This window comes from Pelobates fuscus, chromosome 1 (genome assembly GCF_036172605.1).
Source record: "Pelobates fuscus isolate aPelFus1 chromosome 1, aPelFus1.pri, whole genome shotgun sequence".
In the NCBI taxonomy this organism is placed as follows: Eukaryota; Metazoa; Chordata; class Amphibia; order Anura; family Pelobatidae; genus Pelobates; species Pelobates fuscus.
Genome location: NC_086317.1, coordinates 392,411,447 through 392,472,394, shown reverse-complemented (window position 1 = coordinate 392,472,394; position 60,948 = coordinate 392,411,447). Strand labels below are relative to the sequence as shown.

The 60,948-nt window shown below is 44.2% G+C and overlaps 1 protein-coding gene across 1 annotated transcript; it reads left to right on the top strand.

Annotated features, from left to right (window-relative positions):
- The first annotated feature begins 3,968 nt into the window (after window positions 1–3,968).
- Window positions 3,969–16,914, top strand: PTGES3 (prostaglandin E synthase 3). Its single transcript, XM_063427130.1, has 8 exons — window positions 3,969–4,162; window positions 6,231–6,344; window positions 12,582–12,651; window positions 13,433–13,531; window positions 13,677–13,766; window positions 13,853–13,915; window positions 14,458–14,482; window positions 14,575–16,914. Coding segments are annotated over exons 1-8 (483 nt in total). The 5' UTR covers window positions 3,969–4,160; the 3' UTR covers window positions 14,595–16,914.
- The last annotated feature ends 44,034 nt before the right edge of the window (window positions 16,915–60,948 follow it).

The window sequence follows — 60,948 nt, the reverse complement described above, 5'->3', positions numbered from 1 at the left end:
TGGTCCAGCCTTTGTTCACCAGTGCCTACAACAACTGACTCATATGCTTGGTATTAAGTGGAGACTTCATACAGCATATAGACCTCAGAGTTCTGGTAAAGTAGAAAGAATGAATAGAACTATTAAGAATCAGTTGGCAAAAATGTGTCAGGAAACCCAACTCAAGTGGAATGTGCTTTTGCCTATAGCTCTGTTGTGTATTCGAAGTACACCTACCAGAAGGATGGGTCTCTCACCTTTTGAAATCATGTATGGGCGTCCACCTCCCGTACTTGGTAACTTAAGGGGGGATTTGAGTCAGTTGGGAGAAGGAATTACCCGGCAGCAGGTTGTAGAGTTGGGTAAAACTATGGAGGAGGTACAGAAATGGGTACAAGATAGATTACCTGTGAATATTTATCCCCCTGTTCATAGTTACCATCCAGGAGATCAAGTGTGGATTAAAGAGTGGAATAATATACCGTTAGGGCCTAAGTGGAGGGGTCCTTATGTTGTTCTTTTGTCTACCCCTACAGCAATAAAAGTGGCCGAAGTGACTCCGTGGATTCATCACTCCAGGGTTAAACCAGCAGCAGTAGATTCTTGACAAGTTACACCAGATCCAGAGAATCCCTGCAAGATCCGGTTAAAGCGCACGACTCAGTCGGAGTGACGAGGAAACCTTGTGGATTACAATTATTGTTGTTACAGAGATTGGTAAGTGAGTGTTTTGACGGCCATATTAACGCCTGTCCGCTCACCAACGTATTATTAAAAGCCAGGAAAGTCTCGAAGGGACCCCTGTGAAGACGAGCAGAACTCCATTCCCTGCAGCCCTTACACCCTGGAAGCTGAGGTGCCATTGCACGGACGAAGACTGAGGATGCAACCGACGAAAGAAGTGTTAATGATATTGTTTATTTATATGTCTTTTTATGTTCAGGAAGGTAGAGGTACCGACATTCCTAGCTGTGAGGTTTGCATTAAGACTACTATAACAGGTAATCATATTTCCCAGACCCTAATTTGGCATTCACAATATGAGTGTAAAGGTGATGTGTCTAGGTGTAGATACCTAGGTATAGAATATAGTGTATGCCATTTAGGAGTAGGAGAACCTAAGTTCTTCAATCCGGAGTATCAACCCTGTACAATTTGGTTGACCCTCAGGAATGGAGATCCTCAGGGGACCCTAATAAATAAAACTGAGTTAGAAACCGTACATTCTTCGGGTGTTCTGCTATTTGATGCATGTAAAGCGATATCAAGTGGTAGAAAGCCGTGGAATGTATGTGGGGATCTTAGGTGGGAGAGAACGTATGGGTCTAACGATAAATATATTTGTCCCAGTAGTAAAAACAAGTATGTAAGTCCAAGATGCCCAGATAGGGAATATAATTTCTGCCCATATTGGTCTTGTGTGGGGTGGGCAACTTGGGGACAGACAGCAGACAAGGATATGATTGTTACTAAGTTGCCTACCAAACCATACTGTAAGTCTATGGAATGCAACCCAGTTCATATTCTTATAAATAATCCTGACCAATTCCTAGACAGATATGGTAACTTATTTGGGTTTCAAATATATGGGACGGGTTTAGACCCTGGGACAATATTGTTTATAGGGATAGAGACCGATACTGTAACATCCCAAACTCATCAGGTATTCCATTCTTTTTATGAAGAGATGAGTGTAGATAATAAGATTCCCCATAACGCTAAAAACCTGTTTATAGATTTAGCTGAGAGTATTGCTGGTAGTCTTAATGTAACCAACTGCTATGTGTGTGGAGGTACTAACATGGGAGACCAATGGCCTTGGGAAGCAAAGGAGGTAATGTCCGGTTCTGAGGCAGTTGAACAATTAATATCTACACAAGCCGATTATCAGATGAGTGTTAGAGGTAAATCTGAGTGGAGATTAAAAACCTCCATCATAGGTTATGTTTGCATAGCAAGGAAAGGAATGATGTTTAATACTTCTGTAGGAGAACTAACTTGTCTAGGGCAAAAAGCTTATGATGATGATACAAAGAATACAACTTGGTGGTCGGCTTCAAATGTCTCAGAACCACCCAACCCGTTTGCAAGATATGCCAATTTAAAGGACGTATGGTTTGACCTATCTATCACATCTAGTTGGAAAGCCCCAGCAAATTTGTACTGGATCTGTGGTAAGAAGGCCTATTCGGAGTTGCCACAGGACTGGGAAGGGGCATGTGTGTTGGGTATGCTCAAACCATCCTTCTTCTTGTTACCTATTGAAACAGGTGAGACTTTGGGAGTTAAAGTGTATGATGTGAATCATAGGAAGAAAAGGGGACCCATAGAGATAGGCACCTGGGAAGATGATGAATGGCCTCCCCAGCGTATTATAGACTATTATGGGCCAGCCACTTGGGCAGAGGATGGTACTTTCGGGTATAGGACCCCAATATATATGCTCAACCGTATTATAAGGTTACAGGCGGTGGTTGAGATAATTACTAATGAGACCTCACAAGCGCTCAATCTTCTAGCGAAGCATAATACCAGGATGAGGACAGCAGTTTACCAAAATAGATTAGCCTTGGATTACCTATTGGCAGTAGAGGGAGGTGTATGTGGGAAGTTTAACCTGAGCAATTGCTGTCTTCAAATAGATGACGAAGGGCAAGCAATAGCTGAGCTTACTAGCCATATGGTTAAACTAGCGCATGTGCCTACTCAGGTATGGAAAGGGTATAATCCAAGTAGTTGGTTTGGTAACTGGTATGAGCAGTTTGGAGGGCTTAAGGCATTGGTAGGCGGAGTCATGCTGATTTTAATGTTGTGCCTACTCCTGCCATGTCTTATTCCTTTAGTAGTTAGGTCTGTGCAGAGCCTGATAGAAAATATAGCAGAGAGGAAGGCCATATATAAATATGAGGCTCTAAATCAGGGAGAACCAATGCAGGAAGAGGAGTGTTGAGGGATTCACATCATAGAAAAGTCTGGTCTGGTTCATGGTAACCTGAGGTATATGCAAACCAAGGTTAAGTGATGCCTCCGTAATTGTGAAATATCAGAGGCATCAAAGGGGGGAATGTGGTGGAATCTCGGTAAAAATAAATTTAGTAGGCCGAGATTACCACGTGGCATGTGTACGTGCATATACTGGTGTATCTGTCGGTTGGTTGCACGTGGCAAAGATACGATCAGTAGTGTACGGAGCATGTGCGAGAATACAGGATGTAGTATTCCCCTCCTCCATTGTGCTGGACAAGCCATGCGGTCAAGCAGGAAGTTAGTTCTTGTTCGTTTTGATTGGTTATGAGAATGTGCGGGTGGAGCTTAATATGTCTGGGGCTCAGAACTTGTTGTATTTTGGTGACGTTAGTCCCTCTGAGTCCCGATCGGTGAACCGAATAAAGAATCTCTTCCTTCCTGAAGAAACCTGTGTCCATCTCTCTGTGCTTGGCTTCCGTCAGTTTCTCCGGTATCAATATAAAGCCCTATATCTTTTTTATGTGTTTCCAGGATAGGAACAGTGTACTTTTAAATTCTATTTAAAATACAGTTTTCCTATTCAGAAATAATAATGGTGCAGTGTGCAGGTGCAAGTCCTCTCTGAGCAGTATGGGTGCAAGAGCAAGTCCAATTTATGCAATAATGTGGGTGCTGAAGAAGGTAATGAAAAAAAAAAAAAAAAATTCCAATACATTTTTTATTAAAAAGTTCATATAAGTGTCAATGCAAATATATATATATATATATATATATATATATATATATATATATTATAATTGGCCACCCCCCATGTGTCCCCCCTACATATGAATTCTGGGGACGCCACTGCCTGAGATTCTAAACCAGAGACGTTAACAACTGCCGCAGGTTACTGATTGACTAACGCACGAGACGGTCAGTGACCCCGCCCCCTCCTCCGATCAGGCGCTCGTGGACAAACTGCGCGTTGCCGCGAGACTACGCGCGCGCGCTGCTTCCTCCCCTCAGAATGAGCGCCGTCTCCTCCTCCTCCCCCCTCCAGGTGACGTCACGCAGGCCCGGAGAGAGCGCGAGGCGGAGCAGCAGCCCCAGCAGTAACACGCAGAGCGCGGTGGACACAGCGGGAAGCTCGCGAGGACAGCCCGGAGCCCTACACCTAGCTATATCATATATAGAGAGAGAGCGTGTGTGTTATAGGCAGGCCTCGCAGCAATATGTGAGTACCGAGTCTCTGCGCCGGCAGTCCGCGGGCACGGTTTATAATATACCGGGGAAGGGGCGGGTAGGGTTGCCGGCTGCTATAGGCTCCCAGGCCCGGCTGGCACGGGGCGCCCATGTTACCGGCAGTTAATGGGAGCGGCCCGGGCGGGCCATGCTGGGGGGGGGGTCGGTCCTCAGCCCCTCGTGGCGGCGGTTGCTGCGGGGAGACACGTGCAGGCCCGGCTGGGAGGTGGAGCCGGCTCTCTGCCCACAACTGCCGGCCTTCTCTCCAGAAACTTCTCCCGATCCTAATCCGATTATCGCCTGTCCATTCATTAACATGGAGGCCGGCCTGCATGCTCTCTCCCCCCGTGCAATGCCCCCGGGGTGCACACAATGTCTGCCGGCTGTCACCGCCTCATGCTGGCGGTCAGCATATTAAGGTGCCGCCCGGGATACCGTGCTATCCATGGGATAACGCCCAGCGTGGGGCAGTGATTAGAGGGTTTATTTAACTCCTGTAGGATATCATATATGATAGGGCTGGCCGTGCACTGCTCATCAGCATGGTGGAAGTGACCTGTCCAGGAAACAATGGAGGATTTTCCTACTCTAAATCCCTGATCACCCCGTGTAAAGTATTACCATCACAGCCATAGCATGAGACCCCTCATTTGTATTGTTTTGGTTTAGTAGGTACAAGTAAGAAGTCAATAATTAGAGCAAGCCATTCTTGCATATAAAATTATTTAATTTTTTTTTTTTAAACATTTTATATAGCGGCAACTTAGTCAGCATTTTATTGATATTGTGACACACAGGATCAACGTTATAATTTTTTTTTTAAATGTATTTAATGTTGCGTACCAGGTTGACCATTTGAAGCAACAGTCCAAGCACCATAACCACCAAACCCTTGCAAGTAATGAAATTGTTTAAAGGGATCCTATGGTGCCAGGGAAACAAACCTGTTTTAATGGCACTATAGGTTTAATAGGCCACCCCCCTTCAGCCACTTACCTGAATGCAACGCTGGGTCAGGCTCCACCCACGTTCCTCCCCCACTGTCAGTGTTTTTCAATGCTTTCCTATGGGGATAATCTGACGCTGGAGGTCCTAATGTAGAGCGTGAGGACGTCCAAGTTCATATAACAGACCAAAAAGTCAGTTTGGATTCCGGAAGCGCCCCCAGTGGCTGTCTGGTAGACAGCCACTGAGAGCAGACTTAGAGCTGCAGTGTAAACACTGTAGTTCTCTGGAACTGCAAATTTTACATTGCAGCACTAAGTGCAATAAAGACACAGCACCCAAACCACTTCAATGAACTGAAGTGGTGCAGGTGCCTACTGTGTCCCTTTAAGAATTGTGCCACTCCTCTTCTCTACTCTCCTGCTCAGCGTTAAAGGGACACTACATGCACCCATATTACTTCAGCTCATCGAAGTGGTCTGAGTGCAATGTCACATTTCTACTTAGTCCTACAATGTACATCAATGATTAGCTTGCAGGACTTAGACTACCTCTGGTGGCTCTCAATCAGACAACCATTAGAGGCATTTCCTGCTTGCTAGGTGACTTTTGGTCGCCTGACGCCGGATATCCTCACGTTCTGCATGAGGACACCCAGCGTCAGCCAAGTCTCCATAGGAAAGCGTGTGCATTAGCTCCCTTCTCTCGGGGGAGGCATGACGCTTATGGAGATTACAGCTGACATCCAAAGAGTACATTAAGGGTTTATTACAGGTTTGTATTCCTAGCACTATAATATCCCTTTAAGCCCAGTGGTTCAGGCTTAGCTAGCCCTGCACTGCAGGGCTTAGCTTATGAGAGCTAATTAAACTATTGTTTTTGTTTAACCCTTTTTCTTTCTATTTGTTGGCAAGTCCAGTTGTTGTTGTTTGATATGAGTTAATTTAACCTCTTAAGGACCAAACTTCTGGAATAAAAGGGAATCATGACATGTCACATATGTCATGTGTCCTTAAGGGGTTAAGCAAGTCACTTTAATACTAAGAGAGTTTTGTAATCAATCCATTATAAAACACGTGGTAGAAAATGTTTAATATTCATGAAATATTTTACAGGCAGCCAGCATCTGCAAAGTGGTACGACAGGAGGGAGTATGTCTTTATTGAATTCTGTGTTGAGGACAGCAAAGAAGTCAAAGTAGACTTTGAAAAAAATAAATTAACTTTCAGGTAAGTTTTCAGTTAATGTGCCAATGCAATGCTTTTAACCCCTGGCTTCAGATCTGAAATTGGGTCACTGTTCTGTTTTAGTGGGTCGCCATCACCAAATGTTTGAGGACAGCTTTTCATAATAATCTTAGCTATACATTTAAGACTGCACCTGATTTTCTGGCAGGGATTCTTTGTCCCTCCTCCCAAGTTCCTATACCTTTGCTGTGAATTGTATAAAAAACAAGGAAATGGAGGATCAAAAAATAATTACATAAACAAAACCTGCAAAGTGACAGTGCTGATTTAATGGGATACTAGTCAAAATAACAATTTTATCTTTAAATTGGTTATAGTGCCTGGATTCCCCAGACATTCTTCCTTTACTCTGTGTTAAACCATTTTAGAGAATCTGGAGCTGTAACTAAGGCAGACATTACTCTTCCTTGTAGTCAAACCCTATACCATTAGTTGGAGCTTTGCTAGGCCAAAAGCAGTCAGCTGACACTCTCAACCAATTATAGCTACCCATTGCTTCTCAGGCTAATACATCCTTCCTAGCCAAGGCAACACAGAAGGAATGGACTGCTGGGGACTCTTTTAGCATCAAAACTAAAAAAAACTGTTTAATGCTGAATAAAATTATGGCACCAGGGGATTACAGACTCTATATAACCTGTTCAATGAGATGAAGCGTATTCGGTGCCTACAGTGTCTCTTTAACCCCTTAAGGACCAAACTTCTAGAATAAAAGGGAATCATGACATGTCACACATGTCATTTGTCCTTAAGGGGTTAAATAAGTCGCTGTGGTGGTTCTTATAGGAACAGAACCCTTGTGCCGTTTCCTGCTAAGGGGGCAGACCTTTTTTACCATGGTTTGCCACTTACCTCGGTTTCATCAGAAGCAGAGCCTGAAAGAAAAACTTCATGCTCTTGTTCCAGACGTGCTAATGAAACCTACCACTTCCAGTTAGCTTCAATATTTTCGTATCTGCCCTAATAAAACACTTGCACCATGAACACTACTTCAAAACACTGATGTGGTCATGTTGCCTGGAGTAACCCTTTAACCCATTCACGATTGTTGACTGTTCAGGACCGACATCGGAAAAATCCCCTTGAGGACCGGTGACGGCACCATCATAACGGTGTTATGTACTTACCCAATCGCTGTCACTCCCAGTGTGGGGAGACTGCCTGACATCCCAGGCAGTCTCCCCTAGGCGAATTAGGACTCCGTGGCTATGTGAGCGCTCAACAGAGCGGTCACATGGCCACAATAGGGGTGTCCAAGTATCTGCCTGCAGAGGGACTGTCTGTGCTGTCATGTGTAAAATGAAAAATGTTACTAAAAAAAAAGAGGGGGGAAAAAATATATATGTATATTGAGTGTATTTTTATATACATATATTAATATAAAAATAAACTTATAATTACATTACACACACACATATATATATATATATATATATATATATATATATATATAATATATTATAAAATACAAATAAGTAAATTAAAAAAACGTAAAAATGATGATAAAATTATGACATTTTCCACACCCCCGCACCACAGTACAACCCCAAACACACACACGATTGACCTACGAAACCAAGCCCCGATCACTCACCCCCTCCCCACAGGACAATAGACCTCAGCAACGGTCAGACGCATTGATCCGACACTATACACGAACGGAAAAACGCTCAATAAGCTAAGACAGATATGGTACGTAACCGAAGATGACCAGACTCAAAACCTCCTGGCACCAACACCAGGCAGGGTTTCAGCAAAGTCTCCTGAGTAAAACAGTACCCCCATGTACAGGTTTTATAGTGGTTTTGAACGTTACAGGGTCAAATATTTTTACATTGAGCATTGCCAGGTTGGTTATGTTGCCTTTTTTGAGAGGGTATGGTAGCCCAGGAATGAGAATTACCCCCATGATGGCATACCATTTGCAAAAGAAGATAACCCAAGGTATTGCAAATGGGGTGACTAAGAGCTACTAAAAAAAAAGACTGGACATAGTACCCCATATTGAATACCCTGGGCTGTCTACTTTAAAATAAAAAAAATGTACACGTGCGGTGTGATTCAGAGATTTATGACGGATAACAGCGTTACATAGCTGAAAAGAGACTTGCGTCCATGAAGTTCAGCCTTCCTCCCATATGTTGTTGCTGTTGATCCAAAAGAAGGCAAAAAAACCTAGTCTCAATGTCAATATTGATACATTTTAAAAATATGTATTTTGAAACCACAATTTCCTATTTGTACTTATAGCCCTATAACTTGCAAAAAAAAAAAAAAAGCACGTCAACACTGGGTGTTTTTAAACTCAGGACAAAACTTTGGATCTATCTAGCAGTTTTTTTCATTAGTTTTCTTAGGCAAGTAAAAGATTTTTCAAGCAAAAGTCAAAAAACATCTTTTTTTTTTTTTAATTCACCATATTTTTTTTTTTTTTTTTTAAAGTAAATTATGACATGATACAAATAATGGTATGTAAATAAAGCCCTTTTTGTCCTGAAAAAAAAATTATATAACTTGTATGGAAACAGTAAATATGAGAGAGGAAAATTACAGCTAAACACAACAAAAATGTTAAAACAGCCCTGGTCCTTAATGTACAACATGGCCAAAACAGTCCGGTCCTGAAGGGGTTAAATGTGTGTGTTCACTAAACAGCATGTTGTGGTTACTGTAGAATCCACATGGGAAAAACTGGGGCCAAAATAGCAAGTTTGAATAAACTTGGTCGTCAAATAACTAGTGCTGTATTCTTTTGGATTAAACCCTCTGAAGGTGATGCTATATGTTAATGCAGGTAGTAGCACTGTAGAATTTTATGTGTCTAAGGTGTTTAGAAAAAGGGGGAAAAAACACCTTAGACTCTATGGTGTTTTTTTCTTTTTCTAAACACCTTAGGCACACCCAGGTAATCCCCAAATCCTGGACTGGTAGGGGGTCCTGAGGACTGGGTTTAGAACCCCTGGTTTAAAGGAACACTATAGCGTTAGGAATACAAATATGTATTCCTAGCGTTGTAGAACCCTAGTCATCGTTGAGGTGACTAGGGCCCTGTTCCGCGTTGAATAAAGGGTTAATTAACCATTTCTCTGCTTACCTTAATCCAGCGCCGGGCTCCATCGGCACTGGTGACGGCTGAGTGCAGCTGAATGTGCATGCGCGGCCAGAGGCGAGTGCGCATTCAAACCCACTCATAGGAAAGCGTTAGTCAATGCTTTCTTATGGGGATCTTTTTTGACACTGGACTCCAAGGGTGTCCATTGTCAAATAAGTGGGATTTACTCTGTGTAAATCGGGGAGGCGGCCTTTAGTGGCTGGATTAACCCTGCAGTGTAAACATAGCAGTTTCAAACTGCTATGTTTTCAGCTGCAGGGTTAAAACTAGGGGCTGAAGTGGTCCTTTAAGCAAGAAAATATGCATTTCAGCAGTTTGTCATTGATTTGTTAACCAGCATTGATTGCAGTGAATTGTCATACTTTTTCCCTTTCCCTACAATTCATTCCACTTAGCAGCTGGGCACACGTTTTAAAAGGACACTATAGTCACCAAAACCACCTTAGCTTAATAAAGCAGTTTTGGTGTATAGATCATGTTTCTGAAGTCTCACTGCAGAATTCGCTTCCATTTAGGAAGTAAATCGCTTTTTTTCTGTCCATGCAGCACTAGTCACATTTTCACTGGCTGTGACTCAAACGGACTGCATAAAAAGGTTTCCTTTTCGGGGGCGGAGCTTGACAGCCAAGCTGAGTGGTCGCACCTCAGCAGAGCTCCTGTCTAAATAGCCTGAAAAACGAGCAAAATCACTGCAAAACCTGCAAATTCAATGCCTTTACACCCCAGACACTGGGGCTTAATATCCAGACAATGCATAACCAAGCCTGGGACCACAAAATGCGACCGATTCCAGGGGATGGACCTGAGGCCTACTCAGGAAGCATGGGGGAGACGGCCGATCCCTCAGCCGACTGCAGCCTGTAACAATGGAGGTCTCCCCGGAACACTCTCCCCCCCACCCCCCCTCCCAGTGAGGGAAATCCCGGCAACCAGAGCATGTGGATCAGGACGGAGAAACCAAGCTCAGCCACCTTGCACCGCCGACTCACGAGATGGCGGAGACCATGTGGATCTCGGCATCCAAGCCCAGATTGCCTCCACTGTTGGAGCGGCTAAACCGCCTATTCAGCGATTTCTTTAATTTATTTTTTGGGCCAAACTCACCAGCCGCAGAGACACCCGGACACAAGTCCCACCGGCATTAGCCACAAAGGACATTACACAGCAGCCTGCAGCTCCGGTGCGGAACCCGAGAAAGATCGAGACAGCAGGGAGTGAGAGGCGGAAGAAACGCCGAAAGCCCCAGCGCCCGACTCTTAGACCGCTGGTGAGTTGCCCAAAGCCTCAAAGGAGAAGATCTCCAGGGCTGCCCCATCACCACCCCTCTCACCCGCAAAAAGTCCTCTCTAAGAACTGGCCTAGCACACTCAGGCAGGTTCTGTCTCAGAACAGCAACCCTCCGGGTCTAAAGGCACACAGGACTCCCAAACACTCACCACTCCAAGCCACCAGGAAACCTAGAGGCAGCACGGAGCCAACTCACTGCCCAACGAACGGTAGTGTTCGGTCCACTTGCTCCCCCAAGAGGCGGCAAAACATATGGCTGTGACATACCCCTGGCAGGTGTTGGCTGACCGGGACATTTGACAACACAGATGAGTCATTCACCCTATGCCTCATAAAGTCCCTACCTGCTACTAAGGACATTTTCTTGTTCCCGTGAGAAATATAGTGTTACTCCCATGCTCATATGCTATGCTCTGCAACTCACACGCTAACCCACTGCAATTCTCTTGTAAGCCTATCGACTAACACTAGTATAAACATGTGCCAAACTTTTTACAAAGCACAACCTCTACACACTCTATAGGGCTATGTATAATAATGTTCAGCCTGCATAACACTCCATAGCCTCAATAGACTTGGCATGCTCCTACATTCCTGTATTAACCCATAAAACTGTGCAAAGTTAATAGGACACATAACTGTCTCTATGTCTAAGTCTTTAATTTGCTATCACTACTAAGCTTACAATATTATCTTTACATAACTACTTAAAAAAAAAAAAAAAAAAAAAAAGTGCAATGTCATTAATGCCATGTCATTAAGACTGTATGCAAACTTGACTGTACCAGCTATTGTGGCAGTACAAATTCGCCTGTTACCCTTATGCACGAACAAAAATAAAGAATAAAAAAAAAAAGTTTCATTTTCAATTACATGTAACTTACTTTAAAGGTTTTTAGCTTCTGCTCTGTAAATTGTACTTTAATTACATAAAGGAGACTCCTGCAAAGTCTAGCAAGTGCAGAAGAAAAAAATCTAAATTTAAACAGTTTGCAATAAAGTTAGTGTAAACATTAGATTACTTTTCAGGTGTTTAAGAAGGCACTTGCAGGGAGGTGTGACTAGGGCTGCATAAACAATGTAATTTACCTTGACTAAAGGCGGCAATTTCAGCTGTAAGATTGCAGGGGCACGATATATACACTGAAACTAGTTCATTAAGCTAAAGTTGCTTTGGTAAATATAGTGTACCTTGAACATCTGCAAATTGCTCGGTTATTTATTTTTGTTCTTATTTAGGTTCCAATAGTGATATATTGATGTATGTCTTATTGAAAATATCATGAAATGTCTGTGTCCTTGGGGGAATGAACAAAATAAAGAATTGAGAAAGAAAAAGCCGTTGGTTTCCATTGTGGTTACTACACTTAAAGCTATGAGTCAAGTATCTTATGACCAAGCAAATTGTCAGATCTTTGTAGTAATTTGTCCCAGTGGGGTTATGCGTAACATTAAGTTGAAGAGGAATACTAATCAATAACATTGCTACTTCTGTATAGCCCCATAATGATGAGGCCGCCAGATTTACTTCACGCAGATGTTTGTAAATTAATGTAGAAAAAAATACAGAAGACAAACTAGTCCCTACTTTATGTCTTATAGAGAAATACATCCAAAATTAAAGAAAATAACAGATTCTCAAAGAGGAAACAATAGGAGAAAGGTACATTTGAGGTGACAGACACTTTGAATGTATTGTTTTGTTTGTGTTAGGCTCATTAAATATCAGTCAAGAGGAAACGTTGATTGCCTGATGTGGGATGTTTGTGTCTAGATAAACGTTTGGTGTACATTTCAATTTGCCTTTTCTTATTTTGCAGTTGTCTTGGAGGAGCAGATAGTCTTAAACATTTAAATGAAGTTGAGCTTTTTCGGTCCATTGACCCAAATGTAAGTGGTTCTACTTTCTTTAGAGGATGGTTTTTGTTTTCCATATCCATCCAATCTGCTATTTAGACATACTGCTTGGCAAGTTGTTGTTGTCTTTTTTTGTTGGGGGGGTTATGATGCAAAACAAATGTATTTTAATGTATTTGATCTGTTTTGGTTTTAGTAAGCTTTTATCAAAATCTATAGGTTTTGTGTGTGCTGCACTTAAAGGGTCACACTAAGCACCATTACACCTTTGCGTAATTGGAAGATTGGTATTGCACAGAGCAGTCTTAGCCAGCTCTCTTTGAGTTGTTTAAAACTGAAGAAATGTCTCTATCACTGCAGCTCCAAGACTGTCCCATAATTGTGCAGCCTGCAGGAAAACCTATGGATTGTAATTTTGACCTGGGAGCAGAGTGCCCAGTCCAAGTTGTGCAGACTGTCCCTCACTCATAGCCTGGACTAAGTTTTATGTCCTCCCTGCAGAGTTGCAGACCAAGGCTCTATGCCTCTTTTGCTCCCAGAAGAAAGAGCCATGCTGCAAACTGTTGAGAGCCGCTCAGTTTAGTGAACTGGCTACAAAAGTACAAATCTATTGCAGCTGTTAAAAAAACAAACAAAAAAAAAACCACTATCAGCAGAGGGTGGGTTCCTCAGGCAAACCCATCAAGCGGTGCATTAAGGGAAACTTTTATGGTGCTTTAACTTGGGGGTTTGCATTTTGTTTTTAAATGCATCATCCTTATTTAAATAAAACATAACTTTATAAATTGCTGTCAACCGCTCTTTCTCTTCGCAGGAGTCTAAACATAAAAGAACAGACAGATCTGTGTTATGTTGTTTACGAAAAGCAGAATCTGGTCAGTCATGGCCAAGGATGACGAAAGAAAAAGCAAAGGTATTTTCAGTGTATCATATGTAAAATGTTTTACTATAGTTTTGTTGCTTGGGGTTCCTGACCTTGGCATAGATGCATGTTAAGCATGGTTTTCTGCAAAAATAACAAAGTAATTTTTAATGCATTGAATACAAATTTCTTTCAGCTTAACTGGCTCAGTGTGGATTTTAACAATTGGAAAGATTGGGAGGATGACTCTGATGAAGATATGTCAAATTTTGATCGGTTCTCAGAGGTAAATTACAAACCGTGTTCTAATTTACAGCATGTTTCTAAATGTCTTATTGTCTGTACTTTAATATTAATTTTTTTCCCTTGTAGATGATGAATAACATGGGAGGAGATGAAGATGTAGACTTACCAGAAGTAGATGGTGCAGATGATGTAAGTTGAACAGTTTGCCTCTTATGTTCCTTGCATCAACTGAGAATAGAACGCTATAAAGGAGTTTGTGACCACTTGTACCTTTACAGAGAAAATTCCTGCCTGTTACCTTTTTTGGGGGGGGGGGGGGGGGGGGTTCTAGTGTTGGATAGGTCTGGACTGGTACATTGGGGATGTTGTATAAAAGTGTGCTGTTTAGAAAAGCAGTCTAAAGCATACTTATCCATAGCATATTCAAAAAAAAATGAAACCAAGCCCTCTTACCCTAAAGATCAACTTAAAGTAGTCTCTGTTTAGTTATAGAGTTTTCTGTTCTACTGTTGTACTGTGTATTTTACTTTGCTGTATTTTACTGAGAATATATTCTGCATTTAGAGAGCAATACGCCTTTCCTACTTGTTCTCAATGAGATCCTATGGTCCAGTTTGTATGAGGCAGAGTAATTAAGCCCCTTACTGGTTCAGTGTCTGTTCCGTGCTTATGTTTGCAGAACAGTCCTTCCTTGTTTTTCTGAATATTTTTTTTTTTTCAAATTACTTTAGGACTCACCTGACAGTGATGATGAAAGTAAGTAATGCAACATGTTAACTGTCACATAAAATGCAGTTTAGAAATGCACCTGACCTGAATCCATTTTTTTCTTTTTTTGTTTCTTTCAGAAATGCCTGATCTTGAGTAAGAAGCAGACACCATTTTTGGGGAAGGGAGGGGGGGTGGATGGGTAGAAAAATATTTCCTCTTGCTCTGCAACAAATGCCGATACCCAAGTTGTAAATACAGTTACTGAAATACTTCCAGTCAGTTTTTTTTTTTTTTTTTTTGTCTTTTGTCTATTTTCACCAATTGGCATTCACCAAAGGTAGAGATTGCTCATACTGGACATTTGATCAAATTTCCCACCGCAGTACTTCTAATATGTTTAGTAAACTTGAAAGGGAAGTAATACTATAAATTAACTAGCCATTAATGCCTGAATCAGACTGCAAATCTAAATTTTTCTAAATGAGTAATATTAAACAGTTTGTAGAATCAAACATCCTGCTTTCTTCGCAAAATACAGTTGAGTTAATTTAATGGAATTGGTTTATGGTTAACTTGATATAAAAGCACTCAATCGGATATCAATACTGCTGCATAAGCATAGGTTTACGTTATATCAGTGTAGACATTGCTATTACGTGATCTACATTTTATAAAGTCTGCTAGACTATACAAGTGACAGCTCTCCAGCTTTATGCTGCTATTGTAATGTATTTTGATTTTGCCACTCTAGGTGACATACTGTTGCAATTAACACCTTCTGAAACAGTTAAGCATCAGTATATATCTAGTGTCGCTTTTAATTGTGACATCATGTTTTTTTTCACATCTGTGAATGCTGATGTCTCATGGTTGTATGTGATGAGTTTTTTTTTTGTTTTGTTTTTGTTTTCTGCCTAGCGTACTATATTAGTTTGTGAATTAAATGCTAAAGGTATACAATCTTGGAACAAGTATTAATGATTTTTGCACCCTCATTCCTTTCACCCCCCACTGATTAAAGCCACACCAGAGTAAACGTTATGTTACTTCACATAAGAAAGGACAGAAAATAAAACCCTGAAATTAGTATAACTAATACTACCTACCCTTTTATCTGGCAGGCTTTGTAACTATCCTCAATAAAATAGGGGAGTGAATATAAACACTGCTGTGCTTTAACCTGGTAAATTTAAGTATGGAAACAGTTTAATATAATGAGTCCAAATAGCAACTAAAAAAAGAAATCCAGTTACATTTATGGGATCCCTCCATTAAATCTGCCCATGCAAACAAGTAAATGATAGGTAGAAGAGAGTGGGCAGAATTATTTATACTAATTGGCTGCCACTGCTTGATAAGGAAATACAATTTTAAAATGGCTCTAGTGCTTTTATTACTCGTGCAGCTCAAAATAGTTCCAGTGGAGTAAACTCTGGACTTACTCCAATGTGGTGGTTATGGCTTATTGCTCTTTAAAGTGCCCTAGCACTTTATCTGTGTATGAAGTGCCTCATTTACTAGCCATGTGACATCAACATTCACTTTTACACTCAGTGTTACTTAAGAGATTTGACTGCATTATATCAAGAGAATACATTAACCAAAAAAAGTCTTAGTTTTATTTAAATGTAAGCAATGTTTTGATGCAGACCAAAATCATCGACCTATCTTAAAAACCTAATTTATGTGGTTTCAAATCTGCCTTTAATGATTTCAAAACTGTATGGCTTCTGAATTTGGCTTAAGGGCACACTCCCAGAACCATAACTACTATGGCTTATTGTAGGGTTATGGTACTTGGAGCTATGGGTGTAGCCTCTATATGCTTGGAAGGGAGAGTGCTGTGGGTTGTTATGTTTTGTGTGTGTGTTTTTTGGGGAAAAAACTGAGAATTCCCTGAACTCAAAAGTTCACCCATTTATGAAAATAACAAGGCAGTGTTGTGCCCTTGTTACTTGTATAGGTTAGCCGGAATTGGCCAGCTCAGATACGTTTTAGCCTTCTCAATGCTACCTAGTTTACACCGGTTATGGTGCTGGTAAAATTAACAGTGATGCAGAATGACTGAATCCTTAGTTACTAGTACACATATTTTCAAACTGAGGAAGTGAAACCATCATGGCTGATAGAGTGGGTTTTGAGTGCAAGGAATCCTTCATCATTAACAGGATGGGGCTGGGAGTGTCACTTTGAGGTTCAATCTGTTTACATCTTGTGTTAAGAGCAGAAATTTACATTTTGTGCAGATTTAATTTATTATGCACATTGCAGACTTATTGGTTGTGTTTTTCTATGAAACTTCTCAAGCCGCCCAATGAAAATACCTAAACACTTGTTCTAGTTTGACCCTTTGGGATCTCTACCTTTTTGCAGTGTATGGCCACCTGTACATTGTCCTCTCATCAGTCTGTACATTTAGACCAAATTGTATTTGCACTGTCAGTATATATTAAAAATGGAAAGAGTAACAATGTTAATACACTATTCTGTTTTGTGGTTTTTTGTTTTTGTTTTTTTGGGGGATGAGAACTTTTGAAAGTTGTGGGATTATAATTTTTTTTTGTCTACGTTATTTCTAATAAACTGTTAAGAGACCTCATGGTTTTTGTTCAATGTGTTGAAGATGTTTTATGGATTTTGTGTAAAGTTAAGATAAAAAGAAATGATAAAATCAGGTTTTTATATTTTCTAAAATATGTATACAAAAGAATAATGTAAATCAAGTTTTGTGTCGCTGGCTGAGCCTATTAGCAGACTCCTCTCCAATTAGTGGCAGCATTTTGCTTTTCCTTAATCTGAAAATTCAGAAGCTGGGTAGGGAGCGGAGATCACTGGCACTGGTAAGAGTACATCTGGAGGTTTCCTGGCACCATAACGTAATTTATATAGTTGTTTTGGTGCCTGGAGTGTCCCTTTAACTCAATGTAATGTGCCATGTTGTGTGCTGGCTGGGATGTAAAGACTCCGACTAGTCAGATTTTATATCAAACTGCTCCTGCATCTTACTGGAGGCAGATACAACTTCCATAGATCTCATTAAAGGGAAACTCCAGTGCCCGGAAAACAATCAGTTTTCCTGGCACTGGAGGGTCCCTATCCCACCCACCCCCCAATCCCCGGTTACTGAAGGGGTAAAAACCCCTTCAGTCACTTACCTCAGGCAGCGACATGTCCCACGTCGCTGCCTGCTCCTCCCCCACCGCTCCTCCTACTTCCTCCGGTGGGCGAGACTGATCCCGCCCACCGGCTGAGGAGTCCCAATGCGCATGCGCAGCAATGATGCGCCTTAACGCACCCCATAGGAAAGCATTGAAAATGAATTTCAATGCTTCCCTATTGGAAATAGAGCGACGCTGGAGGTCCTCACACAGCATGAGGATGTCCAGCGACGCTCTAGCACAGATAATCTGTGCTAGGGACACAGAAGTTCCCTCTAGTGGCTGTCTAGTAGTCAGCCACTAGGGGATGACTTAACCCTGCAAGGTAATTATTGCAGTTTATAAAAAAAATGAGCAGAAGTGGTCTGGGCGCCTGGAGTGTCCCTTTAAGTGTTTTGTGTAGTCAGGGTGACTGGTATGTTATTGAATCCAGGTACGCTTCCCTCTACCCCATAAAACATTAAAGATCATGGGCAAGGATTTATAGCACATAAGCAGTATGCACTATGTCCTATTCCTAAATCAACAGTACTCCCTATTGTAGTATATGCTGGTGTATCCTTTCACACATCAGATAATGTAGCCATTTATTAAGCTTTTGTTGCATTTGTACATTGTGACCATGTTTAAAATACCCTTGTTCATATATAAAGATGCATGCATAAAATTGACATTGGAGATATGTACAAAGTTTTAATATCTTTCTCGTGTGTGTGTGTAGAATGTGAATTTACATGCACGGTATGTAGTGTAGCTGCATCGATTTAGGCCCTATTTGCATGTTACTTTACCATCCCTACTGTACATTGGATTGTGCATACTATAAACCTGTCAGAAGAGATGTTTGGATCAAGTAAACCTGAGGGTCTTCAACACCTGCCATTATTTGTATGCAAGAGCTTATAAGTCTACTGTGGTTTCTCACTTCACGAAGAGGCCTTGTGAGATGGACATGATGGCAAGTCAGAATTGCACAAGATTTTTATTTTTTTTATAGTTCATTAGATCACTTGATTTCTATACCACATGAACTCAAACAGAACCTGAAGTGGTGGTTAAAGGAGAAAAAATAAAAAAAAGTTTTATCTGGAATAAGCAGATTGGATATGCATCGCAAAAGAAGCCAGCTCAAGAGGCTGCAGAGCACAGTTCAGATAATCGCTAGCCCTGGGAGACAGTCTAGCCCAAATGTAAGGTTTTATACCAAAGTATGACAACAAAGCTAAGTTCTTTAAACGTCCAGAAACCAACCCACGAGTTGGGCAGACAAGGACTGTCCTAAAGTGTAATTCAAATATATGCGTTTACTAAGAGATTTAATATTCACTTACAAAAAAATGTCGACTCACCTGGTAAATAGTCTGATCCCTAATGAGATGTAAGGAGAAATGCATGCTAGGATAGCTCAGGAGATATAGAATGTGCAAAAGAAAGTGTTATTAGAACAGTCCTGTAGCTCATCTCCCAAGGTGGGGGGGGGGGGGGGGGTGTATACAGAGGGCAAACTAATACAATCCCAATGCATAGATAGGGAAAAGTGTGATAAGGGACATAGGAGACACAGTAAATATGGTAGAAGTCTCTGTATGGGTGGTAAATTATTCTGTAATTTTCACATAATATAGCCACTTGCCAGAGAAAATCCATATTCTCAATATCTTCAAACTTGAAGTTAAACATGATATATCTATTGTACAGTGCTGTGGAATTTGGCGGTCTATAAATAATCATCAAGAGACAATAAAAAGGTGGAAAACAAAAAAGGCCACACCTGTCTGTGAATATACTGACAGCCTACATAACAACACTCTCTCATTTAAAATCTAGCTAGGTAGGACAGGAGATAAAGAAAAAAGTGAAATAATTGTGCATTAGTGTGTCATTACGTACACAGAAAACATGCTAGAAAAGTGACAAACACTCAATGTATGTTTCCGTGCAACCTGTGTGCACCTTCATCGGGATAAATAAGAGCTGTGGAGATGCCAGCCTTTAAACCAGGGGTTCTCAACCCAGTCATCAGGACCCCCTACCAGTCCAGGAGGGGGTTTTTTCTAAACACCTTGGACACACCCAGGTAATCCCTAAACCCTGGACTGGGAGGGGGTCCTTGAGGACAAGGTTGAGAACCCCTGCTTTAAACCATGGGTGTCTAACCTTTTGGCTTACACGGGATAGTCATATTTTAAGATACCAAATTAGGGAGCTATCTACTGAACATGTACACATGTATTTGCATATAGACATAACCACAGATATGCACAACCACAGACCCTGAACGTTCACACACAATCACATACATCCATTCACATATTCTTAGTAATTAAAAGGTCCAACCCAACCTCCTTACCTTGTTCTGGGAGGACTGGAGTGGATCCTCTCCTTGTAGTCCACTGGTTGCTGCTGTGATGGGTTCACTGTGCTCTTCCTGCACAGGTTACTCACGTGCACAGTAGGTATGCCAATGCCAGGATGAAGCCATATCCCAGCTTCTGGCTCACAAGAGAGCTGTGCAGAAGGAGCACAGTAAGCAATGGGATGGCAACTGAGCCATTACAAGCTGTACAGGGCAGCAGGATGGACATACCTGATTTAAAGTCTACCTGGCTTGGGGGGACATTTGTTCTGCCAATCAGAGATTTCCCTATTAATGGGCAGATATTCATGGTAGGGCGCTGCCTGTTAAAGGTAGTCTGCTATAATCACGCCCATTGTCATTCTTATCACAGTATTCTATTAAGTGTAAGGATCATATTAATAGGTCATATAGGTCCATTCCTCTGTATAATAAACCTAAATAGATGAATGGTCAGTAAATTAATCTGTTAATGTAAACTGACATGGAGTTAGAAATAAAATTGCAGTGTTTCCCAATTAATTGCTACCAGGATGGCATAGACCCATAGTGAACAAAAACTATTTTATGAACCAAATAAAATTTACCTATGACCATAATGGTTACATAGTTACATAGCTGAAAAGAGACTTGCGTCCATCAAGTTCAGCCTTCCTCACATATGCTTTTGCTGTTGATCCAAAAGAAGGCAACAAAACCCAGTCTGAAGCGCTTCCAATTTTGCAACAAACTAGGAAAAAAATCCTTCTTGTTCCCAAAATAGCAGTCAGATGTCTCCTTGGATCAAGCAGCTATTACCCCACTAATTAGAAATTATATCCCTGTATGTTATGTTTTTGCAAGTATTTATCCAATTGCAGTTTAAACATCTGTATAGACTGACAAAACCACCTCTTCGGGCAAAGAATTCCATATCCTTATTGCTCTTACTGTAAAAAAACCTTTTCTTTGCCTTAGATGAAGTCTCCTTTCTTCAAGCCTAAATTTGTGACCTCGTGTCCTATGTAGAGCCCTGTTTATGAATAGATTTCCAGATAATGGTTTGTACTGGCCCCAAATATATTTGTATAATGTTATCATATCCCCTCTCAGGCGCCGTTTTTCCAAACTAAAGACATTTAAATGTTTTAACCTTTCTTCATAACTAAAATGCTCCATTCCTTTTATCAATTTTGTAGCTCGTCTCTACACTTTTTCTAGTGCCATGATATCTTTCTTTGGAACAGGTGCCCAAAATTGCACAGCATACTCAAGGTGTGGTCTTACCAGCGATTTATAAAGAGGCAAAATTATATTTTCATCTCGAGAATTTATGCCCCTATTTATACATGACAAAACCTTACTGGCCTTAGCAACGGCAGATTGACATTGCATATTGCTACCTAATTTATTGTCTATAACAATTCCCAAATCCTTCTCGTGTGTGGTTATCCCTAGTTCACTACCATTTAGGGTGTAAATTGCTTGTGCATTCTTAACCCCGAAGTGCATAACTTTGCATTTTTCTACGTTAAATTTCATCTGGCATTTTAGTGCCCAGTCCCCCAATCTATCCAAATCCCTCTGCAGCAAGGCAATATCCTGCTCACATTTTATTACTTTACAAAGTTTTGTGTCATCTGCAAACACTGATACATGGCTTTCAATGCCCATTTCAAGATCATTTATAAATATGTTAAATAGAAGCGGTCCCAAAACAGAACCCTGAGGGACACCACTTACCACTTTTGTCCAGCTTGAAAATTTACCATTTATGACAACTCGTTATACTCCTTAAGCCAATGTTCTACCCAACAACAAGAATATTCATCTAGACCAATTTCTTTTAGTTTGAAGACTAACCTATTGTGAGGAACCGTATCAAATGCCTTGGCAAACTCCAAGTAGAGCACATCCACTGCAACACCCTGATCTATATTTCTACTTACTTCTTCGTAGAATGCAATTAGGTTAGTTTGACATGACCTATGTTTCATAAAACCATGCTGATTATTGCTAATAACACAGTTCTTTCCAATGAATTCCTGAATATTATCTCTTAATAGCAGTTCAAATAATTTCCCAGTCACAGAAGTTAAGCTCACAGGTCTATAATTTACAGGCAAGGATTTTGAACCCTTTTTAAATATAGGAACAACATCTGCCTTCCTCCAATCCTCCGGTACAATACCTGAAACAAAAGAATCACTTATTTCCCCACTTCGCTCCTTAAGTACTCGTGGGTGGATACCGTCAGGCCCCGGAGCTTTATTTACATTAATTTTCTTTAATAGCTGTAGCACCTTGTCTCGAGTTATCCAATCACAAGTTATCTGCAAGTTTGTTGCAGCAATCATTTGCATATCTCTTGCCATAGGATCCTCATTAATAAATACTGAAGAAAAAAAGTTATTTAAAATTTCTGCCTTTTCCTGGTCTTCATTGACTAACAGACCCATCTCTGTTTTAAGTGTACCTACACTTTCATTTTTTTGTTTTTTTAGAATTAATGTACTTGAAAAATTTTTTGGGATTGGTTTTGCATTCTTTGGCTATCAATTTCTCATTTTCTAGTTTAGCCACTTTAATTGCCTTTTTGCAAGTATTATTGGCTTCCTTATATCTTATATAGGATGCCTCTGATTTCTCCGATTTAAATGCTTTTCTTATTTTTAATCTCTTGTTTTACTTCTCTACTAAGCATACATTTAATATTACCATGAGCAGGGCCGGCCTTAGGCCTTTGGGCGCCCTGTGCGAAAAATCTTCACAGCGCCCCCCCCTTCCCGTCCCCCCCTCCATCCCCCTTCCCACACACCCTGTCACACACACACACAGGCAGACAGCCATACACACGCACACACACACAAACACACGCAGTCAGTCACACACAGACAGCCACACACAAACACACACAGACATAGAATGTGACGGCAGATAAGAACTATTAGGCCCATCTAGTCTGCCCAGTTAGTCACAAAGAGGCAGCCACATACACACACAGAGGCAGACAGCCACACACAAACACACAGGCAGACAGCCAAACACACAGAGGCAGACAGACAGCCACACACAAACACACAGGCAGACAGCCAAACACACAGAGGCAGACAGACACACACACACACACACAGGCAGACAGTCACACACACAGACAGTGACACACACACTGGCAGACAGACACACACACACACAGTCACACACACAGGCAGACAGTCACACACCCAGGCAGACAGTCAAACTGTCAGGGTACCTGAGGTCTCTACCTCCGAAAGAGGTAGAGACTTAGTAGTTTATCCTTCCGGCAGGGCTGCTTCCTCCATCCCTCGCGGCTCTCCTAGTCACTCACACGCCGGCCGCGAGGGATCCGTCCTCTTTTATAACGCCACGCACAGTGCTCGACGTCATGACGTCAGTCCGGACCAACCTGTCACTCAATTGACTGGAAGCCAGTCAGGACTCGTCGGAGGCGGGTCTAATCACTGATCCAGGGTATTTAACTCTGTTTCTCCCATTCACTCATTGCCCTGTCGTGGTTCTAGTCCGCCTAGTCACACAGTGCTCTTGTATTCTCTTGTCTTTTGGTTCTGACCCGGCTTTGTTATTACTTACCTGTCTTTCTGTTATCCTTGACCCAGCTTGTCTCTCGCTTACCTGTCTTCTCGTTCCCTCGACCTCGGCTTGTCCCTGACCATTCTATACGTAGTATTACGTTAAGTCCGGCCATTCTAAGGTCCGGTATACGTATCAGCTACTCTTTGTACTCTGCGTGTTGGATCCCTGACCTGATCCTGACATTACGACAGGGCCATGGATCCTGCAGGTACAAATTGTCAGCTTGGTTCTCCTGATCCTAGGTTTGACGCCATGGAGCATAGGATGGATCAGATGGCACTAGCACTACAGGCGTTACTTTCACGTCCTATTAATCCACCTGAGGAGATGCGTAATACCTCTGTTCCTCCTGTGGGTTCAAGGCTAGAGGTAGCTACTGTAGGTGCTTCTTCCCGAGTTACCCCACCTGTACGTTATGCTGGTTCTCCTGAGAGGTGTCGTGGCTTTTTGAACCAGATCAGTATTCATTTCGAGCTACAGCCCCGTTCCTACCCTACTGATAGGGCAAAAGTGGGATTTATTATCACCTTACTCATTGAGAGGGCTCTGAGATGGGCTAATCCGTTGTGGGAGAATGATAATCCATTAGTCTATAACTATAATGCCTTTGTAGCTGCTTTTAAAAGAACTTTTGACCCCCCTGGCAGGAAGGTCAATGCAGCTAGACTACTGTTGCGCCTTAGACAAGACAACCGAACACTTGTGGATTACGCACTAGAGTTCAGGTCTTTGGCGGCAGAGGTGAAGTGGAATGAACAGGCCTATATAGACGTATTTTTAAATGGATTATCCGATGTAATACTTGACGAGGTAGCGACAAGAGAGCTTCCCGAGAACTTGGAGGACTTAATTTCCTTTATCTCTCGCATTGACGAACGTCTAAGGGAGAGGCAGAACACTCAAGATAGAACCGGTAGATCTTCCTTTAGACTAGCTCCATCATTTCAAAGTTCTGAAACCAAAACTCCACAGTTTCCAGAACCTATGCAGTTAGGCCTTACTCGCCTGTCAGAGGAGGAGAGACAGTACAGGAGAAGGGAGGGACTGTGTATGTATTGTGGAGTCAGAGGGCACTTACGTTTGAACTGTCCCAGTCGTCCGGGAAATGCTCGCACCTAAGTTTCTCTAGAGGACAGACCTTGGGTGTTTCGATTTTGTCCTCTACTCATAACTACAAAGAACATAGACTCCTATTACCCGTCTCTAACTTGGGAGAGGGGAACCTTAGAGACTATGGCATTGATAGACTCCGGAGCTGCTGAGAGCTTTATTGATCAAGTTTTTCTCACCAAACACGCTATCCCATCCCAGTTAAGAAAGACACCCTTGGCTGTTGAAGCCATTGATGGTAGACCTTTAGTTGAGCCTGTGATTTTCCGGGAGACCACACCTCTTAACTTAACTACTGGTATTCTACACAAGGAGGAGATATCTCTACTACTCATTTCATCTCCTTCTGTTCCCATAGTCCTGGGATACTCCTGGCTTAAGAGACATAACCCCGTTATAGATTGGAGATCAGGGGAAATAGTTTCGTGGGGTCAGGGTTGTCAAGAGAGTTGTTTAAAGAAAGTGTCACCTCTCTGTAGTGTTAATAACTCTACCGACGCTACTAAATTACAGATACCGTCCTTGTATCTAGATTTAAAGGCGGTATTTGACAAAGGAAAGGCTGATACCTTACCACCACATAGGCCTTTTGATTGCAAAATTAATTTACTTCCTGGTACTATGCCTCCCAGGGGTCATGTATACCCTTTGTCTACGAATGAGAACTTAGTCTTAGAGGAGTATATTCGTGAAAACCTAGACAAAGGGTTCATTAGGAGATCCTCCTCTCCTGCTGGGGCTGGATTTTTTTTTGTTAAAAAGAAGGATGGTTCTTTAAGACCCTGCATTGACTACCGAGGCCTGAACAAGATAACCATTAGAAATGCCTATCCGATTCCCTTGATCCCTGAGCTTTTTGATCGATTAAAGGGTTCTAAGATTTTCACTAAGTTAGACCTTAGAGGTGCTTATAACTTGGTGAGAATTCAGCAGGGACACGAGTGGATGACTGCGTTCAATACTCGATATGGGCACTATGAGTATACTGTAATGCCTTTTGGTCTCTGTAATGCCCCGGCGGTATTTCAGGATCTAATTAATGAAGTTCTTAGGGAGTTTCAACATGACTGTGTTATTGTATACCTCGATGATATACTTATACATTCCAGGGATATTGAGACTCACCACGGACAGGTCAGAAGGGTTTTACACAAACTTCTTCAGCATGGCTTGTACTGCAAATTAGAGAAATGCAGCTTTGACCAATCCCAAACTACCTTTCTTGGTTACGTGATTTCTGGAGAGGGGTTTGAAATGGATCCGGAGAAGCTTCAATCCATTTTAGATTGGCCTTTACCTAAGGGTCTCAAGGCTGTTCAGAGCATAGGCGTGCGCAGCCTATTGCATTAGGGTGTGCACCCTAAAGCACAAGCACACGCGGCGTATATATATATATTTATGTATATGTATATATACACATATATACACACACAGACACAAAGCTGTGTGTGTGCTGTGTGAGGGTGCTGTTAGTGTGATGTGTGAGGGTGCTGGTAGTGTACTATGTGGGTGAGGGTGTTTGTGTGTGCGTGCTTGTGAGGGTGCTGTGAATGTACTGTGTGTCAGGGTGCTGTTTGTGTGTGTGTGTGCACTTGTGAGGGCGCTGTAAATGTACTGTGTGTGAGGGTGATGTGTGTTTGTGAGGGTACTGTTAGTGTGCTGTGTGAGAGTGCTGTTTGTGTAATGTGTGTGAGAGTGCTGTGTGTTTGTGAGGGTGCTGTGTGTGTGGGTGCTGTATGTGTGTGTGGGTGCTGTGTATGTGTGTGGGTGCTGTGTATGTGTGTGGGTGCTGTGTATGTGTGTGGGTGCTGTGTATGTGTGTGGGTGCTGTGTATGTCTGTGGGTGCTGTGTATGTCTGTGGGTGCTGTGTATGTCTGTGGGTGCTGTGTATGTCTGTGGGTGCTGTGTATGTCTGTGGGTGCTGTGTATGTCTATGGGTGCTGTGTATGTCTATGGGTGCTGTGTGTGGGTGCTGTATGTGTGTGGGTGCTGTGTATGTCTGTGGGTGCTGTGTATGTCTATGGGTGCTGTGTGTGGGTGCTGTATGTGTGTGGGTGCTGTGTATGTCTGTGGGTGCTGTGTATGTCTATGGGTGCTGTGTGTGGGTGCTGTATGTGTGTGGGTGCTGTGTATGTCTGTGGGTGCTGTGTATGTCTATGGGTGCTGTGTGTGGGTGCTGTATGTGTGTGGGTGCTGTGTATGTCTGTGGGTGCTGTGTATGTCTATGGGTGCTGTGTGTGGGTGCTGTATGTGTGTGGGTGCTGTGTATGTCTATGGGTGCTGTGTGTGGGTGCTGTATGTGTGTGGGTGCTGTGTATGTCTGTGGGTGCTGTGTATGTCTATGGGTGCTGTGTGTGGGTGCTGTGTATGTCTATGGGTGCTGTGTATGTGTGTGGGTGCTGTGTATGTCTGTGGGTGCTGTGTATGTCTATGGGTGCTGTGTGTGGGTGCTGTATGTGTGTTGGTGCTGTGTATATGTGTGTGTGGGTGATTGTGGGGGGTGGAGGTGGGGGTACATTACTCAATATCCCCCCTCCCTTCTTACTTTATGTAGGGAGGGGGGATATTTCCTTGCTGCTTTCCCTGGTGGTCCAGTGGAGGTGGGGGCAGATCAGTTATCCCCCCTCCCTTCTTACCTTATGCCTGGGAGGGGGTATCCTGCTGCTGCTGCCATCCATCCCTGGTGGTCCAGTGGAGAGTGAACTCTAGCCCCGCAGGGCTAGAGTTCACTCACGCGAGATCTGAGCGTTGCCGCGGCAACGCTCAGATCTCGCGAGAGGAACCCGGCGGAGCTGCTGGCAAGAGCTCCGCCGGTCCTCTCCTGCCTCCCTCACTGCCTGTGAGCCGGTGAGGGGAGGCTGAGAGCAGAGCCGGCGCTCGGATAGCGCCGGCTCTGCATGGACCGACAGGGGGGATCCTGAGATCTCCCCTGCCGGTCTCAATACATCAGCGTGCCGCGGGATTAGGGTGTGCCCAGGCACACCCGGCACACCCCGTGCGCACGCCTATGGTTCAGAGATTTATTGGTTTCTCTAATTACTACAGACGTTTCATTAAGGGATACTCCTCTATCATTGCTCCCATCACCAATATGACCAGACAAGGGGCTGATACTAAGAATTGGTCTACTGAAGCACTTCTGGCTTTTAAGACTCTCAAGGAGCTGTTTGCTTCCGCACCAATTTTAGTTCACCCTGATACCACTCTGCCTTTCCTACTCGAAGTTGACGCTTCTGAGACAGGTATAGGTGCCATTCTGTCCCAAAGGTTGGGTGTGGATAAACCATTACATCCATGTGGGTACTTTTCCAAGAAATTATCAGGTACTGAGAGCAGATATGACATTGGTGACAGGGAACTCCTAGCGGTTATCATGGCCTTAAAGGAGTGGAGACATTTATTGGAGGGGACTTTGCATCCTGTTACTATTTTGACAGATCATAAAAACTTATCCTATATTGGGGAGGCTAAACGATTATCATCGAGACAGGCTCGTTGGTCTATATTCCTCACTCACTTCAACTACATACTCACATATAGGCCTGGTTCTAAGAATTCTAAAGCTGATGCCTTGTCTCGCCAATATGAACCTTCTGCCATATCTGTGCCGGTTTTGTCCTCTATAGTACCCAAGTGTAACATTATCGCTAACACAACTCTCAAAATCCATTCCCCGCTTCTTGATCAGATCAGGAGCTTACAGCATCTGGCACCTAGACTGACTCCTGCGTCTAGACACTTCGTTCCTCCTGAACTCCAACTGGAGCTCTTACAGTGTCTTCACGAGAGTAAGGTGGCTGGTCATCCGGGCGTCCGCAAAACATATTCCTTGATCTCTAAGGATTTCTGGTGGCCTTCGTTACGGAGGGATATTAAGGATTTTATCGGAGCCTGTGAGGTCTGTACTAAGACTAAACTACCACATTCGCTTCCTTGTGGCCTTCTACATCCTCTGGAAGTTCCAGAGAAACCTTAGTCCTGTGTGGCGATGGACTTTATTGTGGATTTGCCTGTTTCGAAAAGGCACACGGTTATCCTCACGGTGGTTGATAGGTTTACCAGGATGGCACATTTCGTACCTTTACCTAAACTTCCGACTTCTCCTGAATTGGCGGAGATATTTGCTAAAGAAATTTTTCGCCTGCATGGGATACCTTCTGAAATTACTTCTGATAGAGGCTCCCAATTTGTCTCACGTTTCTGGAGATCATTCTGTTCTCAATTAGGCATCAAATTGAATTTTTCTTCAGCCTATCATCCTCAGACTAACGGAGCTGCTGAACGTACTAACCAAAAGATTGAGCAATATCTACGTTGTTTTGTTTCCGAACACCAGGACGATTGGGTCGGTTTGATTCCTTGGGCGGAGTTTGCGCACAACAATCTCGTTTGTGACTCTACTCATTCAAGTCCCTTCTTCATGAACTATGGCTTTCATCCATCTATTCTTCCCTCGGTTTCTCCTTCCCAAGGAGTACCATCGGTTGATGTCCATGTTGCCAATTTGAGGAAGTTGTGGGATCAGACTCGACAAATTCTTCTACACAATTCTACGCTGGTTAAAAAACACGCTGATAAACGTAGAAGGGCGGCTCCGAATTTTGTTCCAGGCGATAGAGTTTGGTTAAGTACTAGGAATATTCGGCTTAAAGTTCCTTCCATGAAATTCGCTCCTCGATATATTGGTCCTTACAGGATCTTGACTCGAATTAACCCAGTGGCGTATCATCTAGCTCTCCCAGCTGCCTTACGCATCCCGAACTCCTTTCACGTTTCATTACTGAAACCTCTGGTCTGTAACAGATTCTCCTCCACGATCGCCCCTCCTTGCTCTGTTCAGGTGGAGGGTCAGGAGGAGTATGAGGTTAACTCCATCATCGATTCTCGTATCTCCCGGGGGAGAGTACAATATTTGGTTGACTGGAAGGGTTATGGTCCTGAGGAGAGGAGTTGGGTACCACAAGAGGATGTTCATGCTCCACGCCTTCGCAGGGCGTTTCACTCCCGCTTTCCATCTCGCCCTGGTTCCTTCCGCCCGGTGGGCGTATCTGAGAGGGGGGGTACTGTCAGGGTACCTGAGGTCTCTACCTCCGAAAGAGGTAGAGACTTAGTAGTTTATCCTTCCGGCAGGGCTGCTTCCTCCATCCCTCGCGGCTCTCCTAGTCACTCACACGCCGGCCGCGAGGGATCCGTCCTCTTTTATAACGCCACGCACAGTGCTCGACGTCATGACGTCAGTCCGGACCAACCTGTCACTCAATTGACTGGAAGCCAGTCAGGACTCGTCGGAGGCGGGTCTAATCACTGATCCAGGGTATTTAACTCTGTTTCTCCCATTCACTCATTGCCCTGTCGTGGTCATTGCCCCGGCTTTGTTATTACTTACCTGTCTTTCTGTTATCCTTGACCCGGCTTGTCTCTCGCTTACCTGTCTTCTCGTTCCCTCGACCTCGGCTTGTCCCTGACCATTCTATACGTAGTATTACGTTAAGTCCGGCCATTCTAAGGTCCGGTATACGTATCAGCTACTCTTTGTACTCTGCGTGTTGGATCCCTGACCCGATCCTGACACAAACACACCCAGGCAGACAGTCACAGTCACACACAGTCAAATACACAGTCACACACATGCAGACAGTCACACACACACAGGCAAACAGCTACACACACAGGCAGACAGTCACACACACACACAGACAGTCACACAGACAGTCACACAGACAGTCACACAGACAGTCACACAGACAGTCACACACACAGGAAAACAGACACACACACACACAGTCACACACACAGGCAGACAGTCACACACACAGGAAAACAGCCACACACATAGGCAGACAGTCACACACACAGTCACACACACACAGGCAAACAGCTACACACACAGGCAGACAGTCACACACACAGGCAGACAGACACACACACACACAGACAGTCACACAGACAGTCACACACACAGGAAAACAGACACACACACACACACACAGTCACACACACACAGGAAAACAGCCACACACATAGGCAGACAGTCACACACACAGTCACACACACACAGGCAAACAGCTACACACACAGGCAGACAGTCACACACACAGGCAGACAGACACACACACACACAGACAGTCACACAGACAGTCACACACACAGGAAAACAGACACACACACACAGTCACACACACACAGGAAAACAGCCACACACATAGGCAGACAGTCACACACACAGTCACACACACACAGGCAAACAGCCACACACACAGGAAAACAGACACACACACAGTCACACACACACACACACAGTCACACACACAGACACACACACATAGACAGTCACACACACACATAGACAGTCACACACACACATAGACAGTCACACAGACAGTCACACACACACACACAGTCACACATACAGTCACACATACAGTCACACATACAGTCACACCATGCTTGACAGTAGGCAGGACACACTTGTCTTTGTAGTTCTCACCTGGTTGCCGCCACACACGCTTGACACCATCTGAACCAAATAAGTTTATCTTGGTCTCATCGGACCACAGGACAAAAAATAATAGATCAGCGTGGTGCAGTAGACATTGCTTAACTAGATTTCAGTAAGGCTTTTGACACTGTTGCACATAGAAGGCTTATCAATAAACTACAATCTTTAAGTTTGGATTCCAATATTGTTGAATGGGTAAGGCAGTGACTGAATGACAGGCAACAGCGGGTTGTAGTCAAAGGAGTATATTTGAAGCATGGTCTTGTCACCAGTGGGGTACCTCAGGGATCTGTACTTGGACCCATTCTCTTTAATATTTTTATTAGTGATATTGCAGAAGGTCTTGATGGTAAGGTCAGGGCCGGATTAACATAGGGGCTGATGCCCATGGAATAGGCCCATTTACACACTACTCTTAGGTTTGCCACCTGACTGGTATTTTACTGGTTTGCCACCTGACTGGTATTTGAGGCTGCCTGGCCGTGCCAGTATTGCAGTAATACCGGCAATACAAATGCAGGTATTTTTCTCAGAATAAATGCAGATTACTCTGCAATACCAGCACCGGCCAGTAGGGATCACTGTGTGTGGAGAGAGGCAGGGATAGGAAGTTACAGCATATCCCTGCCTCTCTCTACTACTTTCTGATCCGTGGGGGAGCAGCAACACAGCACAGAGTCCAGACAGCAGCTCTACAGCTCAGGTAAGAGAGGGGTGGGGGGAAAGGCAGCAGGGACACATGGGGACACTGAGACACTACTGGACACTGAGACACTAGGGGACATATGAGGACACTGAGACACTAGGGGACAAATGGGGACACAGACACTAGAGGACTCTGAGACACTAGGACACTTGGGGACACAGACACTGGGAGACCTGGAAACACAGACACTTGGGGACACTGGAAAACATGGGGACACTGAGACACTAGGGGACACATGGGGATGCTGTGAGACATTGGGACACGGAGACACTATGTCCCCATTTCTCCCAGTGTCCCCATGTCCCCATCCAGTGTTGCTAGTGTCTCAGTGTCCCCAAGTCTCCCAGTGTGTGTCCCATGTCTCTCAGTGTGCCTAGTGTCCCCATATGTCCCAGTGTCCCCATGTCTATGTCCAGAACTGTCCCCATGTCTCCCAGGGTCCCCAAGTGTCTGTCTCCCAGCCAGTGTCCCTAGTGTCCCCTCGTCTCCCAGTGTCCGTGTTCCCATGTCTGTGTCCCTAGTGTCTTAGTGTCCCCAAATGTTTCAGTGTCCCCATGTCTCCCAGTGTCTGTGCCCCTAGTGTCTCAGTGTCCCCATTTCTCCCAGTTTCCCTAAATGTTTCAGTGTCCAGATGTGTCCCAGTGTTCCCATGTGTCCCCATGTCACCCAGTGTCGTCCCCATGTCTCCCAGTGTCCCCCCATGTCTCTCTGTCCCCCGGTCTCTCTGCGTCTCCAGTATCCTAGTGACTTGGGGACACACTGAGACATTGGGACACTGGGAGAAATGGAGACACTGGAAGACTAGGGGACTGCTCGACATGGGGACACTGACACTGTGATACATAGGGACACTGGGTGACTTGCGAGACTGAGACACTGGGAGCAATCCATCTATACAGCAGAATCAAATTGTGAGTAGTTTGTTGGTGATTTTACAGAATTTTCTCTGATGTCACTCCTTGTGATTATACAAATGATTAAGGCTGGTATTTTTTTTCCAAGAAAGGTGGCAACCCTAACTACTCTTCACATATTCTTGCTTAAAGGAGCACTATAGGGTCAGGAACACAATCATGTATTTCTGACCCTATTATGTTAAAACCACCACCCTGGCCCCTTCTTGCCTCCCTAAGTATAGTAAAATATAACTTGTATTCAAGTCTGCAGCTGCTGGCTCTGCCTATGAACTGACTGTCTGCTAACATCATCAGAAGTGGTGGTCTGAGCAAATTACAATACTTCCCCATAGGATTGGCTGAGACTGTCAACTAGGCAGATCAGAGGCAGAGCCAGCACAAGTCCAACATAGCCCTGGCCAATCAGCATCTCCTCATAAAGATAAATTGAATCAATGCATCTGTATGAGGAAAGTTCAGTGTCTGCATGCAGAGGGTGGAGACACTGAATGGCAGTGCTGCACACTAGGCAGTACTGCCCCAGGAAGCACCTCTAGCAGCCATCTAAGGAGTGGCCAGTGGAGTTATTTTCTCTGAAAAGACAGTGTTTACTGCAAAAGGCCTGAATGGAATGATTCTACTTGCAAGAACAAATACAATAAGCTGTAGTTGTTATGGTGATTATAGTGTCCCTTTAAGTTTGGAAGCTTAAGAGGGATGTATGTGAATAAAACTTGTGTGGACTGGCTGACAATAAAATTAGTTTAGGTAATGCAGACGCTGGTCTCTCTAACACTGTGGCATGTCCACTTTCTTCTACACTCACTACATACACCTTTTCTCTCTTTCAAACTATATACCAGGAACTTCTGCCTGCTAGTAACAAGGTAAGGAGACAAGTGGACATGTGAGTTCTAGGGGACAGTCCTTAGAAAGCATGGAGTGAGCGCATCATTAGACACATTTATGTCAAGCTCAGGGTGCTGCCTGCATAGTATGCCCTTAGTTTGACAGCCTGCAGGATTGGCGGGCAGCCTGACATGCATTCATGCCAGGCAGTCCTTCAAATTCTTTGGACAGACATGCCCCCTTTTTGGGCATGTTCTCCCCCTTTTGGCAAGTCTGGCCACGTGTCTGCTTCACTGGACACTGATGTTAGGGGTTATGGATTTACTTGAAAGATGAAAGCATAAATTAGAGAGAGATTAGCATAGAGTATGTGTTTTCTTATAGCTGCATCCTATGAGTTTCCCTACAGCACCATCTCCATCAGATACATGACGCTTGGGAGGTATGACTGGTTTAGTGTTTTTGGTCAATAAGATTCCGTAGTTAGGCCCATCATTGTCAGCACCAGGCCCAGTGTGCTCTTAATCCGGCCCTGGGTAAGGTATGTATTTTTGCTGACGATACAAAGATATGTAACAGGGTTGATGGTCCAGGAGGGATAAGCCAAATGGCAAATGATTTAGGTAAACTAGAAAAATGGTCAGAGTTGTGGCAGCTGACATTTAATGTGGATAAGTGCAAGATAATGCATCTTGGACGTAAAAACCCAAGGGCAGAGTACGGAATATTTGATAGAGTCCTAACCTCAACATCTTAGGAAAGGGATTTAGGGGTAATTATTTCTGATGACTTAAAGGTAGGCAGACTGTGTAATAGAGCAGCAGGAAATGCTAACAGAATGCTTGGTTGTATAGGGAGAGGTATTAGCAGTAGAAAGAGGGAAGTGCTCATGCCATTGTACAGAACACTGGTGAGACCTTATTTGGAGTATTGTACGCAGTACTGGAGACTGTATCTCTAGAAGGATATTGATACTTTAGAGAGTTCAGAGAAGGGCTACTAAACTGGTTCATGGATCACAGGATAAAATTTACAAGGAAAGGTTAAAGGAACTACCACAAGGCAAATAAAGAAAAACCAAAAAGGGTACGTCTATGACGTCTTCATTATTGGTGTGCGTTTCACAGTGGAACGCACCAAAATCTTCCGGGTGGTGGTTTGCGACGAGCATATAGTTACAACCATATTTTGACATATTTGAACAGAAAACAGTGTTTTTGATACAATCCAAGACAAAAAAAAGGCTAAGCATCATGGCAAACAGCAGTGTAAATAAAAATAATAATGAAATGTAAAAAAAAAAATATATATATATATATATATATATGATAGATTAAGTTTGTATGATATGAATATTGCTAAAGAAAAATAGAATTAGATTGATGAATACAAAAATAAAATATGAAAAATGAAAAAAGTGACAATATAAAATATAAAAAAAAAAAACAAAGGTTACAAAAATAATACTAATAAAAAATACAAATAAGTAATATATAGTATTATATAATATATAATTTAAAAAGCAAAAAACAAAGAAAAAGAAAAATTATCTGTATAGAGCCATGATGCAGAATCTTGTACAAAAACCAAGTACAATCCCAAAACTCCAAAGTACAATAGGGGAGCAAATATAATAGGTACACAGATACGCTAAGAACAATATATCCAGAAAAAAACCTTATTTGATATTATTGAGTATGTCCAAGGTAAAAATCTAAAAAGTATATAATTAGAATAAAGGGAGTAAAAAACAATAAAAAAATAAAATAAATTTTAAAAAGGTAGATAAATTAAAGATAATAAAAATGGAAATGAATCAACAAAGAATATAAACAAAGAATATTAAATAAGACCAGTGAGATCTATCTCTTCATTTAATCCTGATTTTAAGGTATTTAACCCCTTAAGGACAAAACTTCTGGAATAAAAGGGAATCATGACATGTCACACATGTCATGTGTCCTTGAGGGGTTAAATTATAGATCCATTGCACCTCTTTCATTTTTTTATTTTTTTTTATTCTTTATTTTTGTTGTGCAGGTGGTTACATGTTATCAACGGACGCCACAACAGCGTACTTCAAGGTTCATATCAGTTAGACAGTGGCATGATAAGTCGCACAATTTTATATTTTCTAGGTATATCGATTAAACAGCTAAAGTGATAGAGTAAGCTTAACTAGAATACAATGAAATAAAATAACATAGTAGTTTCTCGTCGGTGCTAATTTTGCTATGCTAGCGTAGTTATAATGCTTGAACCTGTTTTGCAGTTTAGCAGTAGCTAATTAAAATATGGTAGTCATGCTGTGAGTGTATAGGCTAGGAGGTCTATAGGCTAGATAGTGGTTAACAGTACTAAGATTTGCCTACATTATAGAGTCACATTGTTAGTCTCTCTAGACATGTTAATGCTCTGCTGTGTCATTAGGTAACTAAGTGTATGCTTAGTTTACCAAGCTAGTGTACATTTTGTAGGCATTATAATCAGGCTTATTGGATTATGTATGGGATTAACAACCTGCTATATATACTTCAATGAGCTACATTAACTAGCATTAAAATGTGATGCAGTCATAAGCTTATTGAATATGCTCAAGGTAGGTCTCTGAAATGTCCCAGGAGGCTCCCTCTCAGATCAAGTCCTTGAAGCAGGGAGGCTACTATGGTAGAACTATAAAGCAAAATTAAGACTTGGGCCATCCTTATGTGTTGTGTGTTTGAGAGGGGCACATACATTTAAGAGGAAGTCCCAGCACCCCTGGCTCCTGGTCTCTTATCAGCCGACTCCCGTCACAGGTATCCCGGTGTTGGGCAGCTCAGTGAAGTATGTCAGGCCTCCAGGCTCCGGTCTCGTCTTGTGGGGCCGGATGGTCCCCCAGATGTTGAATGCCATGAGAACAGGAGACTCTCGACAAGGTGCAGAGGTATGTCTCACGCTTGACTGACTTTGGTTGTGCTGCAGCTTATGCCGGGTGATGTTTGGGGCCTGGTCCACCTTCTCCATGGGATCCTCTTCTCTGCGGGGGTCCCAGGTGTTTTCCTCGTTCGTGACATGCGTCGTTTTGGTGGGGGGCTGCTTGCCTGTGGTGGGGCTTGTTGCAGTGCCCGTCTCTCCAGCTTTTGCCAGAATGCCGCCAGGATAGCCTCTAGCTCTAGCTGTTTGGAGCGTGGTCTCTGCGTTGTGAGCGTGGGTGCGAGGGAGGCACGAGGTGTCCACCATTGAGAATGAGTCGGCAGTTATGTTAGTCGCTTGCCTTCCGGCCTGCACCTCCACTTCTCCCCTACTGGGTTTAGCTCTCTTGGGTTGGACCGTGTTCACCCCCAACGGTCCCAGGGGGGGGTAACGGGATGCCTGCCCCGCCATTGCAGTTGCTGGGTAGCCCCGGAGCGGGAGAGCGGCCACCTCCCCCGCCCGGTGCACACAAGGCCGCATTCTGTCGCAAGTGTGGCTGCTCGGGTTTTACCGGGTCACCGACCCCTACTACCATGCCCTGCAGGGTCAGGCTTCGGTGTGGGCTCAAGATGGTCCCGGAATTAGTCTGAGGCCGTGTTTCGCCTTCGATGCCAGGATTGTGGAGGAGCTCATATGAAACACGTCTGTCCTCCATGACAGTCAGGCCCCGCCCCTCTCTTTCATATTTAATGATGACTCAATATTTTCTCCCCTCCAATGTTTCTCTACCTTGCCAATCCCGACTGCTAAGAAGGTCTGCCATTTAAAAAGTGGACAGCTAACAGTGTTTAGGTACACTGTGATCCAACCTGTGTGTTCGGCTATTATAGAAATGTTCAGAGAGTCTAATGTGTAGTTTTCGTTTCGTACGGCCAATATATTGTGCTCCACAGCCACATTGTAATAAATATATCACATGGGTTGTGGAGCATTGTATGAATTTCTTGATCTCATATGTATGATTATTATATGTGCCTATAAAAGAATGAACCGCTCTTTTTTGGAAATTGCAAGTTAAACATTTTCCACAGGAAAAAAAACAAAAACAAACCATATGTAATATTTATTTGGTTAAAACATGAGTTTGATTTGAGGTACCATTGTTTTTGTTATCAGGCAATATACTAGGGGCCAGTTTATTTTTAAGGTTATCTGCTTTTTTGTATATGACTATAGGTCTGTTAGGTAGGATTTTAATGAGGAACTCCTCCTTCTGCAAAATGTACCAATATTTTTTCAAAACGTTTTTGATTTTTTTTGGCCTGTATATTATATCTGGGGGTAAAAGCAAAATCAAAAGGATTGCGGTCATTCAATTTGGTATCTTTGAGGACATAGTCTTAAATTAGAGGCGCAAAGGTTGAAAAATAATATCTGGAAGTATTACTTTACCACTTCAGCTGGAAGACTATTCCATGCATCTACTACCCTCTCAGTAGAGGTTAACACAGTGAAGGAGTTTAAGCATGCGTGGGATAGGCATAAGGCTATCCTAGCTATGAGATAAGGCAAGGGACACCTCCAATATGTAGTGAAATGAATCTCAAAAAGAAAACATAAAAGAGACGAGCCAATATGTAGTCTGTTAAAACCAGATGAGAAGGTGATAGTAAAATAGGGTGCTCACCTTATTCTGAGCCTAGCAATTCCGGCTCTGAGGTGTAAGGGTACTGTGCCAATTTTGTGGGGATGGAACTACCCCTATGAAGATTCCTGGAGGCTCCAAAAGGATATAATAATAATAATAAAGGAATTTATTATAAATATCTATATTTTATATTGTAATAAATTCCTTTATTTTATCAAAGTCCTTTTGGAGCCTCCATGAATCTTCATAGGGGTAGATTCATGCTCTAGTTTTCCACAGAGCAGCTATACATGTTTTGGCGGCTAAGGTGATGTGGGTAATCAGCGCTGCTTCGTAGGCTGTAAGGTCTCGGGGTAACATGTGAAGCAGGTAGTGTTCTGGTTTGAGTGGTATTCGTTTACCTATTTTGGAATTGATTATGTCTTGGATTTGTTGCCAGTATTGGTTAAGTGCCGGGCAGTACCAGAATATGTGGCTTGTATTTCCCCCTTGTTGGTTGCAGCACCAACATCTATCCTGTACCCCTGGGTATATTTGGGCCAGCCTGTGTGGTGTGTAGTACCACTGCATCCATATCTTGTAGGCTGATTCTACATGGTCTAAGCCCGTTTAACTAAAGTCATGGCCCCTGTCCACTTCGTAGGCTCGAGTTCACAGTTCAGCTCCTTTTCCCATTTGAGCATGTATGATTGTTTGGCCGGTCTGTTTATGTCTAGTAGTCTTTGGTAACACAGGGAGAGTGGTTTCTTGTTTTTTTTTTGGCCTTGACATAGTAAGTCAAAGAGGTTTTGAGATTGTGTAGTTGCCGTTGCCTTACTGGCAACTCCTACTATATGTTTTATACGCAAGTACGTGAATATTTCGCTGTTTGGTAGATGGTACTGCCTCTGGAGATCCGGGAACGGCAACAGCCCGTTCGCCCCGTATAGGTGTGCTATCCTCCGTACCCCTCTATTTATCCACCCGCTCAGTGCCAGGTCATGTGTGTGTTGCTGGAGACTCATAAGTGGGGCGAGGGTCTCCATCTTCTCACTGAGCATTTTCGGGGCCCATCGCAGCCATAGCTGCAGGGACAGTTTGGTTGTCGTAAGGAGGTTGGTGAGACGAGGTTGGGCTTTGGCTGGAATCCAAATTAGGTCCCTATGGGAGTGGGGTGCATAGACCGCACTCTCCAGTCGGTGCCACAGTGGGCAGTCCGAGGAGGAGAGGAGGCGCGCCATCTGAGATAAGTTCGTTGCCAAGTAATATTTGGTTACGTGTGGCACACCCACCCCGCCTTCCCCCATAGCCACACTGATGTTCGCTAGTGAGAACCTGGGTGTTTTTTTCCTCCATATGTGTGCGTTGAGGAGGCGTTGGAACGCTCGGAGTGTGTAGTTTGGTAAACTGATAGGCAGGGCCCTGAATAGAAACAATAATTGCGGTAGTATAATAATTTTTACGGCATTTATGCGCCCCAACCATGATGTGTGTTTTGTTTTGTTTTCCCAACCCTCCAGCACTCACCCTGTTTTTGCTATGAGCTGCCCATGGTTATGTTGGATGAGGAGCCGTTTTGAAGGTGCCAGTTGTGTGCCTAGGTATGAAATGGTGTCCTTCCTCCATTCAAAAGGATATAGTGTACGTAGGGTCGTGCGTTGAGTTCGGGGCATGTTCAATGGGAGTACTTGTGTTTTTGCCACGTTATTTTTGTAGTAAGAGACTTGGCCATATTCCCGTAATAGGTCCAGGAGAGCTGGTAGGGAGTCCGGAGGGTTCGCTAGGAAGAGAAGTATGTCATCAGCAAATACTGCTAGTTTTTGTGGGCCTATCGGGGAGGGTGCGCCGGTGATGCTGGGGTCAGTTTTGATTTTGTAAAGCAGAGGCTCCAACGCCAGGATAAAAATGAGAGGGGACAGGGGGCAACCCTGCCTTGTGCAGTTCGTTAGGGCGAATCGTCTGGAGACAAAACCGGAGTTCATGACTGTGGCTTGGGGGGATGAGTAAAGGGATAGGAGCCCGGTCAAGAATTTTGTCGGGAAGTTGAACCTGCGGAGGACCTTCGTCATATAACCCCAGTGTAGTCTGTTGAAAGCCTTCTCCGCGTCCAAGGCCATCAGCAAGTCCTTTGACCCATCCCTGTTCATGAGTTACATTATGTCAAGGGCTCATCTAGTGTTGTTCTCCACTTGTCGCCCAGGGACAAACCCTGACTGTTCCGGGGAGACTAATTGGGCTAATATAGGGCGGATTCTGTTCGCAAGGACCTTAGCAAACAGCTTCGTGTCAGCGTTAAGGAGTGATATTGGGCGGTAATTAGCGCATGAGTCAGTGGTTTTGCCTGGTTTGGGGCGCGTAATAATAGTTGCTTCCAACATTTCCGGGGGTATATTACCTGACTCTAGGATGTGGTTAAATAAGGCCGTGAGGTGGGGGAGCAGCTGGTCCTCAAAGACCCTGTAGTAGTGGGTGGAGAAGCCATCTGGGCCTGGGGCTTTGTGTCTAGATGTGTCATGCAGGGCCTTGGATACCTGAGGCTTCAATTGGGTTGGTCAATGCGGTGGCCTGCTCGTCGGAGAGCCTGGGGAGAGTCACCCCTTCCAGGAAGGTGGCAATGTCTGGGCGGCTGGGTTGGTGCTGGGTTGCCTCTCCAGATAGGTTATATAACCTTTCGTAAAAGTGGGCAAATTCGTCTACTATTGCCTTGGGGTTTCTAATTTTAGTGCCCGGGATTTTCACCTGAGAATTCCATTCTTTGAGTTGGGAGGCCAATATCTTGCCAGCTCTATTTCCTTGTCTATAGTAATTAGTTTTCATCACTTGCTGCATCTGTAGTGCTTCTATGGTGGCCCTGATCTTTTGTACCTCCTGCCTGTTGGAGTATGTAGGGGAAGCCTTGTGGCATGTTTCTGCCTGTTTTAAATCGGTCATTAAGGTCCTGCTCTTTTCTGTCTTTTGGCGTTTCAGTTTTGCCCCCTGTTGTATGAGCAGACCACGTGTAACCACCTTATGGGCAAGCCACGTCATGGCGATGTTCGTGTCGGTGTAGTTGTCCACGAATTAGTGCGCCAGGGCGCTACGTATCTCGGCTGCTCTCTCTACCTTGTCTATCAGAGATTCATTCAGTCTCCACTGTCCCCGACCCCGGACCGGGTGGAGCATAGTGAAGACCGATGTAAGGGGGGCATGGTCCGACCAAGTTATTGGGGCCATAGAGACCTCGTCTAGAGTGTCCAGCGTTTTTGTGTCCACCAAGCACATATCTATCCGGGAATATTGATCATGTACATTGGAGTAGAATGTGTAGTCTCTGGAGGCTGGATATAGTGCTCGCCATGTATCGTGTAGGCCATGTGAGTGAATGAGTGCCGTTACCTTTGTTCCCAATTGCGTGGATCGCAGGTGGGAGCCAGGTTTGCCAGTCCTATCTAGATCAGGGTCCAGTACACAATTGAAGTCCCCACATATAAGCGTCTGCCCTCTCTTTTTCTGGTCTACTTGTCTACTTGCTTTCCTAATTAAGTCATATTGGTTGGTGTTGGGGGCATACAGATTGACTACGGTCACCTGGACATCATTGAGCAGTCCCACTAGTATTAAAAGCCTGCCATCGGGGCTTTTGTGTTCCACCTCACATGTAAATTGGCAGTCAGAGTGAAAAAGGATGCTGACTCCTCGTGTCTTATTTGGTGCTGTGGCATGGTAGGCTTGTGGATAGGACGCGGACGAGAATTTTGGTGGGTATTTAATCGAAAAGTGGGTTTCCTGTATGCAAGCTACTGAGGCGTGTAGGGAGCGTAATTGGGAGAGCGCCAGTCTGCGTTTTTGTGGGGTGTTCAGCCCATGGGCATTGAGGGACACTAGGCGGAATTTATGGTCGGACATCAGTTTAAATAGTTGGGGTGGCCGTAGGGCCTAGCTGTTTGGTGTAGCATTACCCATTGTTGTTACGTGAGAAAGCTGGTGGGATGAGTCAATTGTTTTACCTCGTGTCTTACCAAGTAGCGAAGGGGGAGCATCTCGGGGGGGGGGGGGGGGGGGAGGATTAGGGCATGGGGGACAACCTGGTTCATAACCTTGATAACAAAACCATATAACAAAACAAAGTATATACATTTCAAACAGCTATTAAGCATCATGTGGAGGACCCCACTGCCGAGCTCACACCCTCTACTGCACTGAGGGGGGGTCACAGCGGCGGGTGGTGTCCCGTGAGAGTGTCGGGGGGGTATTCGATACTCGGAGAGGCCTGTACCTCTTTTAGGGCCCAATCCCTTCTGAGATGGGTATGGGGAAACGGATGACCGGTGGGTGTCTTTGCATAGTTCCGTGAGTGGTTCGGACATGTAACTTATTGGCGGTGGAGAGGGGGTAAGTTCATCTTTCCCATGCTGGGTTAAGTAGACCCTGCACCCGATGTTGTAAGCAGTCATTGCGAAGCTCCTGAGCGGCAAGTCTTATTGCTCAAAGTTAGGATCTCGAGGCGTCAGGGTGGGCAAATTGTTTCAGTGGTGAGGCAGAGGCAATTTTCTGTATACTGGGCTTGGGGGGGGGATAGGGAAAGGTTGAGTGAACGTACTCACGTGGGTGCCGAAAGTCCTTCGTGCCTTGCAATTCCCGAATTGGGATAATCATCATAATGAGTCCTATGGAGCATGACAGAGTGGCGGGATCAGACTGGAGCCGGCACCACTGTTTGGGTGACAGTGTCATCTCTTAGGCCTTGGTTCAATCCGCGGTCACCTTCTGTAGGGAGGCTTGGGCAGTGGATGTTTTATTGTCTGGAAACAGGCCCCAGGTCTTGAGTTTGTCCATTCCCAGAGCCGGATCTTCAATCTTTGTTAGGGAGCCATTTCGCCAGGTAAGGAGTTTGGTAGGGAATCCCCACCTGTAGGGTATCTTGTTGTTTCTTAGGCATTTCGTGATGTTAATGAAGTCCCTTCTCCTGGCCATTGTTGTCGGTGAGAGGTCGGTGAAGAGGGAGATTCCTTCATAGGTGGACGGCATCACTGAGGCCTTCCTTTTTGCTACTAGTATGGCTTCCTTGGCACTGTAGTAGTGCAGTCTGGTCACTATGTCCCTTGGTACGTCGTGCGCAAGGTTTTGAGGTTTCGGCACTCGGTGTGCCCGGTCTAGGCGGAGGTCCGCCGGCTCTAGGTTTGGTTGGATCGCTTGAAAAAGTCGCAGCAGGTAGGCCGGCAGCTCCTCTTGAGTTACTGTTTCAGGCACCCCACGCACGAGGATATTATTGCGGCGGGAGCGATCTTCCAAGTCCGCTAGTTTTTCTATAAGGCGCTTGTTATCAGCTTCCATCCTTTGTATTTTCTCCACTATGGAGTCATTTACACGACAGAGCTCGTCTGTTTCTTCTTCCAGTGCATTCACTCGTGTCCCCACTTCATGGATGTCTTTGCGCATGTCGGAGACCGCAGCTTGGAAGTCAGTTTTCATAGAGGTGCGTAGGTCCTGCAACATGGACGCCAGGCGTTTCTCCGACACAGAGAGGTCATCAGCAGTTGCTTGCCTCGAATCTGTGTCTGATCCTGCCTCTGAGGTGTGAGGGTGAGCGGGAGCCGCCGCCATCTTGTTCCAAGCGCTGCTTGCCACCTTTCCCCTGCCGGAAGAAATCTGAAGCCCTTTGAGACTTTGGAGGTGCCATCATGTAGGCAAGAGGTTCCCCTGCTGTTGGGTACTTTGGTAGGGTTTTTTGGGCTCTGTTGCCGCGTTTTTGCCGCTTTTCAGGCCGTTCTGATCACGGAGCTTTTACAGCATGCGACTGCTCCGTCCGACCAGAAGTCCCGCCCCAATTTTCCAACTTTTGATAACGATGGTGACCTGGATGTTTTTCTTTGCAGTTTTGAAAAAGTTTGCAGGCAGTACCAGCTACCAAAGGACCAGTGGGCACAGTACCTCACCCCTGGTTTCAGAGGTCCTGCTCTGGAAGCATTTGCTGTGCTTCCAATAGAGTCTGACCAGGACTATGAGAACTCGAGAGAAATTAACCAAGTGAGTAGCTCATTTAGCAGACATTAGGCAGTTAGAGTAGGACCTGCCGAATATGGGGTACATTGACTTGTGGCAGGCATATGCACAGTATGATCATTTAATGTAACTAAATCCCCAATGTTTTTTGCCTAGATTAGGGGTTTTTAATAAAAAAAAACTTACAAAATCTGGCAGCACCAAAGTAGCTGTTTAGTAGATAGGGAGTGCGCTGGCTTCTCATTTTTTAGTGTATGATACGATTAAGGCTGCCTTGCAAAGGCAGTACAACCTTACTCCTGAGGTGTACCGAAAGAAATTCAGGACTTTGCAAAAGCTTCCACAGAAAGTTATGCAGCAGTTGTGGAACACCTGGCGACAGCATTCTGTTATGGGCAAATGCAAATATTACAAGTTTTAGAATGAAATGTTGTATTTCTTAAACTGTGTACTTTGTCTTTAAGAGATATTGCAAACTGATAAGGGGTTAGAAATGGAACATATTGTTTTTCATAGATGTTTCTTTAAGCAATAACCTGTGCATAATAACGTAGAGGTACGGCGATGGGCAGTACATATGCGCCCGGCTATGCTAATATTTTTATGGCCTATTGGGAGGAGACCTTTATATATGGCTCATGGCTGGGGTGCACACATACTTGCATACCGTCGCTATATAGATGATATGTTTTTAATTTGGGAGAGTTCAGAAGAGAGTTTTTTAGGATTTTTTTACTTTTTGAATGAGAATGACTGGGACATTCAGTTGACTAAAAATACTAGTAACAGTAAAAATCCCCCAAAGGATGCTTTAGTATTTAATTATAACACCCAACATAAAGCAATGAGGCGTACAATAAACAAATTTTGGCCAATCCTCAAAATTGATAAAGACTTGGGAGACACATTACCCGATAAACCAGCAATCACTTTTAGGGGAGCACCAAGTTTTAAGAACTCCCTAGTAAGAAGCTACATAAAGGAGAGGCCCAAGCGGCCCACTAGTAACTGTTTTGGAGACCTTAAAGGCTTCTTTAAATGTAGAACTTGTCTGGGTTGCAAGAATACTAAATGTACAGAAAATAGAATAATCCACAAATTTCAATCCACTAGAACAAAACGTGGATATGATATCAGGGAAAACATCACGTGCCAAACTAACAATATAATATATTTACTACAATGTCCCTGTAATATGCAATACATAGGGAGAACGACACGTCCCCAATATAAGAGAATACGGGAACACGTTTATAATTTTCGTAAGGGTGTTACTAGCCATAGTGTTTCAGATCATTTTAAAAATGTACACAGCCAAGATCCTTCAGGTGTAGAACTTATAGGCATTAAGAGAGTTTTTAACCCCTTAAGGACACATGACGTGTGTGACATGTCATGATTCCCTTTTATTCCAGAAGTTTGGTCCTTAAGGGGTTAAAGGTTGGAGAGGGGGGGATTTTATCAGAAAAATTGGTCAGGAAGAAATGAAATGGGTTTTCTATATGGAGACCCTAGCCCCTGCGGGTCTCAACATAGATTTTGACCTTTTTAATTTTCTATAATATTGAACGATTTAATATCCTCTTGAGATGTATACTTATCAACCTCTCCACTTTAACCTCGTTGACCAGTTTACTACTGGCTTTGTACTTCCTAGTCGTATATATCTATTTAACTACTACTGTGACGAAATGCCTTTTGTCACTGGGTTTATTGGTGACAAGCTGCCCTTTACCCCTGGCTGTTGGAGGAGCCTGATTGCCAGCCTCTTACCTGTTGACTATGGTCCCTGGGAGATTTGGCCCTTCAGGTGCAACATTTGGGCATATTGGATTTGTATGGTGCTGCTGCTGGCCCTTTAAAAAAATATCCGTGGACATATTATGACTTTTAGGAACAATGTCCCTTTAAGACTGTGTAGCAGATTGCATTCAGGCTGTCTTCAATATTATGTATGCTATTATGTGTTTGGTAAATTGTAAATGTGTAGGTTCTATGTGATAAATGTAACAGTATGTATTTTTATGTCTTTTATTGTCCTTTGTCTGCCATGTGGCTAATGGAGTTTTGCCTCTGTCCTTGGAGATAATTGGATTACTTCCCAATTATCTCCAGGATAGAGACTCTGTGGAACTTGTTTTGGGCAGAAAAGCCATGCTTCATTTGGTCACAAAGGACTTTCTCTTAACTTTTTTTTTTTTTTTTTTAATTCTTTATTTTTGATGTGCACAAAAGTAACAGTGAGCTTTGGTGCGCCACAACAGCGACATCAAAATACGGTAGTAAACATTTGCTGTACAGGTTGTGGTAAACAATAGTCAGGCACATTTTTTAGGTTAAAGAGAGCAAAATTGCGACAATATAGGTTCTCGATTAGCGGAAACATTGGATTAATCAGCACAATTTTACAGAAACAGTTTTGGCGTAAAGGTAAGGTAAACATACCAACAAGCGTATTCATACATGTCATTAAACCATCGATAGTGCTAGCAAATTCTAAATGAGCCGTAACATATGCTTTTCATGCGTGTCCTAGGTGTTTGATGCTACAGATTAGTTGGTCAAAGTGAGTTGTTGGGACATGTATGATTGTATACAAACAGGGCAGGTTACTTGTTTGTGAGAGGCGAGTTACTGCGGAGTGGAGGGGACAAGTGGCTTGCTAGACCAGCGGGCCCGTCGACTTGAGTTTGAGATTGGCCGGTGGTAGGCTATCTAGGCGCACAGCTAGTGGGTGTCAGAAGACGTGCATTATTGTGTAACGTTTAGTACCTTTAGTACAGCGTTCATAGCGGTGTAGGTATGACCAGAAGCAGAGTGAGGTTTTTGTTTTAACACCTAGATAGTAACTGACGTGGGTGCCCTGGGCTCTGAGTGGGTGACCAAGCATAAGTGTGCACTTAAGAGGTCGTACAGCATGGCCAGCACTAGGGACAAACAAAGAAAGAGAAAAGAAAGGGAGAGAAAAAAGTAAAATAAAAATGCTTTAGGTGTATGTTATTACAGTGTCCCGTAGTGGATTATTTAGGCTTGATCCCAGCTCAACACGTCCCTTGGTCGTCTTCTTCTCAGCCTACTCCCTCTGGAATTACCCGTCTGTTCAGCATGGCGGTAGCTTGCCAGTCCGACGTACATGTGCTTGGTAAGTGAGTATCCTGCTCCAGTCGGCTTGTGGGGCGGCTGAGAGGTTGTCTCGCTGGTTTTGACTCGTTGCCTCGGACCAGCGTTGGTGCTGTGGGGTGCGGTGTTCCATGGCTGTGTTGGGCAGGACATCTGTCTGCGGCTTGATGTTTTAGCCGATTATGTTGTTTCCGTGGTATTCGCCATTTTGGTGGGATCAGGATAGTGCTGGACATCTGTCGGCTCGTGGGAGGCTTCCCCAGCCGTTCCTTGTTTCGTGCCTGATCACCTTGGTCTAGTGCCCGTGTGGCCGCTGCTTGCCTTGCTCGGTTTAATAGCATGGCCCAGAAGCGGTCGAGTATGGCTTCCAGAGTGTCCGGTACCTCTGTCTTAGGGCCTTCTGGGACAGGCTGTGGCAGTGTTTGGCCTTCTGTTGCGGGGCCCAGTGCCGCCGCCATCTTGGGTCCCTGCTTTCCCGCGTGGCGCGGGGGTTTTGTATGTCCCTCAGCAGTGTCCTCAAGGACCGGGATAACCCCCACCGGTCCAAGGGGGGGAGGCGGAGGTGTGTTGGGAGTGCCCCCTTGTCCACCAGAGAACCGGGAGAGCGGCCGTCTCTCCTCGGCTCCCACCCACGCAGGCCGCTGGCCACGATTTGGTCCGCCTAGCATCGGGGGCCCAAGTATCGGGTATCCCCGGGTGCCTTGCAGTCTCCTCATCACGATCCTCGAGTGTAGCAGTCCGTGTAATCGGGTGGTCGGGTGAAATACCCCAAATCTGGGCTCCGGACTCAGGAGCTCTCGGCTTGCACGTCTATCTCGCTTGAGAGTCAGGCTCCGCCCCCCCTTCTCTTAACTTTTGAACCACTGGTCTGATTCGTGCCATAATATGTTGTTCCCCTGAATGGATTGATTGTGAATATGTAATTTTTATGGAGATTGGATGTATGGTTTTAGAGTTATGAAAGTTGGGTAAAAAGTATGTTTTAACTGTATGTGTAATTGGGTTACCTCCCAGGATAAGGGGAGGGAATCTGTGGGTTGTAACTGAGATGTTATTGGTTGTTTTATACCTCCCTGTGGGCGGTCCTGTATTGGCAAAGATTGTAATAATAACCAGACTGGGTGTGCCAGCACCTCAGATCATCTTGTACCTTCATGAAGTTTCGGCTCATGTTTGGGGGATTGGAGAACTACACTCTGGGGATTGCTATAATCACTATACTCCCCAGGGTATAATCGCTGAGCTCTGCTAAGAGCTTGTTCCTGTTCCTGCTCTCTGGAATTCGGAGAGGTCCACCTACTGGAAGCTGGACCCTGGTCTTGGGTTCAGAGTGGGTGGAGTCGGCGAGACCCCAACCAAGCTGCGGCGGTTCGTGGGGTCTGCAGTGGTTATGGTGTCAGGCAGAGTGCTTGGAGACCTCAGAAAGCACTAGGAGCATCCATCAGCGGAGGGTACCCGGTCAGGGTGCCAGCGGTTCCGTTACAACTACCTTCCTTTTTTTTTTTTTTTTTTTTAGAAAATGCGTTTAGGTGATAAGCCCCTTTTCCCACCGGATAGATTGTTGTAGAATTTTGGATGTTTTATCCTGTCTGTATATGTCTGACTCAATTATCCCTGTTATTCTTTCATAACAGGAAGATAAATGGGGGTCACACTGAGCATCTGTTTAGGAAGGTATGCTCTTTAAAAGTTGTTAAATTCCGCTAGTACATTTGTGCACATATATTTTTTTTGTTTTTGTTTTTACTTCTTCCTATATAGATGCACAGTGATACTTTGACTTCCAATTTTTGCTCTTATCAAAAGATGACAAATAGGGACTTGAGTGAATAAATGCTTTTAGGTGATATGCCCTTTTGAGTGTATAGCCCTCTGATGCACTTGCACATATGTCTTATGAATCTAGCCTGGGATCACCCAGACTAATGCACTTAAATCCCTCATAATACCTCATTTTGCAATATTGGATATAATTTGGAGTTTTTTTAGACATTATATTTCTATTGATATACTGTGTTTAGGTGATTATGCCCTTGTTTTTACTCCGTGTAATTTTGATTGCCTTTTCTTTTATTGGTGCTTTTCATGTCTTCATCTGTTCTCTATAATTCCGCCTTCTATGTCATGTTGACTTATACTTTGGAGGTAGACACACCTTCGATTGATTAGAGAAGGTATAAAACACATGCCCAACTGAACTCACTTATGCTTGAGAAAGCCCCGAGAGGCGGGGCGAAACATGTAGCACGCCGAACCCAGAAGTCACTACATGTGGGTGGAGAGTCTGTTATCATCTGGAATACACAGTGTAATAGGACTTGTATGGTTTATTCATTGATACCCAGGACTATACTTGATCTACTCCTACACCACTTTTTTAAAATATTTTTACCATTGATATATTTGTTTATTTGACAATTAAAGAAATATTTTTGTATATTTCAACTATTCGGGTGAGAGTGACCTCAAGCACACTGCACTTGGATCCTACGTTCTCCAGGGGCTGATCCTCCCAGAGCCTGATAGTTTGGAGTGGTACTTCAACCACTCCACAATTGTGAGTTTTATATTTTTTTACATATACCCTGCAAAAGACTGTTTTACAATATTGTACTAGGTTCTTGTTTTTATGTATTTTAGATTAAGCTGTTCCTGTGTACAAGTATAAATTTGCTGTTTACATTAAATTGTATATATTTTGCCTGACCACTTGGTGTTTTATGCATGCTTCAGCTGCTCACTGATCTTGTTTTTATTTCTGTATATACGTGTGTGTATATATTGGTATATTTCTCATACTATCTGTTTAAGTATATTTCTCTGGTTGCTATTTTTCCAAATAACATTGCGCACCTGCACCTTTTGGATTTTTACTCAGTGCATAATATGTTTGCGCCATTTTGTCCCAGACTAATTACAATAACAATAATGCATAAACAAGCTTTAAGGCTATACTACAACTCTTTCAGTACACAATATACTGTGGTAACCCCAAGTTAATGGAACTTCCCCAAATCCGTGAATCTCCCACTACTGTGCACTTACGTCTTAGTATAACAGCAGATAAGCTATTCAGACTTTAAGATGCCATCTTGAACTAAGTCAGGAAAATTTCCATGATGTATGTACCCTTTAGTTATGGCCTTGTATGTGTGCCAAATTAAGGGAGGTCCTAAAATGAATAAAGTAAAAGAAGTGTTACTTTTTCATATATGAACTACGCTAACCCTAAAATGGAGACACCTAAGTATAAATAGGTGTACTTTTTTAATGTTAAGAGACAGAGGAGAGCCTTGGAGACAGACGCTGCTCCATCTTAAAATGATAAAGAGGCTGACTTGTTCAGAAGGGTATGTTAACCTATTAATGATATTTGCAAGCATTTAGTTTAATCTTATAAACTCTGCTATAATGGATTTTATATGTCTATATTTATATTTTTATATAATAAATATCTAAAAGACAAAACTATTGCTTCCAAGACAATCCTTATTTTATATTGTATTCTCAATTATTTATATATGTTAAATAGAGGATCTCTTACTAACTATATAAAATTATGGCTAAGATATCTGTATGGTTAGCCCTACTAAGTTCTATGCTTTAAGACATTATAGTGGTAAATAAAGGAACCGCCTGCGGTTACAATTGGCGACCACGAAGGGACTTGTACTTGGAAGCTTTAACTAAAAAATATTTATTTAGATTGTATTTTTCTGTCCCTACTTTTTAGCTGTAGGGATGTATTTTCTCTTATAATTTTTCTGCATTTTCCTGTTTTGGGGATCGTTTTTTTTCTTGGGTTTGGGGGGGTTCCCTTCCTCCCTCTACCTTTTCTGGGTGGCTTTGCCCCCTTCACTTTTCGTCCATTTTGCGGCCGCTGGAAAGCGGTCCTCCGACCGCTTTCCATTGCCGACTGCCAGGACCCTGGAGTAAGACTCCTGTGGTCCTACGTGTTGGATCCCGCCCGCCGGCTCAGTCCGCCGAGTGAGATCCTCTGCTTCCCATGCAGTGCTAGGGCCCCGAGCATCCACTTCCCCGCGACCGCGTGGTCGGGTGGGGGTGGGGCCGGCCAGTTACCAGACTTTTCCGCATTAGTTCCGTCGATGGCAGGCACATCGACGGAACTAATGCAGACGGAGCCCCGAGTCTGGGGTGGCAGACGACCCTATCCTTTTTTTTTTTTTTTTTTTTTTAGGCAATCTTCATTTTTATTGAAGCACAATATACATGTATACAGAGAATAAACAAGCATAGCTCTTACAAACGCCAAGTATAATACCGTACATATAGTAATGCTCACTCACATTTTCCCACCTGTATATCCCCACCCCGTCTCTGTGGTTAACTGAACAACCAAGCGCAACTGCGCAAACTGAACTTTAGAACGGGTTCTATATTTACTTATAAGGGAAGGTAGGGAGGGGGTATCGTGTTTTCTCTTTCCCCTGGAGGGGCTCAACTCCTCCCCCGCCTATGTCCCGCGTCTGTGTTTGGCTTGGGGTAATGACCCAAATGCAGTCATAGATGGTGCAAGTACGAGCCCTGGGGTCCAGGCCTCACATTCTGCGGTGACATGTCAGGGACCATTATCTGTCCGGGCTACGTTAGTGTAGGGTAAATCATGCACGGTAAGGGGGAGAGGGAGGGAGGCTGAGAGAAGAAGAAGGGAGGGGAGAGAAAGAGGAAAGAGAAGAAGGAAAAGAAAAAAAAAAGGGGGGGGGGGGGGAAGGTGTCGGCGGGGGGGGGGGGGGGGAAGGTGTCGGCCAGGGCGGGGGGGAAGGTGTCGGCCAGGGCGGGGGGGAAGGGGAAGGGGAAGGGGGGAGTCCACCAGCACCCCCACACGCCACGGCCCAACCCCGCTTGTGTCGGCGCCTACCCGTCTATTCGGCCCCCCCGCTCCGGCTGCCCTACCGGTCGATGAGCCATGCATTCAATCCAGGGCGCCCAGAGGCTGGTGCATTTCTCCCCTGTACCTCTCAGTTCCGCCGTGAGGCTCTCCATGCTGTATATTTCCTCTACCTTCTCCATCCAGTCCGAGACCGTGGGGACGGTAGCTGACTTCCAGCGGGCCGGGATCAAGCTCTTGGCGGCATTCAAGAAGTGTCTCGTCAATGGCCCTCTCTTGTAGGCCCCCAGAGGCATCGTAGTGTGGTGAAGAAGCATCGGTAGGGGTTGCATCGGAATGTCCGAATCTAGTAGTTCTCGTAGTTTTGCGTGTATCTGGTGCCAGAAGGGCGCTATGAGAGGGCAGGACCACCAGATGTGTAAGTCCGTGCCGTCTTCGGACTCACATCTCCAGCAGCTGGCCGTTGGTGACAAACCCATGCGGAAGAGTCGGGAGGGCGTCCTATACCAGCAGGTCATGAGCTTATAGTTCGTCTCTTGCAGTTTTGCGCTGGTCGTACCTAGGTGCGCGAGGGTGTGTATCTTCTCCCAGTCTGGGTCCGTGAGAGTGACCCCCGTAGCTCGTTCCCAGGAAGATTGATATGGCGCCGGGGGGCTCCGAGCTGCGGTCATTAGCATAGAGTACAGCGTGGAGACTCCCTTCGGTATGCGGTTTCCCTTCGCGCAAATGGCCTCGAAGCTGGTCAACCCCCTGTGTACCAGGTGTTTGCCCGGTAAAGATTGGTAGTAATGCCGAACTTGTTGGTATCGAAATCGGGTCATCCCAGGGAGGGGTGTCAGGGGGGCCAGGGTTTCCAGGGATTTCAGCTGTCCCCCAGCGCACCAATCCCCCAAGTATGGTTTGTCCGGGCTTCCCAGTCCAGTAACGTCTCTCGGCGCTAGCCCTCCTGCGATCTCAGGGTTGTAGATCACCGGAACCAGCGGGGACGGGCTAGTCGTTAGGTCCAACTTGTAGCGAATAGTGGACCACACTTGCAGGGTTGCCCCTATGAGCGGGTGCCTCCGGATGTCCCTCGTCTGCACTGGCCGCAGTAGCCACGTGACCCATGGTATACACTCTTTAGCTTGTACGCGTTCCAGGTGGACCCATTGCTTATCGGTGTCGGGTACGTGGCAGTCTACCACTCTGAGGAGGTGTGTCGCTTGGTAGTAAGTTTGGGGCGAGGGGAGGGCCACTCCTCCTTGACATTTTGGACGAATCAGCTGGGAATGTCTGAGTCTAGCTGCACCCGCTGCCCACACAAATTGTCTGATGGCCGTGTTCAGGGAGTTGAAGAAGGTCCTGGGGAGGGCGATGGGACTTGTCTGAAACAAATACAGGAGACGCGGCAACAGGTTCATTTTGACCGCGTTTATTCTCCCAAACCAGGACACGCAGGTCGCGCCCCATCTCTTCATGTCTGTCCCGAGTGTCGCCAGCAGGGGCAAGAAGTTGTCGGGGAACAGCCTGGTCAAGTCCGTCGTCAGCCAGATGCCGAGGTATTTTAAGCGCTGTGGGCACCACCTGAAGGGGAAATTCGCCCTCAGTTGAGTCGTCAGGCCTGCAGGGAGACAGAGCGGCATCGCCTCGGACTTGTCCGTGTTCAATTTTAAGTTGGAGAGCGCCCCATAGACCCGGAGTAGGTTTGGCAGTGTCACCATCGGGTTTGTAATAAAAAACAGCAGATCGTCTGCGTACGCAGCCACCCTATGCTCTCTACCCCCCACTGCAAACCCTGTGATACCCCCGTCCCGTCTGACCGCCGCCAGAAATGGTTCTAGCGTGAGGGCAAACAGGAGGGGGCACAGGGGGCATCCTTGCCGCGTCCCATTGTGAATCGAAAAGACAGGGGACAGGGCTCCATTTATCCGCAAGCGGGCCTTCGGGGTCGCATACAGTGCTGCTATCCAGGTCTGAATGTTGGGGCCGAAGCCCATCACCCGCAGAGTCTCTCTCATGAACTGCCAATCCACTCTATCAAAAGCCTTCTCGGCATCCGTGGAAAGCAGGAGGCCGCCGCGCGCAGTTTCCCTGGTGACATGTATGAGGTTGAGGGCCCTGATTGTATTATCCTTCGCCTCCCGCCCCGGGATAAACCCGGTCTGGTCTGGGTGGACCAGGTCCGGGGCCACTTCCCCCTACTCTGTGGGCGAGGATCTTCGTGAATAGCTTAAGGTCCGCATTGAGCAGGGAAATAGGCCTGTAACCGGCACACGATGTGGGGTCTTTCCCTTCTTTCGGCACCATCGTTACTGTTGCCAGGAGGGTATCCTCCGGGAACCTCTCTCTCCCTCCAGGATAGAGTTGAGGCTCACCAGCAGCTCCGGTAGGAGAATCTCCCCGAAGGTTCGTATGTATCGCACGGGAAAGCCATCCGGTCCCGGGGCTTTGTTCATCTTTGCGGCTTTGAGGGCACCTGTGAGCTCTGCCAGAGTGATGGGGGCATCGAGGTCTTCTGCCTGAGCCTGCGTGAGCTTCCGAGTCACGTGGTGGTCCAAATATTCCCAAATCTCGTCCAGCCGTCGTCGAGGCGCCCCTTCCCCAGAGTCCCCCGGTAGGTTGTAGAGTTTAGCGTAAAACTCCTGGAATTCCGCCATTATGCCGTCTGGTCTTCGTATGGGGGGCGCATTCGCCTTTTGCAGGACAGTTATTTGGGACAGTCGTCGTTTCCTTTGTAGCATTCTAGCGAGCAGATGCCCGCATTTGTTCGAATGCTCATAAAAGAATCTGCGGGATTTACGGAGCATGTGCGAAAGGTTCCTGGATAATAGGCTCTTCAGTTCTCTTCTCGCCTCCAGCAGAGGGCGGTAATTGTCCTCCGTCGGGTCTGAGCTGTGCGTCTGCTCCAGATGCGAGGTTCGGGCGTATAGGTCTTGTAAGCTAGCGTTCTGTTCTCGTTTGCGTCTGGAGCAGAGCTTAATGAAATGGCCATGCAGAACGCATTTGTGGGCTTCCCATCGTATCTGGGGCGAGGTATCCTGAGCATGGTTGTCTGCGAAGTAATGAGAGAGGACCTCTTTCGTCTCCGCTTGAAGGAGGGGACCCTATCCTAAACGCAGTTTGGACCGCTGGAGGTGCTTGGGATAAAGGGATCTGAGCCCCTCGGAGTCCCGGCACGAGTCTAAGATTGAACGTATATTCATTAGTTACTGTGAATTAGACGCGGCCCTCAATAAACTTCTAGGGACCGCAGGGCCCAGTTCTGGTAAGGTGGCCTCTATTTTCTCCCTGGTGAGATAGGTATCTTGTGCATCAGTCATTTAGCGAAAATACAACCTGGTTGGGAGGAATTGAGGACATTCAGGAATACCAGAACTATCTGAAGAGATCTCTCATTTTCCACGCGTTGGGACCCGGATGCGACTCTTCATCGATATAGGACATCTTGCTGTACAGTCTACCTGGACGGGCTTGCCGGCCCCCTGCGAGGTACCTCCCAGACCGAAATGTCAGACGCTCCCTGCGTTTTCCCTTGTTAGTCCCTGGATTTCGTTTTTTTTTCAACCAGGGAAATATCGACCTCCTCTACATCTCAAGGAGTGGAGGGCGGATTGGACGCAAGGGGGTGACCCCTACGCTCTCCTCTGCCCGAGTTCTCGTACATATGGAATAGTTTTCTCTGGGAGGACCCGGCGTCAAGACTTTAGTCCATGGAGGAAGACCCATCAGGCCCCGACCAGTTTGGCTGGATGACGGACCCGTTTGCTCAGTGATGGACGCTTCCCTCCAGGAGTGTTCGACACGGAGATGCGGACGAGTCTCCTCCGTTTGTTTGGTCTCAGGACCTTTCTACAGGTGCCTCTGTCTGCTGGTACTTTGGAATTATGATCTCCGTTTCGGCAGAGTCGAACCTAGTTCCTAGATTCCCTGGACCCTTGCTCATTTGATCTCGGGGATTGTGAGACTTTGGTCTGCATGGCGACCCTGACGTAGTTGGATCTCCTAATTTTGCTACCGCTTTTACAGGGTTCGGGTATTGTTCGGTCACTTTATTACCGTGGACTGCCATATTAATTAGATTAGGTAGCGCGTACGACTGTTGTCGGCGGGCCTCGCTCTGCTTAGAATTCACTTTATGATTCCTGAGGACGGGTATTCATCTCCCCAGGGGGTACAAGCATTTTTGTCATGCTCCTATGGTGGGTTCTGTCGGGTTTTGCCCATTCACTGATTCTGGATTTATTTCAGTTATACCTTGTTTTTCTTTCAGATGGGTTCGGACCTTAGTTGTCTATCAGCCTTAGTCAGACCCGAGGATCATATTCTTACTTTGGTAGCGCTCCCACCTTTAGGCGGTGTTTGACGTCACCATTTGTTTAAATGGTTCTTCCCTTTTTCTCGCCCTTCATATACCGCTTTGTTGTGGTTAGCATTGGCGGGGCGTATAGGTTTTTTCGGTTCACTTCAGTCCGTAACACGGCGACTTCAGGTACCGACATGGCGGGCGTTTTTCTCCAAGACATTGTACGTATTCCTGACGGTTACGAGGAGCTATCTTCATAGAGTTTAGATTGGTACGGCGGATCGTGTTTCTTTGGTCTTTGCTATCCGAGCGTTAAAACAGCAAATATGAAGTCTCCTGTCATGCTATAAAATTGTAGATTATACTAGCTTTAGTGTAACTATAATCTTAATTTTATTAATGACAGGAGGCGAATATTTCCCTCCCAGTTTCTCCCTCCCCTTGTTGTTTGTTGGTTTGACTAACTTATTGTTTATTAACCTGGTCTCCTGGGCTAGGTTGGTTATCTGGGGGAGTTGGGGTTTATCTGGGATACGGTACCGTCAGTATTTTATGATGGGGATTCAGTTTTTTTCACTATTTGGGATATTATACTGTCAGTATTTACGATGGGGATTCATGTTTTCTCAGTACATTTCATTCGCTAGTCAGTGTGTTCGACTCTGTTTATCTCGTTTCAGTTTAATGGTTCGGCTACAGTTCTTAGATCCGACTACTCTACAGGATAAAGGTCAAACTTCACCCACTGGTTCCACCGTTTCAAGTTCGCATGGCATTCATCGTTATGTTATGTATGTTTCTTCGGTTATTGTATTTGTCCATGTACTTTTTTTGTCGCAGCGTGAAAGAGGAAATAGATAGTTGGGAGAAGCCTTTTATAGATTCCTGATTTTTTTTTTGTTTCTGGGGTTTTTATCTCTATGTTAATGTGCTGCTTGGAGTTCTAGTAAAGAGAGACTTAAGCAAATATTCGCCTCCTGTCATTAATAAAATTAAGATTATAGTTACACTAAAGCTAGTATAATCTACAATTATGAACAACATTATTACATACAGCCATAAAGAGTAAGACATGGCTTTTAAATACATTCAGTGCAGTACAATGCAGTACACTGCAGCATATATTTTATATAATATATGATAACTAGCTCATATTTGTTCCTCAACAGAGTTGAAATTATACTACCCTCCTAGAAAAAATGCAACCGGTGGTTATACATCCTTTGCTTCCCTAAATGCTCTGCAAAAGTAAATAGTTATAAAATGATTAAAAATAATATATGTGAAATAAATCAGGGCAAAATAAAATTGTAACTATACAGGATCTCTGATAACTTTTAAACTGAACTTATTAAAGGCTTATTTAAATAAAATGTTAAATACATTTACAGCTTTAAATGTGACCAAAAGATACTAAATGATGTGTTAAGCAGCCAGCCCAATTCAATTCAATAGCATAAGTATTCTACTATTTAAAGTGCACAGTTCCTGCACATAATGACTTTGCTTACTCAGGTACAGTCTTTAGTCTATTGCAATGGCAGGATTAAAGTCCACCAATTTTAAAAGGAAAGGCTTACTTAAATCAGTGGTACTATCCCACTGTACCTGTATTGCTAGCAGTAAGGAAATTAGAACAATGATATTGTACTACTGACTGTAATCAGATCAGACACATGTAATCTCAGTGAATTTCATAAACTAGGTTTACATAAAATAAGATTAAATATCAATGTTGTTTATATATAAATGTATATAGACTAGGTAATAAGAGCATTTACATGCATTCAGCAGCCTGCTCTCTCAGAGCCAGAAACGGATTTATATAAAAATAAAAATAAAAAGAAGGTTTAAAAAAAGTCCAGTCAACCACACATGATGGGTGAAATAATTGCTTCTTTAAAAGCTATATGCTGCCGCAATTATGTATATAAATACAGATTAGGGCACAGAGTAGAAATAAAAATACAGTTTCAAATCTCATATGGGGATTCAGTTCCACCACATATTCTACAATTCTGAAAGAGGCTAATTTTAATAATGTCGTAAGAGCATTGTGAATATATATAATGCAAAATTTATTTGATATTGCAAATCCTGCAATATTCTAAACAGACATTAAACTTTAAGAAAAAAAAGATAAAAATAAATAATAATGTATAAAAAAATGCAGTGTCAATTAAAGTGATAATACTCTGATGTATTAAATCACATTGCATATCACAAATCTGCTATATGAAAAGTATAATTAAGGTAACTTTACTGTCCAAAGCCCCCTCACATCTATTTTATAGAATCTATACTTTTCTGTGGTCACCTCCAAAGGGGCCTCTGAAACTGGGGGGCTGTAAGCATAGGCGTGCGCAGCCTATTGCATTAGGCTGTGCACCCTAAAGCACAAGCCGATATATATACACACATATATACACACGCACATACACTGCTGTGTGTGTGTGTGCTGTTAGTGTGATGTGTGTGTGTGTGTGTGCTGTTAGTGTGATGTGTGTGTGAGGGTGCTGGTAGTGTACTATGTGGGTGAGGGTGTTTGTGTGTGCGCGCTTGTGAGGGTGCTGTTAGTGTGATGTGTGTGAGGGTGCTGTTTGTGTGTGTGTGTGCGCACTTGTTAGGGCGCTGTTAATGTACTGTGTGTGAGGGTACTGGTAGTGTGCTTGTTAGGGTCCTGTTTGTGAGGGTACTGTTTGTGTGCTGTTTGTGTGCTGTGTGTTAGGGTGCTGTTTGTGTGCTGTGTGTTAGGGTGCTGTTTGTGTGCTGTGTGTTAGGGTGCTGTTTGTGTAATGTGTGTTAGGGTGCTGTTTGTGTAATGTGTGTAAGGGTGCTGTGTGTGTCTGCGGGTGCTGTGTGTGTCTGCGGGTGCTGTGTGTGTGCGGGTGCTGTGTGCGGGTGCTGTGTGCGGGTGCTGTGTGTGTGTGTGTGCGGGTGCTGTGTGTGTGTGTGTGCGGGTGCTGTGTGTGTGTGATTATGTGGGGAGGGGGGATTCTTGTTCCTTGCTACATTCAGTGGAGGTGGGGGCAGATCAGTTAATATCCCCCCTCCCTTGTTACCTTATGCCTGGGAGGGGGGATCCTTGTTCTGCCATCCTTCCCTGGTGGTCCAGTGGTGAGTGAACTCTAGCCTGCGGGGCTAGAGTTCACTCTCGCGAGAGCTGAGCGTTGCCGCTGCAACGCTCAGATCTCGCGAGACGGACCCGGCGGAGCTGCTGGCAAGAGCTCCGCCAGTCCTCTCCTGCCTCCCTCACTGCCTGTGGGTCGGTGGGGAGGGAGGCTGAGAGCAGAGCCGGCGTTTGGATAGCGCCGGCTCTGCATGAGCCGACAGGGGGGATCCTGAGATCTCCCCTGCCGGTCTCAATACATAGGCACACCCTATATACCAGGCACACCCGGCACACCCCGTGTGCACGCCTATGGCTGTAAGGGATGCTCATCCTAAAAGGAATCAGATTTCACACTTAAAAAAATAAAAATAAAATAAATTATAATAGAAGAGGTATTATGGGAACATCCAGAACATGCATTTTTGTATATAATCTTAATTTGCAGATATTTTATGCCTTAAAGACATATAAAGGATATTTAATTAGATATGCAGGTATCTCTAAAGATTAAGCAATGTTAAAATAAATAAAATAATAATATATATTTATTTATTTTACCACAATATAAACAGTCACAATATAAACAGCTTTTTTAAACAGATTTAAGTACAAGGATTATGTCAAAAAAATATACAGAATATATTTACAACAGGCAAGTTTAGCATTAATGCAAAGTTGTTGTTTTTTGGGGATTTATTATTGCCCAAGAAATCTCTGAACATATTCAGAATTTTTGAGAGCAGCAAGTAAGACAGCAGATTGCAATGGACACCATTACAATATTGCTTTACCAATTGAGGTCAGAGCTTTAAAGAATAAATAAATGTTCTATAGCTCGCTAGACCACTGGCTTTTAACTCCTTAAGGACTGAGCCAAATATACAAGTTGTGAACAAAACGTAAACAAAACCTGGCATTTGCGCTATATGTCTGTCCAACCGTAATTCACCTCTTTCATATTAAATGCACCGCCCCTTATTATATATAATTTTATTCAGGGGAAACAGGGCTTTCATTTAATATCAAATATTTAGCTATGAAACATAATTTAATATGACAAAAATGGGAGAAAATAAGAAATGATGTTATTTTCTTAGTTCTACATGACAATTTAACTGTCAATGTCATAATACTGTTTGCTTTTACTGCAATAAAATACACATATTTGTATTCAGCAAAGTCTCCCGAGTAAAACAGTACCTCCTATGTACAGGTTTTATGGTGTTTTGGGAAGTTACACGGTCAAATATAGCATGTTACATTTGAAATTGAAATTCGCCAGATTGGTTACGTTGCCTTTGAGACTGTATAGTAGCCCAGAAATTACATTTACATCCATCATGGCATACCATTTGCAATAGTAGACAACCCAGGGTATTGCAAATGGGGTATGTCCAGTCTTTTTTAGTAGCCATTTGGTCACAAACACTGGCCAAAGTTAGCATTAGTATTTGTTTGTGTGTGAAAAATGCAAA

Bases quoted from the DNA above. Each gene is read 5' to 3' on its own strand.
- PTGES3 (XM_063427130.1), top strand. The intron at 6,345-12,581 runs GTAAGTTTTCAG...CTTATTTTGCAG, and splicing joins AAAAATAAATTAACTTTCAG to TTGTCTTGGAGGAGCAGATA. The intron at 13,532-13,676 runs GTATTTTCAGTG...AATTTCTTTCAG, and splicing joins TGACGAAAGAAAAAGCAAAG to CTTAACTGGCTCAGTGTGGA.